At 42.4% G+C, this 72089-nt stretch overlaps 1 protein-coding gene across 2 annotated transcripts; it reads left to right on the top strand.

Moving 5' to 3' along the window:
* Positions 1 to 22010: 22010 nt before the first annotated feature.
* Positions 22011 to 48938, top strand: DYRK2 (dual specificity tyrosine phosphorylation regulated kinase 2). 2 transcript variants are annotated; one of them, XM_061639800.1, is made up of 3 exons: positions 22011 to 22296; positions 23205 to 23350; positions 40941 to 48938. In XM_061639800.1, exons 1-3 carry the CDS (start codon positions 22212 to 22214, stop codon positions 42540 to 42542), a joined length of 1833 nt encoding a protein of 610 aa, XP_061495784.1. In that variant the 5' UTR covers positions 22011 to 22211; the 3' UTR covers positions 42543 to 48938. The 2 variants fall into 2 exon arrangements, with proteins under 2 accessions (XP_061495784.1, XP_061495785.1); XM_061639801.1 differs by lacking the exon at positions 23205 to 23350 and having other exon boundaries at positions 22209 to 22296.
* The last annotated feature ends 23151 nt before the right edge of the window (positions 48939 to 72089 follow it).

The following is a 72089-nucleotide window of genomic DNA, read 5'->3' as shown; positions in this document are numbered from 1 at the left end:
ACAGTGATTGATCCAATGCTTTGCTGTGGCCAGTCCTAAAAGATCTGATATCAGCAGTGGGGGAGATGTGCCCAACTGTGGGCAAATGTGTTTCAAACTGCAGCCATACAAAATTGTCTCACTGCTTTTGAAACAATAAAAAGTGTGCCCACCTGTAAGTTACACTAAGTAAATGGAACCTCTATGTTCAAGAAGTTGGACTGTATCTGGCCCACATAGCCATTTCCCCCCCGGTGTGTGTGTGCATGTGTGTGCGTATGCTCTCTCTCTCTCTCTCTCGTCCCCAAACTCCAGGTTAGGACAGAGTGAAAGAAGATGGAAGGGGTCAAGTTGTGTGAGACTTGGATGCCACCCATGTTTCCCATCAGTGATCTAAAGTATTCATATTTACTGGTGGTTTGGAAGTGGGCAGAGCAATCCTCACCAGGCAGATACGCCAGATGGCAGGTACACTGGTATGTCTACTGTGTAAGATAAATTGAATCCTAACTGCTTCTGGCCAGGAGGTATGTGGCTAGAATTGGGGGTGGTGTCATTTGTGAACCTTCATTTTCCAGCCTTCCATTTACTCCTATGGGGTGAATTTAGTTAACACCTGTATATTGCTGGGGTAAGTTACACCAAGCTCTGTGGGGGGGGGACGACATAAGAGAATGAAGGGACTTAGGATGCAGGGTAAATTTATTTATCCCCCCCACATGCCCATTCACCACCCTTGACATGCCCCCTTTTTGCTCTCTGCACCAGCAGAACTATTAGCCACTTGGTATGTTCTTTAATATGGGAAGTTTTTTTTTCTTGTGTCAAAGACCAGCTTGCAGTTTATGCAATCATAAGATTATTTATTACATTTATACCCCATTTTTCTTTTCATGATTGAAACCCAAGGTGGCTTACATATGGTTCCCAGGTAATCTCCCATCCAGGCCATGACCAGACCTGACCCTGATTAGATTCAGCAGGGTGCTGGCCTCATATGCCTTCAGACTAAGTAACTAACATATTCCTCCCCTTTCATCTGATAGGCTCCTAGGGACATCTGTTGTTGTGGGTGGAGGTATTAACAAGGATCTCATTTTCAGCCCAGCAGCAACAGAAAAAAAAAGTGAGGAGGGGGTGTGGCTCTGAGTATCATGAAGGGACCCTGCACTTCTGCATTTGCCACTACATTACTGGGTATTACTGCATTGAATCAGACATGGCAGAAGCTGGTTATGAACTTAGTCTTCCATCTTAACATAAACATGCTAAAGAAGGAAGAGAATTCTCTAACCTCTCTGGCTGCTAAGTAGATCTGGTCTCCTACCCATGTGGGAGGTAGAGGTGGCAGAGTGGACTGGTTGTATCACTTCAAACAGTTTCCGACTGAAATGCTCCTTGTGACGCCCTTCCCTGGCTCTCCCTGTCAGGTTCCTACCTGCTCGTGGTTACTGCCTGTCACTAGGCACCACCAGGGACTCCACCAGTCCGGACTGTCCTTTTTTATGGTTTCTCTCCCCGCTCTAGCATAGACCTCACCAGATCCCCCTGCTAGGCAACACCACCAGTCACGTCCTATAACCCGTATTCCCAGAGACTCTGCCTGAGTCTCTCTATCAGGTTACCTCTGTGACTGCGTGCTTAAGCTGTCCCAATCCATTTGTATCAATGCAGATAATCCTGGTTTGCTCTGAATACTTGTGGTGTTATTCTTCCCTTCCCCACTGCCACCATTTGTCACTCTTCAGCCTTGGTATTTACCTTACCCTCCCTTCTGGTCTGTGAAACCCCAGCCAAGGATCAGGCCTTTGGTAAACCAAATACAGTATTTATTAAATAACAAAGATAACAAGATTACTTTATAAAGGCACATAAGCATATGGTTTCTTCTATTGCTATGATACTTGTCTTAGTATTAATCCGAACGCCACACTCTCCTCACATCCACCAACTCTCCACACAATCTCCTCTCCAAACCCACCAAAACAACCCTCTCACGTCCACCCAGATTTAACTGTCATTCTTCCATTTATACTCCCAGCCATTCTAAACACTCAGCTAATCATCCAGCATTCTACTGCCCATTCACTCCCCCCTCCTCTTTCATTCCACTTACCATGTATCTCCTATACAAACAGCACTTACCACATATACACTAATACAGGAACATCACACTCCTCCACATTAAAAAAATATTTGCGGATAGAAAACTAGCACTTCTAGATTAGCACTAGTTGTTCTCCAGCACTTCTGGTTCTTTATTTGTTAGAGTGACAAAAAAATCACAAGAATGTGATAATGCACTTTCAGTGTGAAGTGGTAGTGTCCGTTCTACCTCCTCATTCTGCTACATTTGTAGACCATCAGGCCTTACATTCAGCTGCAGGTCCAGCCAGCTATTGGACTGTTGACCATGGAATGGGGAGGAATGCCATCTTGTTCATTGTCTTGGGCCAGCCCTGGACCCACGTCTTCCAATGCAAAATGAGGAAAGACACAAGTAAATGAATGATTCAAGTAAATGCATGATTCCCCAAGGTGAGAAGCTGATCCAGGGCTGTGTGTAGAGAGGGGGGAGAAATCAGATTTGGTCTGCATTTAAAGGCAGGCTTACCTGATTCACCCTTTCTGAAACAATACACAAACAAAAAAAACCAGCCTTTGAAATTCTCACTTCTCTCCATTTAGTAATGCAGTTCACCAGTCAAGTTATGTGAACTAAAATGCATATATTATTGTAAAGTGTGCATAGAAATGCATATATTAGTGAAAATAACATTAGTGAAAATGCATTAGGGGAAATTACTTTGCAAGCGTATGTATATTAGGAGAAATTTGCAATAAAATGGTGATGAATTTTCATGAGGACTTCTTTTTTAAAAAAAAGCTGCAATATGAAAAACTGAATTTAAAGTTGGGAAAATAGAAACTGGAAGAAACCCAAACCAACATATTCACCCATTTCTAGAAAGCCCTGTTCAGAACAACTACACTAACACCAATAATCTCTTGCAGGAGAATAAAAGATTGGCTCTGGCTCTCCATTCACCCAGCCTGCCATCCACCACAACAATCCATGGGCTTTCAGTACACTGTGTGAAGGATTACAGCCCAGATATTTGGGGAAGGGTAAATAGCTAAACAAATTAAGGATGGCCTGAGCCCTTTTAATCCTAGGCTGGTCACTGAGACCATCCGGAGGAGCATTGTTACAGTGACCCAACTGGCCTCAACCAGAAGCTGGGGATTTAGTGTCACTGGTCCATGCTGGGAACACTCTTCCAGCAAAAATCCAGCAGGATTTCCAGCAGAAATTTGGCAGTAATTTGGTCACCTCACTTTTGACTTTCAGGCATCTCTTGAAGACTTTTTTGTGCCAAGAGGCCTATGCAGTGGTCTAACATTTTATTAAGTAGCTAGTTGTTTTAATGACTGTTCTGTATTGCTTGTAAAGTTTTTTTATGTTGTTGATGTTTTGTGAGACAGTGGTATATAAATACTTTTATAAATAAATAAACAATGTAGAGGAACCAGCCTTAAAACAATGTTAGGTGTTTGTGAGGTGGGAGTGGAGGTGTTTGAGTCTAGACACTCAAAGCAAAAGTTGTCTTCCCTGCCCATATGGAAATGGACTTTCAGCAATAATGAGAAAAATGCTTAATGTTTTATTGGCCAGCCATTTTGCGCATTTTACCTTTCACTTAAAGGGCCAGAACTGTTATGAAAAAAATTAGTGGATCAAGTTTGCCTTATGCAAATAGCTGGTCATTGTAAAACAAACGACAGATGATTAGTTTACAAACTATGGGCTGTTCACATTTGCTGAATGAGGAACATGAATAAGTTACATGTGGTTTTATACACTAGTTCCTCAGAGAAAACAGCCTCTACAATGTATTGTTGTGTGTATGGCCAATGTCATCTTCAGAGCAGTAACGAGCTGCAAGCCTCTGGGGCTGAATCTCTGGTGATGCCCTTGGACCATTCCTTTACTCTTCAGCAACTACTGTCACTTCAAGGCCTTCACATCACAGGACATGGGAAAAGACAGGAGATGAAAAGGCTTCCACATGGGAGATTATGCTGCTCAAGGTTAGATTCCTCCCTCTTCTTAAATTAGCATTGGTATTGCTGAAGATTTTCACATGTTGTGAGCTCTTTTTTGTTTCTGTCCTTGACAATGACCATCTTTACTTGCTCTTCTACATTTTAGCCCCCCCCCCCCCATGGAAGGCTACAATATAATAATTAGGGTTTTATTTGAGCTAGGACCTGCTGACCTTGACCTATAATGTAATTTTTAGTGCCACAGCTTAGGCTTTGGGCACGCATATAATATACATATAGCAATATATTAAACTGTTTGCCTTGCTGTACTTTCTACCAGATATGGGCATTTTCCTCCTGCTGGTACCTTTTCAAAGACATTCTTATATCTTACCTAGATTACTCATAAGCGACAAATCAGCTGAAAGAAACATAAAACCACATGAAGGCTCACTTTCTTACCCTCCCTTTGGCTCATGATAGAACAAAGGAAAAACTTACCCCATTTGACTGGTGAAACTAAACATCATTCAAAGTCCAGATATGGACATATTACTGCTCTGATAATCATCCCAATACAAAGATCAACTTGATGTCCTCAGGTTGTTTTAAGGAGAAATGTATCACAAGAAAGTGTTCTTGAACACCATCAAGTGCTCTACATAATCTTTATAGTACTTTCAAATGTTGACAAGCAAGCTTCAAACTGTTGCCTGTGTTGTGGTAACTTCCAGGCTGGATTACTGCAATGTTCTCTATGTGGGGCTGCCTTTGGTGAAAAATGCAGCAGCATGACTGCTCAGTGAGGCAGGATATCGCCAGTATTTTACCCTGTGGCTGAAAGAATTGCACTGGCTGCCAATTCTCTACTGGACTAAGTTCAAGGTGCTTGTTTTGGTGTACAAAGCCCTATACATCCTGGGACCAGGATACCTGAAAGATCATCTCACCCTTTATATACACAGGCAATCATTGTGCTTTGAAAGTGAGCACCTCCTGCAGATACCATATCATCAAAGTGTCCATTCCACATAAGACAGGAATCAGACCATTAGTGTTGTGGCACCTACCCTTTGGAATTCCTTCCCCTTAGATATTAAACAGGCATTGTCTCTGTTGTCTTTTTGGCACCTTTTTAAATAAGCCTTTTAAGTAGAGACTTTTATCCCAGTCTGTATTGGAATTGTTTTTAAGATGTTTTTATTGTTTTATCACTTGCTGTTTGCTGCCCTGGGCTCCTTTTTGGAGGAAGGGCAGGATATTAATTAATTGAATTCAGCTATTGGCTACTATTATCACTGGAACTCTGGAGTGGGAAACCTTTGGCCCTCCAGATGTTGCTGAACTATAATTCCCATCAGCCCTAGCAAGAATGGGCAATGGCTAGGGATCATGGGAGTCATAGTTGAGCAATATCTGGAGGCCAAGGGTTCCCCACAGCTGGCGTAAGTGAATGAATTTGGCATGGGCCCAGCAGATGATTAGTCAGGCATGGATGAGGGCATCTGAACTGAGGTCTCCTTGGTCCTAGTCTGACACTCTAAGCCAGCCTTCCACAACCTGGTGCCTTCCAGGTGCTTTGGATTGCAACTCTCATAATCCCTGACCATTGGACATCCTGGCTGGGCCTGATGGGAGTTGTACTGAAGACATCTGGAATGCATCAGGTTGAGGAAGGCTTGTCTACGCATTATATTGAATAAGATTTTTCTCCTCGCTAGCTGTTACCACTGCCTTTATTTATATACATAGCAAATCTGGACTGAAGTTTATCTGGGGGTGGAGGATGAGGTAAAACAGGAGACACCACATATCTGGTTGCTTAGCATACATTCATGGGTTCCTCTACTACTTCCAAATGGCCCAGGCCCATTCCTCTTCCCCAGTACTGGCTTCATGCTGATCTAAGATTATTACCTTCAGCTTCCTATGAAGATGAAAGGGATGGCCATGGGCGCACCTGTGGAAAATCATGAATAGTTGTCCTCTTGGTCTAAGGAGCTGCCTGGGTTAGGCTGGCTATCTACTGGAATCAGTCTTCATCTTTAAATAATTAGAGGTCACCTGAAACATGTCATAGGTCATGTGTTGGCCATCCCTAGCCACATTAGAGTAGAGCTAATATTTAAACCCTGGAGGCAACAGTGCCTCTCATGAGAACCGGAATGGTCATTTGATATACTTGTCCAAGCTTTATAACCTGCATCATCTATCAGCCTTTTCTATCCAACCAGAAATAAACAGTGATAGTTGAATATAAACTGGAAAGTTCTTCTTGGTGATCACTTGTGACCGAGTAAGATTGTCTTTCAAAATAAAGTCTTTAACAAAGGATCCGTCTGAATCTGTATCCACCACCAATGTACCAGTTCATCGCCATGGGACTTTTGTTATGGAAACGTCTGTGCGTGAATTTGTTTTATGTGGGGAGATCGGCACACCACGATCAACACACAATCTTGACAGAAAAAGGCTTTGATCCAATGGCATGGGTACCATGATGATTGGAAGTCCTTTATCTGCTGCAGCCTTCATGCGCCTTCACAGCCGTTGTAACATACACATTGTTATCCTCCACCTGTTCTGCTGTTGAGGACATTCTTGGATCGTTATTTGTCTAGTTCCTCTCCCTTGACCTTACCGCCATGGGTGACCCTGCTGGGAGTACATGACTCCCGACAGCATCGCTCATAGGGTTCATTGGAACATGCAAGCCCACTCACCACTACAAGGTGTCAATCCAGCAAGGGGACTGGAAAGGTAAATTAGCAGGTAGCTGTACAACTAAAAACAGGGCCAGTCCCAGACAGCAGTGGGCCCTCGAGGACAGCGGCACAGTGGCACTACCACCACCGCCGCCTGGGGCTTAAATAGGCCCAGCCATGTCAGCACGTTAATGCACTGTGCAACATGCCTGTTATCACCCAAGATAGCAAGCATGCATGCAGCAATGTGGGAAGTGGTGGACAGTCTGCGACAGCAATGGGGTGTGTGTGTAGGGTTGCCAGGTCGGAACCATCCAAAAACCTGAGAAAATGGGGGCGGGCCCTAGTGACATCAGGGGGCAGGCCCTAGTGACATCAGGGGGCGGGCCCTAGTGATGTCATTAAACACGATACATTGTATCAACCACAGTTGCTTGGAGCATACCATTCAAAAAAAATTCTCTGGAGATTAAAATAGAAATCTTACCTAAAATAGGGTGTTCCTAGGTACATCTGAAGTGACAAGGTCATTCTTTCTCACAAGCTTAGGGTGATGCAAAATGGAAATGGACTGCCTTCAAGTTGATCCCAGATAGGGTCTTCATGGTAAGCAGTACTCAGACAGAGGTGGTTTACTATTGCCTTCCTCTGAGTCTGAGAGGCAGTGACTGGCCCAAGGTCACCCAGGGAGCTTCATGGCTGTGTGGGGATTCAAACCCTGGTCTGCCAGGTCACAGTTCAACGCCTTTAGGGAACATTTAATCTAGCTTACTTGCTTCTGGGAAGAAGGGTTTACGTGCCCTCAGGCCAGCCCATTATTGGAAGAAAGGAGCTTAGTGTTGCAGAGACGTTAGATGGGAGCACAGATAGATGCCCCTGAAAGCAGCAACTGTAAGCATGCTTATTAAGGAACTAAGCCCCATAGAACTCAATAGGACTTACTTCTGAGTAGATATGGTTGCAGCCATGTTAAGGACAAGGGAGGGCATTCTAGGCAAAACAGACAATAATTGGTTGTCAGAACAAATAAAACCAGAACTATCACTAGAAGCTAAAATGATGAAACTGAGGTTATCATACTTTGGACACATCATGAGAAGACATGATTCACTAGAAAAGACAATAATGCTGCGAAAAACAGAAGGGAATAGAAAAAGAGGAAGGCCAAACAAGAGATGGATTGATTCCATACAGGAAGCCACACACCTGAACTTACAAGATGTGAACAGGGTGGTTCATGACAGATGCTCTTGGAGGTCACTGATTCATAGGGTCGCTATAAGTTATAATCGACTTGAAGGCACATAACAACAACAACAAACCTCCCTGATAGACTGTGGGAATGCTGTGGACACAATATATTTCAACTTTAGCAAAGCTTTTGACAAAATGCCACATGATATTCTGATTAGCAAGCTAGCTGAATGTGGACTGGATGGAACAGCTACTGGGGGGATCCACAGTTGGCTATACAATCATATTCAGAGTGCTAATCAATGGTTTCTTCTCAACCTGGGGGGGGTAACTAGCGGGCTACTATAGGGCTTTGTCTTGGACCCAGTGCTCTTCAACATTTTTATTAATGACTTGGATGAGGAGGGGCAGGGAATGCTTATCAAACTTGTAGATGATGCAAAATTTGGAGGAATACCTAATTCCCTGGAAGACAGAAACAAAATTCAAAGGGATCTTAATAGGCTGGAGCATTGGGCTAAAAACAGCAGAATTAAATTTAACAGGGATAAGTGTAAAGTTCTACACCTAGGAAAAAGAAACCAAATGCAGTTATTAAGATGGGGGATACTTGGCTCAGCAATACTACATGCAAGAAGGATCTTGGGATTGTTGTTGATCACAAACTGAATATGAGCCAACAGTGTGATGTGGCTGCAAAAAAGGCAAATGCTATTTGAAGCTGCATTAACATTTGGAGGCAATATGCCTCTGAAGGCCAGTTGCGCTTATTTATTTTATTTATCTATTAAACTGATATCCCGCCCTTCCTCCCTGAAGGGTCCTGCTTGCAGGCTTCCTATTACGGTTGGGGTGAGGAACTAGATGTTCTTATGTCCTTAAGGGAACCTGAAAACTACTGAAAGGTACCAGGAGAACAGATGGGCCCAACTCCTGCTGTGCAGCTCCCAGCACGGGCAGATGAAGCAGGGTGGCCAAGGCAAACTAAGACTCCGAGCCCTGGCCTGAGGCAGGATTGGACCAGATACGAGGATCCGCTTCATTTACCCAGGAATGTTGGATGCAGACCCATGGGTGCTCTCTAGCCCAGTGTTGTCTGCACTGGCAGCGGCTCTCAGGGCTTCAGGCAGGGGTGTCTCTCAGCCCTACCTGGAGATGCCGCTGAGGACTGAACCTGGGCCCTTCTGCATGTGCAACAGTTTCCCTAAAAATAAAGTAAGATTCTAGTCCTTATGGTTCTGAATGAAGGGTGATTTAAACAGGGAGCTGCTTTATACTGAGTTAGGCCATTGGTCCATCTGGTTCAGCATCAGCACTGTCTACAGCGACTGGCAGCGACTGTCCATGTTCTCTACCACTGAGTTACGGCCATCTTCCCTTGATTTAAAAGGGGGGGGACGGGCTCTGGCCTGCAGGTCCCCCAATATCACCTGCTCCACAGGCTCTTCTCAGGCGGGAGGGTGTTCAGCACTGGGCAGTCTCTGCTTGAGGAGAATTTTGAAAGTGCACATTGGGCAAGCTGGCAGCTGACCCAAGGCATCTCCTCAGGCCACTGACCCACAGACAAAGCCAGCTGGGGCCTCAGGTTGATTTGGCTGCTGGTGGTCAATGGCTCTTGACAGACAAAAAGAGGCTTCCTACTCTGCTGCGGGGGGCTTTGCACGCACACTGAGAGGTTTAACTTCCAGAGTCTTGAGTGGAGGCAACTCAATGCTGAAAAAAGACTAGAAACTTGTTAGCAGAGTTAGGTTTGGGATCAAGAGCAGACCCAGCGCTGATGTGTGTGTGTGTGTGTGTGTGTGAGAGAGAGAGAGTGAGTGAGAGAGAGAGAGAGACTTTCCCTGTAAAGTAGACTTTTACGCTGCAGCAATAACTGAGGATTCAGACTTAGTAAAATAAGGAACAGCTTGCTTCATTGAAGGAAATACACAATAGATAGGAAAGGGATTCTAGTTCTAGTAAACTACCTGCATTGGAGGTTCATGGACCTGACATGGCCTTTGCCCTCATGCTGCAGGTGAGAGAGACAAAGCAAAGACATCTCTTCTCTTCAAGAGACAGCGAAGAAGCAGGAAGGAGAGAGTTGGAAGGTGTGGTCAGCATTCCTAAGAGGTATCAGTTTTCAGGAAGATGAGCATATGACCAAAGGAAAGGCACAGCCTAGCAACCTGGAGGTCTCCTCTCTGTCTCCCTCCAGACATGGAAACACCCAAATCGAGTTGCATTTCCACAATTCCAACACAAGTGATGCTTAAAATGGAAACTGTGATTTATCAGGGACAGGGATTAGGAAACAGACATTGTTCCTGGGGAACCTGGCCTGGTTTTCCCTGCCTTCCATCTGCAAGATTCTTTCTTTATTTTAAGACCCACTCTGCACCCACCTGTTCCCGGGGCTGCCAGCTTTCTTTGGGTGGCAGCCAGAAATTCAAGACGTAGAACTTTCATTGTCACAGAGATGAGGGGACGGGCCTGTTCACCTGCTGAAGTTCCATACACACACAAACCCAGCTGGAAAAATCACATGGCAACCTCATCCTGCTATACATTTTGCTTATTTAAACATTTGGTTTTCAACAATCCAAGGAGCAGTGGCAGACATGGAACCACCAGCTTTCCACAATCAGAAAAGGAAGAGGGGGGGCCCAGGGTGTGAGAGTGCGTGTGTGTGTGTGTGTGTGATGGAATTTCCTCCCCCAAGGTGTGGTGATGGCCAGAGACTGCTGAGCCCCATCTCTCAGGCCTCTCTCTCTCTCTCTCTCTCTCTCTCTCTGGCCTCTCTCTCTCTCTCTCTCTCTCTCTCTCTAGCCCCTCAGGCCTCTCTCTCTCTCTCTCTGGCCTGCCTCTCAGGCCTCTCTCTCTCTCTCTCAGGCCTCTCTTCTCTCAGGCCTCTCTCTCTCTCTCTCTCTCTCTCTAGCCTCTCAGGCCTCTCTCTCTCTCTCTCTGGCCTGCCTCTCAGGCCTCTCTCTCTCTCTCTCAGGCCTCTCTTCTCTCAGGCCTCTCTCTCTCTCAGCCCCCCCTCTCTCTCAGGCCTCTCTCTCTCTCTCTCTCAGGCCTCTCTCTCTCTCTCTCTCAGGCCTCTCTCTCTCTCTCTCTCTCTAGCCTCTCAGGCCTCTCTCTCTCTCTCTCTGGCCTGCCACTCAGGCCTCTCTCTCTCTCTCTCTCTCAGCCCCCCCCTCTCTCTCAGGCCTCTCTCTCTCTCTCTCAGGCCTCTCTCTCTCTCAGGCCTCTCTCTTTCTCTCTCTCAGGCCTCTCTCTCTCTCTCTCTCAGGCCTCTCTCTCTCTCAGGCCTCTCTCTCTCTCTCTCTCTCTCTGCAATCAGCCGCAGTCCAACCTGCTCCAGCTCCTGCCACCCGCAGCCTTCTGCTTCCAAACGAGATTCCAAACTGCTCTAACGCCGCGATGCAAACCGCAGCCAGAAACGCCCATCGCGGCTGCTCCTCCCACCCAGCAGCCATGCGTGTCAATCATGCATGCGTGCCTGAGGGGGACGTCCAAGAGCCGGAGATCAGCCTCTTCACACCAAATATGGCTGGAGGCCGGAGACGGCCCACTTTTGCTGGAGACTCCGGCAGAAAACCGGAGACCTGGCAACCCTATGTGTGTGTTACCTGGGAGGATGGCTCTGCTATCCACACCAGCATTGCATTGTGGGATGCATGCTCCATGACCCGGTGCTAGTGCTGGTCACAGAGCAGCAGCTGCACCCACCTAGCCCCAGCAGTAGGAGCCCCTCTCAGCCACAGAGGCCCTTGGCCAGTGCCCAACCTGGCTGCCTGCTGGTGCCAGGCCCGACTAAAAACAAGGCTAAGGAACTCACAGTGCAATCCTTTACATACTTACATAGGAGTATACCCCAAGGAACTCAGTGGGACTTACTTCTGAGTAGACATGTATAGATTTGTACTGTAAGACTGCATTCCTATGTGTATTTACCTGGCAGTATGTTACAGTGAACACAGTTAAGCTTATTGCAGAGTATATATGCATCAGACTGTGCTGCAAATGTGAAACAGGAATCATTCTGTTATAGCACAGATACAATATTCTCTTTAAAGTTATGTTACCTGATATTTTCAATTAGACAGAGATGTTCCCTCTGAAAGATACTGGATTTCTTTTCCATCGTTGTGATGAGTGATGAGGTTTCAGGCCCATATATCATGGCAATTAAAACAAAAATGTTTCAAAGGCCTGCTAATTATTAAAGAAGTTTTATAGAACCTTCCTAAGATATCCAGAATTGTGTTTGCAAGCTAAACATGGACTTTGACAGCATGCCAGCTTAGTGTTACAACAGGACTTGGTCAAGACAAATAAACCAAAAATTGAATTTGTGTTTATTTATTGATGTGCCAGTGAGTCAATGGTCATGTTTGCATGGAACAATAAGCCAGGCTTTTGGTTTATCATGATTTATTGTGAATGTGCAGCTCTACTTCTCTGTGGCCAAGGAGGATAAACACACCAGAAATCCTTGTCTTTCCATCAGGTGCAAACTAGGGATTGTGGTTGGTCACTTCTTAACAAGCCACAATCAGCAAGCCTACAAGAAACCATGGCTTATGGTTAGTTAGTCATTGTGGCTTGTCAGGCAGTAACAAACCTCCATCCCTGGTAAGGACACAATGGGAAGCCAAGATTTAGGTGCATAGGAAGCTGCCTTATCTGAGTCAGATCATTTGTCCATTTAGCTCAGTATTGTCTACATTGATTGGCACCAGCTGTCTATAGTTTCAGCCAGGGAGCATTCCCAGTGCTACCTGCAGATGTCAGGGACTGAAACCAGGACCTTCTGCATGAAAAGCAGGTACTCTGTCACTGATCTGCAGCCCTTTGCCTGACAGCTCTACCTTCTATGGACCATTTTGACAAGTGGGTGAAGCCTCTACAGTAGCCTCACACTGGCAAGTGATTGATGTCATACGACATCAGATGTGGTGCTGGGGAAGACCAGATTCATGGGCCAAATTAGAACCCTGGTAACCCTAGGTCCCCATCCCTGCCTATGGTTTTCTGGTTTATCTACCCTGATCACACTGGGGAAGGAGCAATCATTTGAGGAGTGTGCAATAGCATGCTGATCATTCACAAAACCACAATAAACTATGGATCATGCTTATTGTTATGCGTGAATGTAGCCGCTGTGTGCTCTGACCCTAAGTGCAGAAAAAGGGAGAGGAGAGATTGTGGGCATGGATGGTCTAATATATGAATGGAATGAGTTCTAGACAAAGGGCAAACTGAAGTATAGGCCTAATTGAGGTTGCCAGAGGATATTCTCCAATTAGACATAGATGCTACAGCCTGGAAGAACTGTCTAAACTTCTGATCATATTATTGTAATCACTGTAAAGAAACTTTCTAGCATCTGCTCATGAACTCAGATAGTTCCATCAAATATAGTAGCGCTCTTTAAGTGTTAAATTATTGTAACTGGTCTAATGTTGCTGAATCATGGAGGAGGATAGAATAATAACATGTATTTTGTTAATCCCACACACTGATATTTGAGCACTGAAAAGAAACAAATGACTTGTAAGAAAAGAAAGGGGAAAAATAGGTGCAGCGTGAAAGGAAGGCAGGTTTACATAAGCCAAGATATATATATATATTATTAGCAGCTATTAAAAGAGCAAAATAAGCAATGTTTAAAAGAAAAAAAGACTTGAAAGTGAAAGATGATTGCCTGTTTGTTTATCAGCATTGACTTTCCCCTCTCGGTCCTGGTTGACCTTGGTAAACATTTTCACTGCCTACTGTGTCTGCTTTTCCTATGCTTTATCTACAAAGAAGAATATTATCACTATGAGTTTATGCACATTCTTCCTTTAGGGTTAATAGTTTACTAGTAAAAGCAGACATCCCCGTTCCCCATCCCATAGGCACAGATATACCCAGCTGTGCTTTGCAGGTGCAAGTAATGAAGACTGCCCACCTCCCTCTCCCCATTTCAATGTCACTAAGCAGAGGAAGGTAAAAATTAGACCAGCATGTCAGGATGATTCATTGCCCTAACATAACTTATGGAATACACATGAATGTAAAAAGTATTTTTCGGCATGCAGCCTGAAATTCGTTTTTAAACAAGACAGTTCACAGATTAATTCATGTGTATAAATACTAGGTGAAATGTGTTGCTGTCAATGATCAGCTCTGGATCCATACAACTGTTGTTTTTTATTTGCAGTGAAGTACCTTTCAGCACAGAGGTCCACATATTCAAATCACAAGCAATTCTGTAGTTAAAAAGAGCTCTTGTGTCCTTTTCTCCTTTCTCCAGGGTAAAGTACTTCCTTCTTAGGTACAGGGTGAGAGTAATAAAGATTACAGAAGTTTCTATTGCAGGGAATACCAGACATGTATAAACAGCTGGTTTTGAAACACCCCTATAAATACAAAGACACTTACACTTCTGTGGTAGAAAAGGTTACACAGTACAGAAAAATGCTTTTTAACAAACAATATACAATTCATATTATTACAGCCTGCTCCAACAAATTTAGTTAGGAGAAACCATTGACAATTACTAATGGCTGGCAACATGGCAAGAGCTGTGAAATGTAATGATTCATTTGTGATGAAGAGAGCAAGTCTACTGGTTCATCGCAAGCAAGCATGTTGACTGCCTGACCATCTCAGCTTCAGGCCTATAATAATAAGTTGCAGCTGTATTTTCCCCGATGTCTCCCTTCAAACTTTCTGTGTATTCTTCAAAAGAAAGGTCATAACAGGGGCTGGTACAGTCCAGTGCTATCCATTCAGTCAGGTTAGCTCTTAGAGTACTTTGCAATAACACCAGCCTGGGAATAGCTGGCAAACTTTTATTGCATTATATGAATGTTTTCTGAGAGAGGAGTCAAACTTTCCGACCACCAGTTCTTTAAGTCTTGAATGAATACCACAACAATGCTATTTTAAAATAAAACACACATTTATTATATATCACATATGTGTTATGTTAGTACATATGCCATATTTATATATTATATATAACAGTAGAGGCTGATGTGAGATGTAAACATTTCCTCCTTCAGCTTTACTTTGGCACAACACCATATAAAGATGACCACAGGCACCTTAAAAATGGGTATCAGTCTTAGTCTTACAAGACTCTGGGTCCAAAAACTTGTCATATACAGAATACTAAATGTTAAAAGGATTTATGATGGATGGGAAAGCATTTTAAATCAGGAAACTTGAACTAATCTTAAAATGTGAATATATTGAAGGAACTCACAAAAATGCTTTCGTGAGAAGGACTGTCTCCAGGAAGTGGGATATTTTTGCAAGTGTCTCAGAATGCTGGACACCAATAAGCCAGATTTCAACTCTGCTGAGCACTGCTAGCACAAATATGGGATAGCAACTGCCCTGAAAAAACAGTGATAGTAACACGAAAGGGGTATCCCTTTTATGAAGTCCCATTTCACTTTCAGCTTAGCACTACCCTGGAAGTTGCCTGGAAGAACCCACAGACACATTTTTGATGAAATCCCTCTTAAAGGAATACTCGTGGACATCTAAAACATCTATTATTGTTTCTTAATGTACTATAAAAGTAGCAACTTTGTTAGATGTGCAAGACAGACAGAACCTTGGAATGAGTGTGGAATGTGAGAAAATGCATCATCTCTAAAGCTTTATATCACTGAAACAGCAAAGGAAAGCATGCAGCTCCTTGTACTTCTCTTCCACTCAGTGCATTCATCCCACCAGAATAACTCATGTTTTCAGAGTATGGGACCAATGATCTAGGGCCTAGCACAATAAATAAAGATAGGTAATTGTCACACCACCAGCAATAGCAAGACCATGTCAGATTCATTTTGGTGGGTTTGGGATGGGTGAGGAAGGAACAATAAATTTAAGAGCCAAAAATATCAATCACCATTTGGTGTTGATCGTTGATACCACCTCACATGGGTTTCAATAGCACCAGGAATGATCTCCCAGGCAATATAAGCACCTAGAGTTGAATTTCAACCCTCAATGTCTGTCTATATTCCAATTCTCACAGAATATTGAAACATGGAGGAGGGGAGGGGGAAGAACAGCTTATTCTTCAGCAAGAATTAGAATATATTTTTCATAATGTGAATGGTGGAGAGCAAAGCAAGATATATATCCAGGGACAGCTATCTTTCCCCAGAATCATCAAAACTGCATGCAGGCACATATGGTGGCCTACTCCGTATGTGATCAGGTCACCAATGATGTTTTAAACTGTTTTCAATATTGCCGTTTTAAATTGATGTGACCTGGCCTTCACCTTATGGTGAAGGGCAGGTAAATCAAAATGGTGATTATGATGAACTGCCTGTGCCTATACGATCCCTGTATATCTAAGTCTGCATCTGAGGTCCTGCTGGTATGCCCATCGTTGAAATAGGTTAGATTAGTCATCATACAAGATGGGCATTCTCAGTGGTGGCTCTGCAGCTGTGGAACCCTCTTTCAGTTAGCATTCACTTTATCTTTTCATTTCAGACATTTAAGAAAGTCTTAGAAGTGTTCTCTTTTTACTACTGCCTTTAAGTGGGTTTAGGTGATGTAATTCAGTTTCATTTGTGCATCTTTTTTTTCTGTATCCATTAAATACTTTCTATTCTGCCTGATATTCTGTTGTTGTTATTTCTCTCTACCTAGGGCAGTGGTGGGCTCTCCCACACTAGAGGCATTCAAGACAGCCATCTGTCAGGTATGCTTTAACCTGGATTTCTGCACTGAGCCCCTTCCAAGTCTACGATTCTATGATTGCTTTGTGAGGGCTTGGCCCTGAAACACAACTCATAATAAATGAATTCTTCCTTATTTTGATGAACTGAATGGAATAATTGAGGTGGACCTTATGATTTAGTAAGACTGATACCTATCAGATGTGAAAATGATCTTAGGCCATATCTGCATTATAGGTGAAGCCTCAACTGGAATTTTCAAATTATTACTTTTAGAGCTGCTGTTATTCAGATCTTGTAAGGAATATAAATGCCCTTATCAAAGTAGTGTGGTTACTTGGTTGTTGTGCAAGACACAGATGTGCCTTTTTTCAAGGCAGCACTGATTGCCAAGAAGTAGCCATTTTTCCAGCATTCAGAGCTGTAATACTTTGTTGCTGAGAAAATGTAATCTCTCCTCTCCCCCCCCGCCCCACTTACTCCAAAAGTGCAACTGCAATTGTGAATCCTATGTACTAGATTTTGGTTGCACAATGTCTGGGGCATCTATTGAACAATAAGCATAATGTCACTAGTGATGAATTGAAACAGCTGGCCCTTCCATTCCTGTACCATTTTTATTATAACTTGCAAATATGTTTTAAGTGTATGGCTTGTTAGTTTAATTGGCTGATTTGTATAGTGACATTGCAGTTTGATTCTTTTTATCAACCCACATTATGCTTCAGTTACCACCTGTCATGGTTTGGAAAACATTTATTGACAGATCTGTTGAAGTAAGTTGTTGGGTATTGCCACTCCGTATGTGCCAATCCCCTCTTTCCTCTTCCTCTCTGAAAGCCAGATCAGTATGGATAATTACTGTTAACGGGATTTGCCAACTTTCCCAGAGCTTCTTTCAGTTCAGAGGCACCACCACCATAAGGCACCAAGGACACAGTTAAGAATGATTGTTGTGAAATATTCTCATTTCCAATGTTCCAGATCATATTTCATGCAGTTTGAACAGGACTCCGAATGCACTGAAGTCAGTCAAAGCACCGGAACTTGCAACCACAACAGGGCAGGAGAAGGGAGGCAATAATAGAACACACAAAAGTCCACAATGAAGTTCTTTTCTTTTTAGTCCTTTTCACCTTGCAACCTAACTTTACATTTTAGTGGTGTTTCAGATAGTCAATTATTTGAGCAACAAATTCACAGACTGCTCCATTTTTGTGCAGGATTGAAGTCTTCTGTCAAGGAAGTGGTTCTGCTTCAGGAATGTCACATTTTCTCAGCACTGAAATCACTAGTTGCGCAAGTGTCATGACCACCTACTGCACAGTGTCTGTGACACCACTTGTGAAAAGGAGCATAACTGTCGTCCAGTGATGGAGAAGAAATTCAATTCAGTTCATATTTAAAAGCTAACCTATCTAATTTGCACTTTCTGAAATATATGAACCAATATACAGTAATCTGTCAAAATTCACACTTCTCCAAATTTTGGAGTGCAGTTCTCCAGCCAAGTAATGTGTACAAAAATGCAAATACTAGGGTAAAGAATGCATAAAATGCAAATATTAGTGAAAATAACATACTAACATGTTTTATAGTAGGGAAATTGCTTTGCAAAAATGTGTATATTAGGCAAGATTGCATAACTATGTCCTACTCAGAGTAGACCCATTGAAATTGATGAACCTAAGTTTGTCATGTCTATTAACTTCAACTGGTCTACCCTGAGTAGGATTAGTGTTGAATACCACCCTAAATTGGGATACATTCATACTAAAATGCTAATGAATTTTCATGATGACTTTTTTAAAAAAAAGTCAAATTGATGTGGAAATGTTGATAACTGAACTTGAGCCTGGAAAAATGAGAAACTGAAACCAAAATGGACAGATCTGCCTATCCCTACTCTCCACCATGTTCCTACCATTTTGAGTCCATTAATTTATTTGTCCGTTTATTTATTTGGAGGATGAATGTTCCATTTCTCAATAAGAAAATGAACACTCACATAAATATTTGAAAGTGACAACCACCAGCAAGGAGATTTCTCTGAAGAAATACACCACCATCCTTCCTTCCTTTGCTGCACCTCCTCCTCTCCCAGCTTTGAAGAGCACATCTTCCATGGGTAGTTTAAAGATGCAAACAGGGCTATCACTCTGCAATAAAGCCCCCCCTTTTCCATGCGGATAGGATTCTGCACTGTCCCTTGGGAGAAGGAGACTGCCATGAGTGTTGTGCTAAGGGGAAACTCAGTTGTGTCTTCTTGATAAGCTTTAAGGCCTTTAAAGTGAAGTAAATTTGTTCTTACTTAAGTAATTGTCAAGTGATGGCTGCATTTATCATATGAAAAACCTAATGGGTGAAGTCATCCCAAGGATGTTGATGGAATGATGAGACTGCCATTAATGGGAAGGCTATAGACATCCAAAGCGCTTTAAAAATTCTGGAATATCCAGAGCTTTGGCAACATTCCCTTCCAAATTCTGGCTGGATCATATGCCCTATTGCTAAGGATGGGCAAATCTGACAATTCTGCTTTCTGTGTTTCTCATTTTTCCAGTCTTAAGTTCAGTTCTCCAAATCTGCTTACAATTTTTTCAAAAAAGTATTTATGAAAAGTCATCAGCATTTCCGTGCACATTTCGCCTAATATATACATTTCTGTATGTAATTTTGCCTAATATACACATTTTTGCAAAGCCTATTTTCTGTAATAGAATGCAATTTTGTATGTTACTTTCACCTATTTATTTATTTAACATATATTCCACCCTTCCTCCTAGAAGGAGCCCAGGATGGCAAAAATATATGCATTTTTATGCAGACTTTACCTTAGTGTATGCATCTTTGAACACCTTACTTGGCTGAAGAACTGCACTGCAAAATTGTCAGTTTCAAAGAAAGCCAGTTTTGGTTTGCATATTGTTTGGAAAAGTGCAAATTAGGTAGCTCACTTTTAAGTTCTTCTTCCCAATCCCTACTTACAGCTATGTAAAGCAAAAATCTTTTTTAACAATTTCAATATATATGTAGTTATTTCTCACACCTTTTGACAGAACTCTACCAACAAAGCTTTTGCTATTGAAAGAAAGGTTTCAGTTGGAACTCCTGACAATTACTTCAGTAGTTTCCTATCCCTTATGTTTGTCATCCCCACTTTATAATCTGGACTGAGGCAGCTGCTTTTTTCCCTTCAGTACTTCACCCACACATGCTTATCACCCTTTTTATATACACAATAATCCTGCCCCTCAGTTGACCACTCCCTCCTTACAGCTGCTATCAGTGTTTTCAGTCATGGTTTCTTCCCCTCATCATTTGGAATGTTGCTAGAAGACAGTTCCATTGCTTGCACATTTATTTATTTCCACGCTGGGAAAATAACGTTGAGGAAAGACTCGTTTCATTCTGGAATCAAACCCTGCACATTATCACGTTCTTGTTCTGACACAGGTCATATCCAAATAAAAAGAATAGGAAATTGTGATTTTCCCCAATTTACATTCTTGCACTCTGCACTTTTCCCACCTCTGAGGGAAATTCTCCCAGTGTTTATATTCCCTCTTTGGTTATCTATTTATTTACAAACATATGTGTAGTCAAAAGTCTTTCTATGACCACAGAGAAGGGATGTTCCCTTCGGTTTCTGAGGAAAGAGGAGGAGTTTACTATAACCATAGAGATAGACCCCCGTGGCAGTGGAAGACGGCTCTGTGTCGTTGTCCTATCAGATTTTTCATAAAAGGAAAATGTGGCTAATTGATGACACACCCGAAGAATCACATCTGGGAAAGGAAGTTTCACTTCCAGCACTTGCCAGTGTGGCTAGCACCTTTGAGAGTACGATTCAAAAAACGTGTTTCCTTTACAGTAAAATACATCTCCCACTCTCGCTCTCCCTCCGCCCCCTCAGTGTTCGCACTAACCTCCCCCGCTCGTGCCCCGTTAAAGCAGCTTCTTTCAAGGCTCCGGGGATCTATTGTCCAGTCCAGAGCCTTGGACCGTTTCATTCCGCCTCCCTCCAGCGCAGGCCCCTAACCACCATCAAAGTTCGGGGACAGGCACCAAAAAAGTAGGGGGTAGATTCCCCCCCCTGTATTCAGTGCAATTATTTGTTGTTTTTAAAAAAGTGGCCCAGAAAAAGATTAGGAGGGCGGCCGCCCACGTCTCCTCCCCCACCCTGCTACGGGCCTGCTCCAGGGCTTCACACCTCTTTCCCTTCCAAGTCCGACGTCTCCCCCTCTTCTTTTCTCTTGCTTTCCCAAGCTCCCACCTTCTCTTCCTTCGCACAAAGGGAAATACTCGCCCAGGGGAGGTGTGCTAAAGAAAAAAACCCGCAGGCAGGCGGAGGAATGGCAAAGTCCACGTTTCTTGCTGTGCGCGGGGCAGCAGGTGACAAGGGGGGATACTTGTGCTTGGAAACGTGAGGTGCGAGGGAGGAAAAGAACCTGGGCGTTTACAGTAACGTAGTGGTTAAAGTTGGACTACGACCTTGGAGACCAGAGTTCGAATCCCCACACAGCCATGAAGCTCACTGGGTGGCCTTGGGCCAGTCACTACCTCTCAGCCTCAGAGGGAGGCAGTGGTAAACCCCCTCTGAATACCGATTCCCATGAAAACCCTATTCATAGAGTCGCCATAAGTCGGGATCGACTTGAAGGCAGCCTATTTCCATTTTTTCTAGTCGGGGAAGGGTGGACTGTGTGTGTGTTGTGGCAAGCATGAAAGGGGTGGTAGGAGCTGGCTGCCCTGCTTCCGTCTTTTCTGTGGGGCGGGAAGGAAGAGCAGCTGAGCATTGCCTTTTCAGTGCGCTCTGCCTCTGGCCTCTTCTTAGAGACACACTTGGGAGGGGGAGGAAGGGGACGGCCAGTTCAGCTCACCAGCCAAGCTAGGGACAGCTGCAGCCCGCGGGGGACAAGCGAAGCGAAACAAGGCGAGGCCAGGCGGGCCGGCGGGGGAGGGCGATACCAGGTTGCTGAGCTGCAACCCCAACGGGGTGGAGACTGCTCCTTCTGGGTCACCTTTGCAGAGCTGCCGGCCCAACCATGCACGGCCTGTTGGTTTTTATTTGAAAGTGAAAGTATCGTGGGCGCGCAGAGGCGGCGGGAAAGGCTTGCGCGGTTGCGTTAGAGGGGCGGAGATTGCCCCTCGGCTCAGGGCGGGCTCTGTTTGTTCTTGTCTCTGTAGAGGACAGAGGAGGGGGTTTTTTGGTCCGCCGCCGCCGCCGCTCCCTAAAGCGAAGGAATCGGGGGTCCTGAAAACTGGCGGGGTGATGTGTTTGGGCCGGGGGGCGGCGGCGGCGCTCTTCCTGCTGCCGCCGCCTCTGTTACCGCTGGAGAAGGGAGACGACGGAGAGGAGGAGGAGGAGGAAGAGGGGGCTTGGGCCGGGGGTGGCTGTTGCCCGGCGGGCCGGGCTTTGGGGGACACGGATGCCGCGGAGGAGCGTACGACTGGGTGGTGCAGCTGCTGCCTCTGCCGCTGCTTGCAAGGAGACGGCGGCTGCCGGCGATCGGAGAGGCCGAGGCGGAGAAGCGGAGGAGGCGAAGATCAGGAGGAGCCGCGGCAGCCCTGAAATGTATTCCCCTCTCCCTCCTCTCCAGCGGCCATGTTAACCACCAGGAAACCTTCTGCCAGTGCTGCTGGGGCTGGAGGAGCCGGAGGAGCCGCTGCTGCTGCTTCGTGCCCCGCTGGTAAGGAGGAAAAGGGCTGGCAGCAGAGCCGAAGCCCTTCCACGCCCCGGCCCCTTTACCCCAAGCCCCGCTCCAAGGCCTAGCGGGGGCTATGTCCTCCCTCCTTTCCCTCTTACTGAGCTGCTCCTCCAAAAGTGGCTGTGTAGACCCACGTCTGCGCGTCGTTTTGTTTGTTGTTTGTTTGTTTTAACAATAAAAGGCTTTATATGCTTGTCCTGGAAACCTCTTGGGCGTCTCGAGATTTGGCCAGGTTTTGTTTCTGGAACCGGCAAGTTTGGGTCACTTTGCAAGTGGGAAGGGCATGTTGAATATTATTGTCATGTTTTGATTTATGAGTGAAGGGGCTGGGTTGGAATCTGCGCCGTGGGAGCGGTGAAAAGTTCTTGCGCTCCCTGTTCTGGAGTAATAACCGGGGGACGGGATGGTAGTGGAAGAGGAGGTTTGTTTATTTCCCTAGAGGCAGAGGTGAGATGTTGGAAATCGGATTGGATGAGTGAATTCCGCCCTCCCTTTTACAACCAGACAGTAGAGGGAGAGATGTGCCAAGCAAATCCAGTTTGGTTTCCCGCATACGCTTCTAATGGTTTTGGGTTAATCATGGATGAAAGGTTTAACTGGGTTATCAAGCGGCGGCCACCGCTCTTATTAACCATCTAGAATAGATGCACAGACTTTGCTCTCTGTGTGTGTATGCTTTGGTGCCACGTTTGTAGATTAGCTCCTGATGATCCCTCAGACAATATTGCGATGGCAGACGGAGGAAGAAGAGGGGGGGCGCTGGGGAGGGGGCTACTTTGGCTCCCTTTTCCATTTCCTGAACCACTTTCCTCCGCCTTTGAGCCGCAGCCTGCGTGATCCCGCTCGACTCTCCATCGCTCTCAGCCGTTCTTTTCTCCCTTCCTCCGCAGGCAGCAAGGGAGGAGGCGAAAGTGCTCACCAGTTCCAGTCTTCCCCGGGGATCGGCGCCAGAGGGGCCTCTCAGGCAGGCGCTGGGACCGGCCCCCCAACCCCTATCGCTTTGCCGCCGCTGAAGCCCAGCAGCACGGCCCACACGGTGAGACTGAGACGCGGTGGGGTGGGTGGGTGAATTTGTGATTTGCCATGGGAGGTAGAGCCGGCCAACCCTTCACCCCTCCAGGCCTCCCTCCCTCCACTTTCCTCCATTCTCAAAATACTGTGCCAGCCTCTCATAAGCCTTCCTCCTCCCCCGCTGCCTCATTCAACTTCCCCCTGTTGCTCCTCCTCTATTGGGTATTAATAGCAATAAATGGGCAAGGTACAGTCAGGCTGCCAGCCAGCCTGTCTGAGTGGGATCTGTGAATGAGCTAAGGAAGGACACCGACTGAGTATGGAGGAGCCCTATTAATTGTCCACGGCATGTCTCAACACGTCTTGGTCCTATTACCCGTCTGGTTTCCACAGGTATTCTGCTGAGAGGGGGAGGGGGAAAAGGCAACTTAGGGATTCTCACCCTCCTTGAATCTTCCCTGAGAATCTGAGGACAGTGGTGCAGTTAGATCATGTCAGACTCCATGGTCTTACAGGGCCCTACCCGCCCCTGTCTAGGTGGTAATGTGTATTTCATCATGGGCTTCAAAAGGTATGAAGCCAGCCCTTCCTGCATTTGGGGGCCCTGTTAGTCATTCTGCTAAGTGGAGCCATGGGCTTCTGCCTCCAAAGGCCTGCCTTGATGGCACCACCATGTAATGATGAATGGTTGTGGGTGGAGGCAGGAGAGCAGTGAAGTCAAGTTGCCTGTCCTGTGTGTGATGTAAATGTGTTTTTTAAAAAAAATAAAATCTGCTATGGCCACTTTATCCAGGGCAAGCAATAATTTCTTCAGGGTGGGTAGTTTGCCGAAACTGCCCTTCAAGCTGCCCTATGTCTATGTGAGTGGGTGAGTGACTTTTGACTACTTCTCTGTGAGTCTGTGCTCTATGGATTTCAAACAAAAGGAGAGGAAGAGAAACTACTGTGCAAATCACCACTGCATGGAAGGGTAGGTCCTTGTGGCTTTACTGAGAGAAGCCACTATGGGGTTGGGTGATGCAGGTCTTTTTCGGGCTTTCCTTCTCAAAATAAGGCCCCTTCACACTTCAGCACAGACTAGTGTTCTGTGGTCAGGTGAGTGACTGCTTTGTCATAAAAGAGTGGCCTTATGTCTCGCTGAAAAAATTAAGGTTTCCCTCTTAGTTGTCAGCCTCTCAGATTGATGACCCATTTCCAGTGGAACAACAGGGACAGTCAGTGGGTGGGAGAGTGGCATTGCAATGGTAAAAACAGTTAAACTAGGGAAACAGGTGGAATTATTTACAGGGCTGTGGTGTCTCACATTATCTTCCAGTTGTAGCTAATCTGCTAGGAACTTCCCAAGCATGATGATTATATAGGGTGGAGAAAGATAGACATGCAAGTATGGGCAGAGGTGGGCCAGTATAATGGTTGTGTAGTCAGTCTTTGCATTGAACCTGAAAAAAATATGTGTACTTGTATGAAAGCACTGCTCCTGTATATATATTTTTTGAAATAGCAATCGCTTCTTTGGAGCCCCCCCCCCTTCTCTTTTTAAATTTGTTGAAGGAATGAGTGATGTAATCTCCAAGATGGAAGGTGGTTATGGGTGGAGGTGCTTAATTTATATAAATAAATAAAAAAGATTCTAGGGCCTATATTTGCCAGCAAGTGACAGTTGCTTGACCTAGAAGTCTCTTTTCTTCAAGATATGTGTAGTGGTTGTGGCTATGGGGAGAGGAGAAAAGGAAGACACTCTGCATATGTTCAGAGATACTGTTCTTATAGGCTTACTTGGCTTTAGGGAAATCCTTAGTACTGAAATCAATTTCAGAGTTAAACCTGGTAAAATTAAGACCTGATCTTGATGCAAGGGAGAAATGGTCCACATTTGGACATCAGCATTGCACTGGTTTCCAGTGTTCTAGTGTGTTAAAATGATCAGCCGATAACTTTAATTGCAAGGAGGATGCATACATATAGTGGATGCATACAAGTAGTGTGGAATACATGTAGTGTGCTGGCTACAAATACTGAGGAATGTTGTTCACATGGTAGAAGTATGCAAAAATGCATGCTGTTGGCATTAATGTGGTTATATTCAGATTCAGTGCAAGGCTACATCTTATTTAGAAGTGACTGTAGACCAAAATATTTTAGGACCATATTACCTTTTTGGAAGTAATAAGGGGATAAAATTGCTAGATGCAATGCCAGGGGGGAAAGCATAAGAAAACTTGCATTTTCTCCTCTGGATTTGTAATGACCATGAGTCCCCTCTTTTCAGTGTGTCTGGCTTCCCTCTGGTACAACAATCTGATTTTATTTATTTATTATTTGATTTATATCCCGCCCTTCCTCCCAGCAGGAGCCCAGGGCAGCAAACAGAAATGCTAAAAACACTTTAAAACATCATAAAAACAGACCTTAAAATACATTAAAACAAAACAACGTTAAAAACATTTTTAAAAAGCTTTAAAAACATGTTTTAAAAAAGGGTTAAAAACATATTATTAAAAGAACACACATTAACGAGCAATTCTAACACAGATGCAGACTGATGCCCCCACCATATAATATTTACCCCAGTCATGCAAACTTGGAGGAGTTGATTCCTCAGGAAAAGGTACTGTGAGGTACAAGTTCCCCTTGAATAAAGTTAAAGTGCAATTAACCCCTATGTTGTAGAATTCTCTTTTTAAAAGAAAATGCCATCCTGAACAGAAGATATGCTCTGCTACTTGTGAGTCATTTGTGGTTTGCATTCAAATTTTGTTATAGTTTTGTCCCTTTAACAGAATTGTTCCTAGTTTGATTTTTCTTATAAAATAAAACTGCAAGAGAATTTGAAGGCAGAGAGGGGAGATTTCTCAAATACCTAAGTGATCTCGTATGGGGAGGTGCTGTGTGCCATAAAAGAAACTTCGGCTTGTGCTCTGTATTTATGGCAACCTGTGTTGCTAAGCAGATGGACGGCTGCGTGTTATGAGTGGAGCTTTCTCAGACTATGTGGCTACATTCCATCTTCCACTATTCCCTATTGCACTGAAGCTCAGTTTCTCATCCTGTTTGAGGTGCTGTCACTCCCTTTTCTTTACTTGCTATATTTTTTGCTTTTGTTATCTCTCAGCCCATCTCTTTCTTCCCTAACAACAGTGAGCCAGTGTTCAGAACCCCAAGCTTGGCCTTGGGGGGCTGACATTCAGAACCCTGTTCAGTCATAAAACTCAATAGGTGGTCTTTGGCGAGTCTTTCTTGGCTTCAGCCCCATCTGTAAATTAGAGGTTAATGCCATTGGGATATTGTGAATAAAGCAGCACCACTTATTCTAAAGAAACTTTGTAAGTTTAATAATAATAATAATAATAAGCAGCAGCAGCAGCAGCAGCAGCATCTATTCCCCAATATCCATGTCCTTGCCTTATTGCTAGTTTGTCTTCAGCCTCCATCTGTTTCTGGTATCCATGCAACAGGTTGAAGCAACACTGATTTCTCTTGCTTGTTTTTCAGAACAACATGCCCTTCCAACTCTCATAACATTTTCCTTTCTTGCTACATGTGGGCATTGCCTGTTTTCACTTCACTTACATTCATTGCCTTCAGTGCTGTTTAAAATGTAGTTTATTCCTCTTCAGTGTAAACTCGTCTTTCTCCCAATCCTAAAGAATTGAGCCCCACTTCGTTGTCACCACATCAAGCAATTCTGATCTCTTTCAGACTCCTCAGGCTGATCAGCACATAATGGTCACCATGGAAGTTGTGGTGATTGTGTGGAAAAGCACCTGAGCCACATGGTGAAACGTTCAACGTAGACAACTTACTATAAAATCACCACTATCATCTACAGTTATTTAAACTGACACCCATATGAATGGTCATAACATGTAAAATGTCCCTTTAAAGTGGTGATATCTAAGTGCTGATTATCATCTAGTCAGAAGAGAGGTTGCAGAAGTCCAGACTGGGGTGGGGGCAGACAGCCAAGCTCCCAGAACTTTACCCTGTTATTTCAACAAACACTGGCCAAACCTCACCAACACCTCTGCCACAGATCCATATTTTTAAAAAAGAAAATTGTAAGTGATGGAATGCTTCTCTCCTGAATCTAATGCCCCTCTTTTCCTGTACCCACTTGCAATATGTTTATAATATGAAAGAGCCCATTCTTATTTTTAGGTGCTGCTTTCATTCAAAGTGAATTGATTTAAATCATAATTTAAGACACCAAGAAAAAAATACTGATTATGAAATGCATATGGCTCCTGAACAAGCATGCATGCTAACTTATTGCTGTAACAACTAAAACACATTGGTTGCAATGAAATAGAGCCTTTATACAGCCTAGGGGAATAATCCAAAACTTTGGCCATATAGCCCCACATGCTGTTTGAACTGCAGAATTATGTTGTCTTAAAGACAGGTTTTTATCTGGCTCTGCACACATACAAGGATAGTAAGAAAGATCACTTACTTGAAAGCTAAGGTTCCAGTCCTGTGTAAATTTATTTAGAAGCCTCACTGATCAAAGCAAGTAAGCATTGTGTATATTATTAGGATGTATCAATTGTCCAGAACTTTTAAGAAGCAAGAAGTGTTAATTACTGGGCAAAATAGTGTTTCTCCAGAAAGGTAATATGCCTTTTGTTGATTAGCGGAACTGTGAATATTCATATCTGAGAACTGAAGACACTGCACAATTTAAACAGGTGGAGGGCGTAAGATAGGACTGCGCAATCTTTATATGGGCTTAGAAGATCAGGAGTGGGCAAAAGACAAATCAAGATCTACCTGAGTGATTTGCAATAGATCAGCAAGTGTTTCTGACTTAATTGTTTAAACATAGCAACAACAACACATTTTTATATAAATTAAGAAAGCCAGGGAGAAACCACAAGTAGATTTTTGTGTAAAAGGATACTCCTTCAGCGCATTTCATTATGTTCCCCCCCCCAATCCAGTTTTCTGTTTCCATTTTAGTAAGCATTTGTGGCCACTGGGCGTTGGGCTATTTTGGGGAGTTTCCCTGCTGTTGGTTTTTTTTACCTCTGAAGATTTTTTCCTAAGAAGTCTGCAAACCTTGGGGGTTCTCCAGAGCCTGCTGATATTTCTCTGTTGCTTGTGGATGATGCTGGTTTGGCTATGGAAGGATCCACAGTTAGCTGTGTATTTCAGAAATATGTCATTTATTATGCTTAACCTCAGAAGTCAGGTATTTTTTTCCTACAGCTCTTTTTAAAACATTGATAAGCAGCCCTTAAACCAACTGTTTGTTATGTTAATTGTTTGTTAAATTTATTTGTATTGAGTTATGTTCATTATATTAAATTTAATTGTATTAAATATATTATGCAGTTCTTTAAATTGTGTTAAATTCTTTTTAAACCTGCATTTTTTTAAAAAAAATAAGCTTGCTATTAACAATCCGATTTAAATTTAAGAAATCTGATTATTTTTATGTAATCATCCATTTTATCCACTCCTTGTACATGATGAACCCCTTCCCACACCACTAAATGCTTGCAGTCACCCAAGTGAAAATGAAGCCTATTTGCACACACTCAGGATCACATAATGCCCCTTTAAACAGGATTGTTAATTATTATTATTTGTTGCATGTATAGCTTGCTTTTCCTCCAAGAAGCTCAAGGCAGCATATTTAGTTCCACCCCTGAGAGGTAGTGATAGTCTCACTGTTGTCCTACCCCTTATATATTCAGTTGATCATTGCAGTCTGGGGCCTCCTGCAAATACCACTTCATCAGGTTCGTTCTGTACGATACAGGAATTGTGCCTTCAGTGTGGTGGCATCAACCCTTTGGAACTCTCTCTCTCTCTCTCTCTCTCTCTCTGTGTGTGTGTGTGTGTGTGTTATAATTAAATTTATTATCTGCCCTTCATCAAAAGGTCCCAGGGTGGGTCACAACAATATAAAATACACTATTAAAGACAGTTTAAATTAAACAGGCACTGCCTCCATTGTCTTTTTGGCACATACTGAAGACCTTCCTCTTTCAACTATCTTTTTAAAGTAGGGATCTATATCCCAGGATGCATCTGTATTGGAACTGTTTTCAATGTTTGTATGTTTTTTGTATGTGGAATTGTTTTTAATTGTTTTATATCTGGAACTATTTTAATTCTTTTTACACTTGCCTTGTTTCATGGTTGTAACTGTTTTGTTTTACAATTGTATGTTTTATTGTTGTAGCCCACTCTGTGACTATATAGGGTGGGTAAGAAATTTAAATAAATAAATAGTGATTGCCAGGATCATCCACTGAGCTTCATGGCTGAGTAAAAATTTGAACCCAGGTCTTGGCATCCACAGTTCTAGTCCAACATTACTAATCACCTACCCTTTGGAATTCCCTCCCCTTAAATATTAGACAGATGACATCTTTGTTATCTTTTCAGCGCCTACTGAAGACCTTCCTCTTTCAACAAGCCTTTTAAGTGGAGACCTTATCCCAGTTTGCATCTGTGTTGGAATTGCTTTTTAATAAGTTTTTAAAGCTTTTTTAAAAAAAATAAGTTTTAAAGCTTTTATTTTTTTAAAAAAGATGTTTTTAAAGATGTTCTGTTTTAATATATTTTAAAGTCTGTTTTTATGAAGTTTTAGAGTGTTTTTAGTGTTTTTGTTTGCCACCCTGGGCTCCTGCTGAGAGGAAGGGCAGGATATAAATTTAATAAATAAATAAATCATTCTCTGCAACGTAATCTTACAGGGTTAGTATGTTTACTATTAATGTCCCATGAGACAATTTGAACATCAGAATCAGACAGTGGTGTGCTTCACATCTCTGAAGCCTAGTGGCTTTTCCCTCATATCTTAAGGCCTGTTCGGCAGAAACCAGCAGTATAGTTGGTTGGGTCCAGATTAAGTTAGCTGTGCTCTTTTCTTGCCCATTTCAATGAATGTCCCTTTGAATAGTCCCATTGAGCAGTGTGTATCCAATGCAATATCTTTTTATCTCCAGTGCATTTCAAATACAATTTCTTTTGGAGGCTTTTTATCTGCAGTTCTGAAATTGGCAGAATCAGGATATCACCCCTTCTATCTGTGGAACCTATATTGGAATACAGCTCCCATTATCCTTAACCATTAACCACTCTGGCTGGGGCTGATGGAATCCAACAACATCTGCAAGGCCACAAGTTCCCCATCCCTGATATATATAGTCAGTTTTAATTTCTAGAACAATCAGAAATATATGAATTCTCATATCAAAGTTAGCATATCTGTAGATATCTGCAAAGTAAGTTTTTTTGTGATGCATTAGAAGATTGATATAAATTGCAGCATATTTGTTGTAATGGTATTTGAAAATAAAAATGCACCAAAGAGAAAGCAACAGTCCAGTTCACAGGGCCTTTCCCCTTTTCTCCTTGTCTTTTTATGATAAGGATAAGTAGAAATTTCAGAGCAGTATTTTTTGAGTCTGTAAAGCTCCCTGTAATTCCAGTGACAAAGCAGAGATAATTACAATGTTAAAAACACTGCAATTAATTACAGTACTGCTGTTTGGAAAAAGAAGAACTCATGAAATACGGAATCAGCACTGAATATCCCTATTAAAAAGGTTCACAAAAGCATTAGAGACAGGAAGAGGAAAGGACAGGAAACACAGCAAAGGCCCTTTTACTTAAGAAGCATTTCCATGGAGATTATAGTTTTAAAAAGTTCCATGCATCAAAGTTCCATGCTCTTCTGTTTGTGCCCTAACTAGTTCTACTGCTCACATAGACACAGCTTGCAACTGAAATAAACTGCAATGAAGCATGTTTCACCTGATACCCCATATGCACCGCTATATGATGAGCGGCACAGCTGCAACCAGCTGCCTTGAACAGTCCTAGAGAGGAAAGTATCTCCTAGAACAGCCTTCTAGAATCATGTTTTTGCTTTCCTAGATTATTTTGTCCCGTGGATACTGAGACCCTAGCCCTGTTTTATAACGTAGCCTTGCTCTAACATTTTTTTTTTAAAGCATTGCCATGTAGGATGACTCCAGTGAGTGTATATACAAAAACATAATTTTTTGTTTGTTTTTGTAAAAGAGAGATCATCACTGTACCTTGTTAGTAGATAGCTCCCATAAGGAACTATCCAGGTATTCTGCACAATCTATCAATGAGAAAGTTGCAATGATGTCCTACTGGAATGAAACCTTTCTCACATCCATGCATTCATGGAGATCATATGAGACACATCTCCTCATTGATGCACGATATTATGTTGGAATTTGTTAAGGCATGTTAGGAGATCTGATGACATCATGGGATGATGTTTTGGGAAATTGCTGTGGAGCTAATAACTATAGCATATCTATCTACCATGGAAGACTTAATTGTGATAGGACATAGCACCCAGGGTTGACTAAAAACAGCCAGTCCTCTGTTATAATTTTCTGGGCACTTAATTTTCTTGAAGAAATTAATACTATAAAAGAAAACATTAAAATACAACAGGATGCTGTGGATTATTTCATATCTTGATAGTACAATTCTAGAGAAATTTGTTTTCTTTACAGGCAAATTGGACAGCTAATCAGTACTATTTATATTTTGGTCTTCAAAAAACAGCTTTGAGTATTAATAAGTTCAGGTACCTTTGGTCCCCATTAGAAGCAATATTCTTCTATTTTCCTTTTCTACACACTTCCAAAATTCTGAAATCTTTTTGTGCTATTTGAAATTTCCCACAATGGCTGTGTGGTTGAAAGCCAGGTGAGATGAACTTTTTACTGGGATTATTGGGAATTATTATTAGTTATAATAACACAAACATTAAAAAAGAATAAAAACAACCTACAACGCTCACTGATAATATGTATATAACAAAGATCCAACTCAACACAACTTTCCTTTACAGGGAAAGTTTTATGCGTCACATTGAACACTTAGCTCACAGTTTCTTTGCTGCTCAGATCCACTGAATGCGGTGCAAGAAAATTAAATTTCACAAGTCAAATCTCTCGATACTGTAAACCTTCATATATATTTTTAAAAAATCAGCTAGCTTATCTCCATTATACTGTTGGCTTGGATGCAATACCCACTTCCTGTGCATGAGCCAAAAGCACTTCTGTATGTAAGCATGTGTGCATGAGAGAGTGTGAAGAAAAGCCTTGCTTTTAAAATATAAGAATAATTTAGTTTGATAACCGGTTTAGGTTTATCAGCTGGCCTTATTTTAAAGTGTCCAGTTGATGCTAGGAGAGGCTCGTCTGCCTGTCACTCAGTGGTTATTGCCTGACTCCCTAGGAGCCCTAGCCATGAGAACTATCATGTCTAGCATGGACAAATGGTGTTTCTTCCAGATATACAGGAAAGCTTCACAGCCACTCTTTCCTCCTAATCCTTTTGATTCGTTAACTACTTATGTTTAGCATTGGTTAAAAGTAAGGTCATAGCTACATGCTCCAGAACTGAACGTTTTCCCAATTTATACAGGGACTATTACATCACAATGGGAAATTGTCTCCCATTGGATCCCTCTAATCATGTCTGCACTTCCCAGGAACTAATTGGCCCTCCTCAGGTCTTCCCTTCCCCCCCCCCCAAAGTATGCAAGATTACAAACCCAACTGCGTTGCTCTTGGAGTATGCTTTGGAACACCAAAGCCACTACCCTTGTATGTGGCCAGTGAGTTAAATTTAGAATATGCACCTAGATTATCGATAGGTAGAAGGAAAAAACACTGTTGATGTATTTATAAAAGTATATATATTTATATACTGCCATTTCATAAAATATCAGGGTCCTGCACAACAATATACAATAAAATATAAAACACCATTAAAATAGTACAAATAGTACAAAGTAATCATTAAAATTACTGGCTAATTAAGAAAGTCTTAAACAACTGCATGGGCTTGTCAGCATAAAAAGGCTTCCTTTTCTGTCTACTTTTAGCCTTTCCTCCCTTTGCTCTGTAGTGTTTCCTAAATCATAACTTAATTTGGAACTCTGGGCTGACTGATGAATGGGCAACCCAGAAACTTCTCCCAAGCCTGGCAATTTGCTCATGGTACAAATTGGCCCGGGAGAGTGGTGACTGGGAAAGTATATCATCTCACTCACAGATTTCTTCTCCCCTGTTTTGCTTTCCTCCCTGATTGGTACCCTCTGCCTGAGGTCAGAAAATAATTAGGTGGTGGTGGTGGTAATGTGAGCCCAGAAAAAGGGTGAAGGAGGATTGAGATGAGAGCCTGGGTCAAGAGGGAGGGGAGTTTGCTGACTTTTCCACTGGTCTAGACCCTCTCTCATGCCCCCAACCCCTCAAGTGAGGCCCCTCCAACCTACAAGGGGGTGTTGAAGTTACTGCTAGAAAGGGTAGAAGAAAAAGGCGTAGCCAGGCAAGAGAAATCTCGTGACCTTCTGGATCCAAGCCAGTGTCTACAGCAGTGGCTTTTAAATCTGTATTGAGTCCTCAGAAGCTTGTCATGGATTCTGCAGCAGGAACCATGCATGGCAGACAAGCTTTCCAGAAAGGTAGCAAATCTTCCAATCTGCAGCCACACAGAAGTGGTGGGGGCATTCTAGGGCACACTCTCTGGTCACTCAGGGGGTTGGTAGGGCCCAAAAGGCTTGATCAGTGATCCCCATGATCTGTATGACCCAGAATATGCTGTAGCACATGGAGATTCCATGGGAGAAATTCATGGGTTCCTCAGTAGAAAAATCATTATGGAAAGTTTGGACATGCATTTATTCAGAGGCTTCACCATCCATGTTGGAGGTAAAACTCATTTGTAAGAATTCATCCTTCTTCCTAGAAAATACTGATTCTGCTGAAAAAATATGTCTGGAACATGCATTCAGACAGGAAATATCATTGTGCAAATCACCATTTGTTGTGCTAATTTGTAAACTATTTGTAAACTGGACACCTCAAAGGATTTTTTTGCTGGTGTTTTGATTCTTGTTTGTTTCAGCTGCTAGTGAAGAAGTGAAACTTTCTTAACCCTCTGGGTGGGTTCACTTTTGGCAGCTGGTCATCCACCTTCTGTGACTGGCTAGGGGCTGTTCATTCAGCATGTGGTTATTGAGTATATGATTAACTTCCCCTTTCTCATTCATGTTTCTAAAAGTAGGAGAGGCTGTCTTTTCCAACATGTGCTCAGAACATCTTGGTATGGGAAGGAGATCGGTTCTGAGCTCCTGTTAGTCATATGAATTGTTTCAGTGATTTCCTCTCCTCATACATTTCCATGCAGCCCCAGTGGAATGGAACGCCACAGGGATAGGGACAGGCTGGATCCTGAGCTCCTCCACTCACCTGATGTGATATCAAGTGGCTCATTTTTCCTTTGTAGTGTAGCTTGAGTTCAAGCCATGCTGCAAAAGAAAAACCCAGCCAGTCCAAGTGGGACTTGAACTCATAGCTGATCAGCTGATCATTGGTGACTTACAAAAGCCAGGGCAGGTGGACATGGCTTGGGGAAAACAGCCTTGTGGGCCAAATTAGGATCCCCTGCTGGGCCTAATTAGGCCCATGGGCCAGAGGTTCCTCACTGCTAAAATAGGCAGTTCAGCTGCTCTTCAGGATTTTTAAAAAAGCTTTGTAACAGTGCTTCTTTTTGTTAGCAAAAATGCTATGGGTAGCAAGAGAATACCAGGAGCTAATGTGATATTTTCTATTTCTGTTAATTACTCTTTATTATGAGTGTACATACAGAGGTATGATCTGATTGATTTAATATCACAGGAGAATCTAGTTTCATTTCTAAATGTATGGTTAATAGGAAATTCAACACATAACAGCAAATCCAATACACACACACACACACACACACACACACACACAGAGGGAGAGGGAGAGGGAGAGGGAGAGGGAGGAATGGAGTCTACTCCATTTCAACACCTTGTGTTGGAAAAATTGTGACGCTCCCCAGGCTGCCTTGTGCAAGTGGTGGGGATGGCAGTTTTGTCTCCAGTCCTTAGAAGGATTATAGAGGTATCGAGGTACAGTGAGGTGGATACTGACTTGCAGTCATTTGGGGAGAGCTTGATAATCCCAACCAACTGGAGAGATGCACAGCTGTGGTGATTTTAAGGGGGCTGCTCTTTCCCCAAGACAAGCTTACAGATGAAAGGGTAACCTGCTATCAGTTACATAGTAACAACCTAACTTTCAACAGTGCAAAATTAGCTGGTGGAAGACAGGTGTTAGTATCTGGAAGGTGTGTCTGTTTTGTTTGTTTCCTAAACTAACAGAGAGAGAAATGCTTCTTCAGCTACGCTGCTCTGTCAATTAATTCTATTTGGTTTTACTTAATGCTATAAATAGGTCACAACTATAGTAGGACAGGTTCAGTGTGGTCTGGAAGGAAAGAAAAGACAGAGAAAACAATGATAAACATCCAGAAGTGTTAGAATGGCAAAAGGGGACTTGCTCAAAGGGATCCAAAGCTGTCAATCACCCCTGGGATCTTGACAACCTCATTGATCCCACTGCTTAAAGGGACCCTTTGGTGCACAATTAAAATGTTTGAACTGTGATGAACAAAGACCAGATGTGTTACTGAACCTATGTCCTCTTCTCCCAGGCATTTTAGACTGTGTTTTTAAATTTGTATATTTGTTTTTAATGTTTTTAATTGTTGTAAACAGCCCAGAGAGCTTCAACTATGGGGCGATATACAAATGCAATAAAAAACAATAATAACAATAACAACAACAATAATAAAAGTGTGGGGCCAAAGTGTGCTCTTCTGTTAATAGTAAGGTCAAGGAAAGCTTTCACCTTGGTAGCAAGCATGTCTGCACTGATGCATTATTGTTGGTTAGTTTAACTGGTTTAATTGCAGATTGGATAGTTATTTAAATGAAGTAGTGGCCAAAGGGTTAGCCTATCTACTATGCCCTGTAGTCTGTGAATTCTTAAGCTTTTTCTGCACACTTGAGTTCTTTGTTTTTTAAAAGTGTTCCTGATCACATCTACAGCACCTGTGTATGCACATCAGCTTTTTTCAGACCTCTGCATCAATGCATAGAGTCATGGATGGGATGAGCAGAGGATGGTCTCTCTATATCTTTAATATTCAGACATCTGAATGACTGAACAGGGTTAGGCCTCTGTAAACAGGTATTATATTATTTGTTATATTTTGTTTGTCACCTGACGTCCCAGGTTCTCTGGGTTGTGTACAGTTAAGCAATTTAAAACAAATCAAATCAGTGTAATACAAGAAAAACACATGCTAAAATACAATAAAATACAACCCAAAATACAGCCCCGCACAATGACAAATTTAACTTTACAGACAAGCTGAGTTTAAAAATTATTTACTCTTTTCAACTAAAGTTAAGGGGGAATAACACAGAGCAGATACTTTTAAAGAGTACTGGCTGCAGTTGCACTAATATTTGCCAATCCTGTGGTATAATGTCAGCTAGAGTGGTGATGGGCTAGTTAAATTTCTTTCACTTATGTCTAAGACTGAGCACAACAGAATTACAAGAGAATGCTACTTAGGGCACATTTTCATGACCAACATGAACATGGGTGCTGCTGCTCATACTGATGTCCAGCCACTGGTGCCACATGTGGAAGTGTTATGTGCAGATGACAAGGTGCACCTGTGTGCATTGATTCTAACACACCTTTTGAGAGCCTTGGTAAGCACCATTCAGAGCAGTCTGCAAAAGTCCTGCATGTCATGGCCATCTGTCATTGAGTTGGTTTGCATGTAACACTAAACCAAACCATGGCTTAGTGTGAACATGCAAGTGTGTGGGTTCCCAGAGAGGAGATTGTGCAGCCTTTGCACTCCTTTTCCCGGTCTTCCTCCAGCACTAAGTCATGGTTTGGTTTAGTGTGTCATCTGAACCTGGGCTCATGGTTTGTCTCCTCCAGCTTGCAGTTCCTCTAGAGCAGCCTTTCCCAACCAGTGTGCCTCCAGATGTTGTTGGACCACAACTCCCATCTTCCTGACCATTGGCAATGCTGGCTGAGGCTGATGGGAGTTGTGGTCCAACAACATCTGGAGGCACACTGGTTGGGAAAGGCTGCTCTAGAGTGAGACAAATCACAACACATTAAGCCAAACCATGGTTTAGCTCACAGCAGGTCCAGAGGAGGAGCAAAGAGGCCTCGTTTTCTTCTTGGGAACCTTCATATATTTGCACTATTCTGTTGGCTTACCATTATGTGTAGACCAGCCAAATGACTGCTGCTATGCGTGTACTGATGAGTAGAAGTGCATATAGAGTTCTGTGTATGACTCTGACACACACACACACACGGTTTCATTGGCTAGCAAGCAGTGCTTCTGTGCTGAAGTGGTTATGACACCTGAAACGTAAGTGGTGTCCCTTGGATGTACTTTTTTGTTGAGACTGGAAAAAATATTGCAGTGTGCCCATGGGTAGCATTCAGTGTGCCAAGAGAGTTTGGGATAATCTTGCCCATGCTTGGTATAAAGAAGGATCTGGTTTTAAAAATACGATCCTCTATGCTGAGGGTGCTAACCTTCAGACCTCACCATTTCTGTGTGGTTCCCCACAACTTAGCTTGGCCCACATTAATTGAGCCCCATCATGGTTTTCATGATTGCCACAAACCACATCTCTGCTAGATATGCCACTCTGCAAGAACTTTTTTAAAAGGTATTAAAGTAGGATCTGAGTCAAGAATGCTTCTTAGAAGGGTGATAGTAAAAGGAGAATGGAAAGGATATTCCCTTCCTAGCAAGAACTTCCTTTATGGAATAACCTTGTAATTAGTTTGATGACAAAGATGGGCCACTTGTGTGAGAGAAAAGGAGTGGCTGGTGAGTCTCTGTGTGTGAGCATGCATGATTACTGTGTGAGAGAGGCAAAAGGCATTGGTGGTTTTGGGTGACACTCTCAGCCACACTAATCAAAGACTAATCAGATATTACTAGTATTTTTTCTTGTCTGCAGTGAAAAGCTGCTATTTGTGAGATATCATAATTTGAATTATATGTTTGTGGTTACAACTGAATTTTTCTTTCTGCATATTTTGCACAGAAACAGTTGAAAATGAGTATTTTTGTCTGCATATTACTATTGTGACATTAATCTCAAATGGTGGGATACTATTTTGCAACAAACCAGTCAGGGAATGCATAATGTCAATTTCAATGTTTCTTTCCAGAGACACAAAAAGCAGGAACCTAAATAGATCTGATCAACTGCTGTTGGTTCAATAGAAGGCATCTCATTATTGATTCTGACTCATTCTCAGTGACCAACACAATAATAATATTATAGCCAAATAAGTTTCCAGGAAATTGATGTAAAGCAAATAAAAGGCCACTCCTCTTTCGTATATATCTCTTTCTCCACCCCAACAAACCATTGCAGAGGTAACTGTTGCCAAAGATTTGAACAAATAGCTTTTAGAATTTTTCCAGATCTGGGTTTCTAACATTACTCTGCTTGACACCTTTTTTTAAATTATGGGGTAGTTTTGTGGCTGTGTGCTTGTATTAACTGAACTTGTTGAATGTGTGTCAGTGGAGACAAACCTTTCCCCCCCCTTTGAATCCCCTCTCTCACACACACATATAGAGCATGAACACTACCAGATGGGTGATCTTTGGATATGAGTGAGAATGGTGTCAGCCAAGCCATATTTCCTTGTTCTCACATGTACTGTGCTCCTGTTTGAGATAGATCCTCTAATCACAGTAACAGGTGAAGCGCATGTAGAAGTTCTACAAGCATAAATGGGATAAATGTCTGTGCTTTGTGTGGCACTCTGAACATATTGGGAAATATAAGTACCTTCACAATTTTCAAGCATATTGGAATAAATCACAAGGCAACCTCATGAAGTGCTGGCAAAATAATGGTGCCTTCTGATTTCAGAGGCCTTCAGATATTTTGCTGCTTCTGAAGACACCCACTGAGAGGAAACAGGGAATAATCTAGAAACCTAATAGTATCCTGTGACATAACCCTGTGGGATTCCCTTAGTTCTCCACATCTTCTCTTTATGCTTCTCCTCTGCTTGATGGGTTGATGCGTCCTCCAAATGTGGTGGGTACATGGAGAATCCTACCTTGGGGCAGGGATTTGGCTAATTAAAGTTTGGGTCTTTTTCTGTATTGCCCTATGATTCAAAAGCACATATTACTGCAATTCATAAGCTTGTTCTCTTGCATCAACAGAGGATGTTCAACAGAAGCTGCTTTTTATGTTTTTGAAAGACAGTTTTTTTAAAAAGTAATTTTGGTATTGTGGGAAGCAGTACAGACTACTTTTATAGATTAGTAATCTCCAGATTACAAGGTATGTTGAGTTGCCAAAAATGTGTGAGGCTGTGAAACAGTGAGCATTGAAGCTAGATTTATATTTTTGTATTTGGAACCACTCTGGAAACTTCATGTTGGAGAATTAGGGTTAGAGGTATCAGATGTTATATAAACCAATAACAATACAACATTAGGGGGTCAACTAAGAAGAAGCATGCACAGTTTCTGGATAGAAGACCAGGCCAGTGAGCATTTGGAGAGCCCAATGGGTTGGATCCAGACCTTTTTCCTTTCACAGAAGGGATTGATCCAGTGGGGGAAGGCAATTTTTGCTGATTTTCCTTCCTGCACCATGACACACATTGTTCTAGATGGTCCACTGACCCCTTGGAGAAGATTTTCAGGGGGTTGCAGCAGGGCTGTGGAGTCGTGGAGTCGGAGTCTGATTCGGAATCAAGTTTGGGTGGAGTCAGAGTCGGTAGAAATGTACCGACTCCGGCTTCAAAATAAATTTTGATTGACAATTTTTTTAAAATACAAATTCAGAATGTCAAAGAAGCTTCCCATGAAGTCAGCTGTAGTTGAGCATTTCACTATAACTCAAGATGGAAAACATTTTGTGTGTCAGTGTATGACACAGGACCCAGATGAAGACAAATGCTGTGATGCCAAGATCAGCGTATATTCAGGCAGCGATAAAAATGTCCACTCGGGTCCTGCTTGCGGGCTTCCCCCAGGCACCTGGTTGGCCACTGTGAGAACAGGATGCTGGACTAGATGGGCCACTGGCCTGATCCAGCAGGCTCTTCTTATGTTCTTATGTTCCTATGAGAGCTTCCAATTTAAAAAGACATTTACAGCCCTTTCCAGGGCTGTGGAGTTGGAAGCAATTTTGGGTGGAGTCGGAGTCGGACAGTAGAAAAATAGAGGAGTCTGAGTCGAAGGTTTGGCGTACCGACTCCACAGCCCTGGGTTCCAGGTGTAGTGGTTAAGGTGTTGGACTATGACCTAGGAGACCAGGGTTCGAATCCCCACATAGCCATGAAGCTCACTGGGTAACCTTGGGTGAATCACTCCCTCTCAGCTTCATGTAAACCGTGTTCATAGGGTTGCCATAAGTAGGAATCGACTTGAAGGCAGTACATTTACAGGTGGAAAAGTTGATAAATGGAAATTGGGGGGAAAAACATTTCCTTCAATGGGAAAGAACCTTGGATGGTAACCTAGATCCCATTGGTTAGCCTAGATCCAATCTAGTGATTTAAATGTGGTTTAAAGCCCTGCACTCATTGAGTGGGCAGGGATAGAAAAGTGGGTCTCAAATTTTTAAAAAATCCTATTCCATCTCTCATATTTATATTCCAGCCTGCATTTTTTTAACTGGAAAAATATGCTTTATATTTTAGGTTGGTGGAAATAAGCATACAATGAATGAGCATCTACATGTTGCCAGCCATGGGCAGATCCAGGTTCAGCAGCTGTTTGAAGACAATAGCAACAAAAGAACAGTTCTGACAACACAACCAAATGGGCTTACAACAGTAGCAAAATCAGGATTGCCAGCAGTGCAAGACAGACAGCTGGATGGTGCTCATAGGCGGCAGGGGAGCTCCAGCTCTTTAAAGTCTACAGAAGGGCCAGGGAAGGTGAAAGCCTCCCCTATGGCGCCAGAACAAGCAATGAAGCAATACATGCAAAAACTAACAGCGTTCGAGCATCATGAAATCTTCAGTTACCCTGAAATATATTTTTTGGGTCCAAATGCAAAAAAGAGGCAAGGTGTAGTTGGTGGTCCAAACAATGGGGGATATGACGATGTCCAGGGGTCATATGTGCAAGTACTGCATGACCATGTATTATACAGATACGAGGTCCTGAAGGTTATAGGGAAAGGAAGTTTTGGGCAAGTGGTGAAGGCCTATGATCACAAGATGCATCAGCATGTGGCCCTGAAGATGGTGAGAAATGAGAAGCGTTTTCACCGCCAAGCTGCAGAAGAAATTAGAATTCTGGAACACCTTAAAAAACAGGATAAGGATAACAACATGAATGTTATACACATGCTGGAAAACTTCACATTCCGCAACCATATCTGTATGACATTTGAGTTGCTGAGTATGAACCTTTATGAACTCATAAAGAAAAACAAATTTCAGGGCTTTAGCCTGCCATTGGTTCGCAAGTTTGCCCACTCAATTTTGCAGTGCTTGGATGCTTTGCACAAAAACAGAATAATTCACTGTGACCTTAAACCAGAGAACATTCTGTTGAAACAACAGGGTAGGAGTGGTATTAAAGTTATTGATTTTGGCTCTAGCTGTTATGAGCACCAGCGTGTCTACACTTACATTCAATCACGTTTTTACCGGGCTCCAGAGGTCATCCTTGGTGCTCGGTATGGGATGCCCATAGACATGTGGAGCCTGGGCTGCATTCTAGCTGAGCTCCTAACAGGTTATCCTCTCTTACCAGGAGAAGACGAAGCAGATCAGCTGTCTTGTATGATAGAACTACTGGGCATGCCTTCCCAGAAATTACTGGATTCATCCAAACGAGCAAAAAATTTCGTGAGTTCTAAGGGTTATCCCCGATACTGTACCATTACTACCTTGTCAGATGGTTCTGTAGTGCTCAATGGTGGCCGTTCCCGGCGGGGCAAATTGCGTGGCCCTCCAGAGAGCAGAGAATGGGGGACTGCATTAAAGGGATGCGATGATCCCCTTTTCCTTGACTTCTTAAAACAGTGTTTAGAGTGGGATCCTACTTTGCGCATGACACCTAGTCAGGCTTTGCGGCATCCCTGGCTAAGGAGACGTTTGCCAAAACCTCCAACTGGGGAGAAGACATCAGCAAAAAGAATAACAGAAAGCACTGGTGCTATCACGTCAATTTCAAAGTTACCTCCTACTTCAAACTCAGCATCAAAACTGAGAACTAATCTGGCACAGATGACAGATGCCAATGGGAATATTCAGCAAAGGACAGTGTTGCCAAAACTTGTGAGCTGAGTTTGAATAACTGATGCTGATAAAAACAAAACAAAAACTTTATGTCACTGAGCCTTATTCATATGAAAAAGTAGCTCAGATTTCTATTTTTATTTGCTTGGTAACTTCAAACATTTGTATTTTTTCAGCACTCACTTGAAATGTGTAAACAAATTTGGTTTTCATTTTATAAAAAAATAACATGGGGACAATGCTTTAAGTTTTTATACTTTTTTTAAAAGAAGTGTTTTTCTTCTAACAACAGTTAGCCTTACTATGGAAAATTAGTGTGGCACAATAATAAGTGTCAGTGGCAGGCCACTGGTTATCGACCTAACCGTCATCCATTATAGTTTGATGGAGAGCAGAGTCTATGTCCCTCTCCCACCCCATAGATGTTACTGGCATTTCTTGGAGTGAATTTTTAATACTTTCTTATTCCTGGTTTTTGTTATAGCAGTAGATTCCAGTCCTGCAAACATTTACCTGTATTTTTGTTTTGGTGATATAGAAAACATTCAGAGGTACAAATCAGACTCTGTATGACTCTTTTTCGAATGTGCATCCATAGTATGGATAATTAACAGATTTATACATAATATAAATATTTATTATATATCAATGAAAAAGTTGCATCCACAGAGGGCTTCCATCAGGCACACACACACCATCCCCTTTGCTTATCCCAGATTCCAAGTGGCTCTCTCCTGTCAGGTGTCCATGGGCTGCTCTGAAAACTATGGATTCAAGAGTAAGCCTGTATTGCCCTCCCAGCTTTCTATATACCTTGGGAACAGACAGGGTGTTAACAGTTTCAGTAGCTGGCTCCAGCATTAGCCTGTACAACCTCTGTATAACCCAGCTACCTAGTCAGTTTGGTACCTCGGGTAGCCTTACCTGCTGTACTTTCTGTCTCCTAATTCCCAGCTATTAGGTCCACTGATGCAGGCAGCCAAGATACTCTGATAGAAACCTCCCTCTCCTTTCCACCAGGTTCTGTACTGTGCAAATCCTAAGGCTGTTTCTGGCTTGGTAAACAGAATTCAGTTTTACAAGTACTACCCTTTTAATAGGCTGTGACTAACTACTGCAGGGATGGCCAATATGGTGCCCCCCATATATTGTTAAACTACAACTCACATCTGTTAAACTACAAACTATTGTTAAACTATGACTGGCACACGCCTGGAGCTGATGGGAGCTGTCACCCAACATACTGGAGAGCACTATATTGGCTCCCCCTAAACTACTGGGTTGCATCAAATTAGGCTCGAGTGTAGTTTAGTGTTAGGATTTATAATCTTATGCTGATAAACTCCTATGTTTAATTCAGATCTATCCATTAATTTTTAATAGTGACTTGTGAAAAGGGGTGGACATAATGTGTTGTATGTGAAAAGGGGTGGACATGCTGTGTTGGTTAAGGTCCAGAAACAATACCTACAGGATTATTTCCCTTGCTAAAAATGGATTAAGGCCCAATTTATTGGTTTGGCATGATTATCAGTGCACAGCAAAAATCCAAACGTTGGGTTTAAGACTTGTGTAGTCCAATCTTGTGGGGGGGCAAATAATGTGTGCAGAGTGGACAATTCCCAGAGTCCAGTAAGCCTCCTCCGCCACCTGTAGTTCTCCATCAGCAGAAGTGACCTCTAGTATCTATTTTCTTTTTTAAAAATTCTTAAAAAGTCTTTAGCATCCCTAAACATGATTAAAATGTTCTTAAAAAATGAACTAGCATCTATACTAGAATGTTAGATCATACATATAAAAAAGAAGATAAATGAAGGCAGAAAGAAGCCTGTTACTCTAAAATCAGTGTGATTTCTCAAGGCAAAATCATGCAAAGCAAAATATTTTATGCTGAGTTTAAGCATTCAAAGCCCAACATGCATGTTTGTATTCCTTTTTTCCTCTTTTGCCTTTCCCTCTTTTGTCTGGAAGTACTTAGTGATCTTTGCATTGTGTATTCAGAATAATAGTCTGGGTATTTTCCAGACATTTGTACAAATTTAATCCCCCCCCTCGACTGTCATAAGTCTGGTTTGCATGACACATGAAGCCAAACTTTGGTTTAGCAGTTTAGCATGAGTATGCAGTTTGCTTCTCCCAAGCCAAGCTGTGGCTCATGGTTAAGCCAAACCAAGTGTTGGACGGGGCCAAGAAAGTCATCTAATCCAACCCTCTGCCAATGCAGGAAACCTGCTGCTGCAGCATCCCTAACAGGTGGCCATCCAGCCTATGCTTATGAACCTCCAATCAGTTTTCAAGCACAATCCCAGGAAATTCTGCCGGGTATAAACTGTGGAAGAGCATTTCAGTGGGGCTTGCACAAGAGAATTTCCTGGTAGATTGTGCCTTTTGCCTGTCCGATGGATTATGACCTCACTGATCATCTTACCTTCAGAGCAAAACAGCTTTCTGAGGCTAACATTATTTAGCTTTTTATATAAACTGTATTCAGATTTTCTAAATGTAACTCTAAAAAGCAATATATGGTCTAACAACTAGGGTGCTATATTTTGCAATTGTTGCCAGATACATCTTTACATACCTGTGTACACACATCTGGGAATGCTAGGCTAATCAGGTTTCTCAGATGTGTGTACTGGACTGTTTAAACGTGTGCACGCAGGCATATTTTTCTTCTGCATTGTATGCGTTTGTTGCTGAAAACACCTATGTAGCACCAGTTTCCTGAAACAGTTGTATAGCACTGCTATTAGCATCTGGAGACATTACTTGAATATTTAAGGGGATGTCTGTGAGACATTGGTATACAGTAGGGCCCCACTCATATGGCAGGTTACATTCTGGACCCCCGCCAAAAAGCGGAACTCATTGAATAGAATGGCACATGATGCCTGAAAACCACCGTAAAAGCGAAACAAGCGCCGTATGAGTGTGGCTTTAGCCTAATTGTGTCTAACTGAGACCACTGCATTAGCGAAGCGCCGTAAAGCAAAGCGCTGTAAAACGGGGCCCTACTGTACTCCAAACACTTGTATGAAGAGAAAAATCAAAAGACAATTACAGTTTAATGTTACACCGTGAGAGTTCAAGAAAACATTGAAGGAAAGAGTATGCATTTATGTAGATTTGTCTATGTTGATTGTTTGCATTCTTACCGCAGTGATAAGTTAACACAGACATTTTCAGAAATGGACACCTTGAACCTGTTTACTTATTTTGTCTGTCACAGAAAGACATGCATTTTTGATCAGATGGTCAGGTAGATGCCAAGTTCAAATAAATGTTGTACAGCTAATGTCATTCATTGCTTTTTCCTCATGGGGAGGAGAGACAAGACTTAGGTACCAGGTTGAGATTTCTCCTAGGCAAGTAGCAAGTGAACAGAATACAAGCGAACAAATGTTGCTAAAATCAATGTTGTTTCACATATGCATTGACAATGATATTTGAAGAGTCTCAAGCTTAAATTAAAAGGATTGTAGAAGTTAGAATAATAAGAGATTTGGGTTGGTTGCAGAAAGCTTAATAATAATAATGTTGTTTATATGCACAAATCTAATTATAATACCTGAAAAAATGTCTTTAAAATAACTACTTAAAGCATAGTCCCCAGAGAGGCCAAGAAAGTTTCCGGTCAATTTACTTTTTTAATTCAAATTTTTCATTTTGAAAATGAAAGCAACAGGGGCTTTTTCCACTTTAAGTTTGGTAAATGGGCATAAATAAGTAATGATGACTTCTCAGGAAACATAATAATAAAAAAAGAACTCTGAAGAGACTTCTCCCCCCTCACAGGTAACTTGTGACTAAAAGAGGATGTTTATTAATGTTTAACAACTTTAGTTATTGGCTAATATTTAACCTCCCTTTTTTCTTTTTGCAAATGTAACTCCTTGTCCCCAAATGACACTAAATTATTTATAGTATTAAATGTACACGTTTCTATATTGTATGACTATGCATTCTGTGTGTGTATCAGCAAAGGTGGCTTTGGGGTCTGAGTGTCCATAGCTCCTCATGATAATTAGTTTGTTCACTTTATTTCATTGGGCCAGATGTTGCTCCCATGCAATTCCTCTAGGTGCAGTCTTCCCCTTTCACTTTAATGGCAAGGCAGTCCAAAACACCAAGGTTCTATATGGAGAACTGCATCCTGCATTGAAGCAAATGAGGAAGCCCTGGCATTCATGGGAGTTTGACATGCACCATAGTGCATCTGTATGTATAAGAAGCTCTGCATGGAGCTGTGGTTTCTCTCCCCACCCTGACCCCATTGCCAAAAAAGCCCATTATATTAAATAAATTTATGCATCCATTATATTTTGAACACAACTTGGAAGATGTTGACATAAAGCTAAATGGAAAAGATAATATACATGGGTCATTCATGAACTAAACCAACTAATTTTATATTTTTCAAATAACCAAATTTTAAATGCCAATGGTGCATTTGTGGTTGATTATATTCATAGATGCTACCGGAAACTTTTAGGCCAAAATACAATGTGCAGAGCTATTTTTTTAATTATAATGTGATGAAACCTCCTATATACTTACAAAAAAAAAAAAGAGGCAGCCATCTTGCAGTTTTCAGTTGCTTGGCTGATTTTTACTATAGCTTATTTATGATTGGAACGGGGTGGAGGGGGAGGAGGAAAGAAAAAGCTATTTTAAAGGATGTTGCTTTGACATGATTTTGTTTCTAAGGGCTCTAATTAGTTGGGCTGATAGTTGTTGGCTTGGAAACCTTGCTTAGCCTCACATGTTACCATTGTCTGGGGACATCTGAGCTTCTCTGCAGAAGTAGAAATAGCACAGTGTTGTCTTGCCTTTGGTTGCAGTCTCATTGCACCCAGTCCTTGCACCACTGGAGTGCCAGATAATCCTCTTCTTCAGTTGTGTTTGCTGATACAACAGGGCGACAACGAAGTGCAAGATGTGCAAAGAAATCATGGACAATTAAAATTGTGCCCTTGATGTTAACAATGTGCCTTTTGTTATAAACAATGCCATGTGGAGCATGCAACATTGTCTCTTTAACCCTTTGAATGCTGTACTATGTAGTAATGCTGAAATCTATTTTTAAAAAATACTATACTTGTCTTAAATATGTTTCCACAAGCATAATCTGCTAGGAGCCTCTCCCATGCATACACCCTAGTGAAATAAATGATAGTCCTACAAGAGTAATTTAGTGTACTCTTGGGTGGCTCTCAGTTACATCAATTGGCCATAAGCAAGGTAGGTTTCTGGTTAATTTTGCTCTGTGTTTTCAAGGCCTTAATATAGACCATAAGGCAATGATACAACTTAACGGGATTGAATACTCTGTTGTAGGAATCTGCATGCCCCTTCAAGGGTTAAAGATGGCACTTCATAGTAGTTAGCTGTAACCTTAACATCAGACTGATTTTTTAAAGAACTATTTTTTTCTTACGACAGTGCTAGACAGAATCAGCTGTATTTGTAAAAAGGAAAAAAATTACCTCAAACTGTTTAATTTTATAGTGAGAATGAATCCCAGGGCATTTGGTATGAACCAAAGTGCATTCCTTTTCTATGTGCCTGGCTCCAATAACTGTGGCCAGGGATTTTTACAATTTGGGTGCAAGGCATTTTAATGCCACTTTCAGCTTGGTGAGTGGTTTGGGGGTCATGAAGGACTCCTGAAGAATGTTTTTCTTTTTTAAAAGGCATTTCATGGCTACCGTCTAGCAGCCTCCATTGATTAGAATGGGGCTTGCATGAAACCATGTGCAGATGCCATTGAAATTAATGGAGCCTGGACAGCAACAGTCCTTGGGGATTGTGCTTATTAAACTAGCAATGGGCTATATTAGAATCTTTAGGCATGTGTCGGAGTTCTTTGATTCTGTCTATTTTTCATAAGAATTTTTTTTCATTCAGAGATCGCTGGTAAATTCATTTTAAGATTTTTATGTCAGTGAGGATTTTAGCATTGCCCACTTGAAATGCAATTGAAATAAAGAAAGCATTTGTGAATTACATTGTTTCTAGGGGGCTTGTACATCTGTGCTACAAAACACATAGTAATATGAGGAAGTCATTGTATTTACTCAGCTAAACTGCTACAATTATGTCTAAGGTGTACATTGGATTTGTTTTTTCTTTTTTCCTTTTTTTAAATGAGCAACAACTTAGACACGTGACTGTAATATGCTGCAACTGTGTGTACTGAAAACATGTGAAAAAATGACTGAATGTGGATTGTGTATATATGTATGTAAATTTTTATGTGAGATGCTGCTGCTGTCACAGCCACTTCACATTAAATATGTTATAGTGGGTTTTAATCCTAGTGGCCAGTTTTATGATACATATGTATTGTATAGCTGATGACAGGAGTTAAGACTGTTTTAGTGAATATTTGTTACATTTATTGTTGTGGCCAGAGATCATTTCAGAATAAAATTTTATGTCCTACACAGCCATCTTTCTTTTTGGGTTTTAGCATGATGAAAAGTAGTTTTTCGAACCCTAAGATTTTTTATTTATTTCACATATGCTTGTGGAACTAGAAAAATAACATAACTGATATTTTTAGTTTTGTCTTAATCATTCCAAGAGCTGTGTGTGCACAATATTGACGGTATGTCATGTTAAGGATAAGGGCTAACATCCAAAGCTCCAATAGATGCAAGACAGAATGTGACTTCCTAACAGTGCAGTCCTATACTTGCCTGCTGAAAGGTACATCCCATTTGAGTTCAGTGAGACATACAGTAGGGTCCCACTCATATGGTGGGTTACATTCCAGACCCCCGCCTAAAAGCGAAACCCGCCTAAAAGTGGAACTCATTCAATTGAATGGTGCCCAGTGCCCGAAAAATGCCGTAAAAGCAGAACAAGTGTGGTATGAGTGGGGCCTTAATCTAATTGAAAGCCGCCGTATTAGCGGAATGCCAAAAAGCAGGCCGCTGAAAAGCGGGGCCCTACTATACTTGTGTACGTATTTATAGGATTGCAGCCTAAGTGTATAAAGAATTGTCTTGTTCTCATCATTTTGGAGAAGTATTTGAAACTTTTTGGCTACTTGTTTGCTTGTAGATTCTGAAAGCAAAGGGTTCAAGCAAGTGATTTGGTGGTAAGAAGATGGAGGGTTCTGTGCCTTACAAGGATACCTTCCATAACATCTAATATCTCTGCTCCTGTAATCATCAATCCCATCCCCACTAATACTTCTTTTCCACTCCTTAGCAGGTTTGTGTTGCGTTGTGAGCTGATCTTTGGAATGAGCAAGAATTCCCTGCGAGTCTGAAATACTCCCACATATGAACCAAGTCTATGCACAGTGGTTTTGATGCAGATAAGCATAGCAATTCAAACTACAGGAAGCCAGTGTAATTTATGCCATGGTAAATTATGCCAGTGTAATGTAACCCCTGTTCCAAACTCTGTTCAGGAGCAGGGCTACACCTGGCTGAGTCAGCCTGAGTCTGACAGAGGGAAAGCAACCCTTTAAAATAGAGTTTGACATACACCAGCCTTTTTGCCATTGTGACTTCTGATGGGTTGCTAGGTCATGTGACTGAGTTGAACTGAGTTTGAAATAGGGGTAAGTCACCTGCTGCCCCATCCTACCCCCTCACACTCCAGAATGTCCCCTTACTTTGCCGAGTCCTGACTGAACTGGGATGGAGGACTTTAGCCACCATATCTGGCCTTTTCAGTGTTGAAGGGGCCTTTTCAGTGGTGCCCCCTACTTCTGGAAAGCACACTTGATGCCATCTTTATGTATTTTTAGATGTCAGGCAAAGATTTTCCTCTTTATCCAGGCTTCTGGCTCTTAATTTGAAGATTTACAGGTATTTGTGGCTTCTTTTAGTAGGGTGGGATCTGTAAGACCTGCCTTTTTGTGTTTTTATACTTTGATTGGTTGTGTTTGTTTTATTTTGTTAAATAATTTTGCTTTGAGTCACTTTTGTGAAGAAAGTGACTAACTGATGATGATGTACCATAATAATATCTCTGGCTGAACTGGGATAAAAGACTTAAGCCAGTTCAGTCAGAGATCCACATCCTCCAAACTCCTCTCATCCCAGAGGATCTTGGGATTTGGATTGCTCCCTTATAGTGCAATCCTATTTATGTTTATTCAGAAGTGATACTGAATTTAACAGAACTTACTCCCAGGTAAGTGTATATAGGATTGCAGCCTACGTTGGTTGAACTGTCTCACTGAAATCAATGGGACAAGTTAGCCATGACTTTTCCATGGTTTCAGTGGGAGCCAAGTGAAACTATTTTAGTCTCAGGCTAAGCAACCCTTATTATTATTATTATTATTATTATTATTATTATTATTATTATTATTATTATTATTATTATTATTATTATTATCTTTATTTATACCCCGCCCTTTTTCCAAACTGGAACTCAAGGCGGCTTCCAGATAAAAACAAGTACACATCATTAAGAACCTATAAAAATATAAAACATATAAACATGTAAAATCAGCATTAAAACAGGATTAAACTATTAAGATGTTAAAACCAATTACTCTTAAAATACTGCAACCCAGTTTAGGAGCATACAGGCAAAACAATAACATACAGCATCCTCTTCAGTCACTACCCATAAAACCTTCAGTTCCAAAGGCCTGCCGGAAGAAAAATGTCTTTAGCTGTCGGCGGAAAGACTGCACAGAGGAGGCCATTCTTGCCTCCCTAGGGAGGGAGTTCCAGAGCCTAGGGGCAGCCACCGAAAAGGCCCTATCTCGTGTCCCCACCAATTGCACTTGTGAAGGTGTTGGGATCGTGAGAAGGGTCTCTCCTGAAGATCTCAGGGCCCGGGCAGGTTCATATAGGGAGATATGGTCTGACAGATAGCCTGGACCTAAGCCGTATAGGGCTTTATAGGTCATAACCAGCACTTGTGTCCGGAAACAGACTGGCAGCCAGTGGAGCTGTTGCAGCAGGGGAGTTGTATGGTCCCTGTAACCAGCCCCAATTAACATTCTGGCTGCAGCTCATTGCACCAGCTGAAGTTTCCAAACAGTCTTCAAAGGCAGCCCCACGTAGAGCGCGTTACAGTAGTCTAAGCGGGATGTAACTAAGGCATGTGTCACCATAGCCAGATCAGACGACTCCAGGAACGGGCGCAGTTGGTGCACTAATCTTAACTGTGCAAAAGCATTCCTGGCCACCACAGAAACCTGGGCCTCCAGGTTTAAGGCTGAGTCCAGGAGCACACCCAAACTGTGAACCTGCATCTTCAGGGAGAGTGTAACCCCATCCAGCATAGGCTGAACCTCTATTCCCTGATCCGCCTTTTGACTGACTAGGAGCACCTCTATCTTGTCTGGATTAAGCTTCAGCTTGTTCACCCTCATCCAGTCCACCACTGCTGTCAGACACTGGTTTAGAACCGAGACAGTTTCCTTGGAATTAGGTGGAAAGGAGAAGTAGAGTTGGGTGTCATCTGCATACTGGTGGCACCAAACCCCAAATCTCCGAACAACCTCTCCCAGAGGTTTCATGTAGATATTAAATAGCATGGGGGACAGAACTGAACCCTGAGGGACTCCACAGGCCAACGGCCAAGGAGTCGAACAGGAATCCCCCAGCACCACCTTCTGGGTTCGACCCTCCAGAAAGGAACAGAGCCATTGTAAAACGGTGCCCCCAAGTCCCATCCCGGTAAGGCGACCCAGAAGGATACCATGGTTGATGGTATCGAAAGCCGCTGAGAGGTCCAACAGAACCAACAGGTACACACTCCCCCTGTCCAGTTCTCTGCATAGGTCATCTACCAAGGCGACCAAAGCCGTCTCCATCCCATAACCAGGTCTGAAACCAGACTGAAATGGATCTAGATAATCCGTTTCATCCAGGAATCCCTGTAGTTGGGAGGCCACAACATGCTCTATTACCTTGCCCAGGAATGGGATATTAGACACTGGTCGATAATTATCCAGAATAGAGGGGTCCAGGGAGGGCTTTTTCAACAAAGGCCTTACAACTGCCTCCTTTAGGCACATTGGAATTCTGCCTTGTTGTAGGGAGGCACTGGCCACTTCCTTCACCCACTCGGCTAGGCCCCCTCTGGCACTTTTAGTAAGCCAGGAAGGGCAAGGGTCTAACAGACATGTGGTGGGCCTCACCTCTCCAAGGATCGTGTCCACATCCTCGGGTTGTACAAGCTGAAAAGAATCCATTATTATTGGACAAGCAGGAGCCAAAGTTACATCCACTGAGCCTGTATCAACTATAGCATCCAAGTTGGAACGAATCTGAACGATTTTGTCTGCGAAGTGCCGTGCAAATTCTTGACAGCGGGCTGATGAGTGGTCTATATTACCCTCTTGGGGGCCAGAATGTAGGAGACCCCTGACCACTCGAAACAGCTCTGCTGGTCGGCTCCCCACAGACACAATGGTGGCTGAAAAGAATAATTTCTTTGCTGCCCACACTGCCATGGAGTAGGCCTTCAGATAGGCTCTAGCCCGTGTTCGGTCAGACTCGCTCCGAGTCTTCCGCCAACATCGCTCTAGTCTCCGTCTCATTTGTTTCATCACCATCAGCTCCCTGCTAAACCAGGGAGCTGGTTTGGCTCCATTCCGTGAGAGCTCAGGAGCGATCATGTCCACCGCCCTGGCCATTTCCCCATTCCAGAGGTCAGCCAGAGCTTCAACAGAATTGCCTGCCGAGGTGACAGGAAAAACCCCAAGAGCTCTCAGGAAACCATCTGGATCCATCAGCCTCCTGGGGCGGACCATCCTAATTGGTCCCCCACCCCTGCAGAGGTTTTGAGTCCCAGTAAGTCTAAACCCAACCAGGTAGTGATCTGTCCATGACAACGGAACTACAGAGAGTTCCTCCACACCAAGATCACCATGGGGTGAAACTGCCCCTAAAGGACCAAGTCCGCAGCCTAGGGGTTGTCCTTGATTCCAAGCTGTCCATGGAGGCTCAGATCTCGGCAGTGAGCTGGGCAGCTTGGTATCAATTACACCTCATACGTAGACTGCAACCCTACCTCCCTGTTCATCAGCTCCCATTGGTGGTACATGCCCTGGTCACCTCTAGTTTGGACTACTGTAATGCGCTCTACGTGGGGCTACCCTTGAAAACGGTCCGGAAACTACAACTTATACAAAATGCGGCGGCTCGACTACTTACAAACTGTCGTTGCCGGGAGCACATCACCCCAGTGCTGTTCAATCTGCACTGGCTCCCAGTTTTTTCCGGGCCCAATTCAAGGTGTTGGTATTAACCTTTAAAGCCCTACACGGTCTCGGCCCAGTTTATCTGATGGAGCGCCTCCAACGCCACCAATTATGCCGCCCGACAAGATCAGCCACACAGGGCCTTCTCTCAGTCCCACCAACTAAAACATCTAGGCTGGTGGGGACTAGAGAGAGGGCCTTCTCAGTGGCGGCCCCCACTCTCTGGAACTCCCTCCCATATGATCTTCGGCATGCCCCTTCCCTGAATGTATTCCGCCAGGCCTTGAAGACCTGGCTTTTCAGACAGGCCTTCGGGACTTCCGGGGAGGGTTAATCTTTTTGACTAATTGCCTGCTACTCTGAACTGTCACTGTTTTACTGTTTTATTGTTGTACTGTATTTATTATGATGTATTTTAATTGAGTTGTACGTCGCCTAGAGTGGCCATCGGCCAGATAGGCGACATAAATTAAAATTATTATTATTATATTATTATTATTATCATCCCATCCAGCACAGAACACAAGGTCCAGAGTGTGGCCAGCAGCATGAGTGGAACCAGATATTACTTGGGACAGACCCATGGTTGTCATGGAGGCCATGAAATCCTGAGCCACTCCTGCCAGAGCGGTCTCGGCATGGATGTTGAAGTCCCCCAGTACAACGAACCTAGGTGATTCCAACACCAACCCTGAGACCACCCCGGCTAGCTCAGGAAGGGAGACTGTTGAGCAGCGGGGTGGGCGGTACACCAACATAATCCCTATTCTGTCCCGGCCGCCCAACTTCAGATACACACACTTGAACCCTGAAGACTGTGGGATAGGGCACCTGGTCAGGGGAATGGTATTACGATAGACCACTGCAACTCCACCTCCCCGCCCCCCAGGTCTTGCCTGTTGCTGTACAGAGAAACCTGGTGGGCAAAGCTGAGAGAGATTAACCCCCCCCATCTTCATCCATACATATATGCTTCATCAAACATATATGCTTATGTTTTGGTGGGTATTTGTTACCCACGCATATCCATTTGAAGAGAACAGATTGAAAAGTTTGAATTAACATTTTTAAATGAATAAGGGGCTTTGTGTGTGCATGTGGAGGGTTTTTTAAGTATCATAGGCTCTTTATTGACAACAAACCCATTCAAATCTTCCAGTCTCAGACAAGTATAAAACTCTCCTGGTATCTGTATGTATATCTGCTTGTCAATTATGTGATGCTGCCATAGGGATGGGGAAGAAATTTAGGCCAGTGTGGTGTAGTGGTTAAGGTGTTGGATTACGACCTGGGACACCAGGGTTCAAATCCCCACATAGCCATGAAGCTCACTGGGTGACCTTGGGCCAGTCACTGCCTCATGAAAACCCTATTCATAGGGTCGCCATAAGTCGGAATCGACTTGAAGGCAGTACATACATATATTGTATTTAAAGGCAATTCACCTTAATGTGTACAAAAATGGGTATATTTTTGGTAAAGTGTACATAAAAATGTGTTAGTTAAAATAGCATACATACATAAAATAGCTTTGCAAAAATGTGTATGTTAGGAAACATTGCATATAAATGTGTATTGTGGGGAAAATTCACACTAAACTGATGAATTGTCATGATTTTTTTAAATTGCAAGCTTACGTGGAAATGCGGAGAACTGAGCTTAAGGTTGGAAAAAGGGGAAACCACAATGGACAGATTACTCCATCCCTAGATGTGGCTGAAGCAAACAAGCAAGATGTGTGTTCTTGTAAATAAGAGAACTCTGCAAAAGGGACCAAAACTGGTGCTACTTTCAAACTATCAAACTATCTCGATTCAATTAATGTAGCTTAATTCAGGTCAACTTTAATTACTTGTGGTGAAAGGCCACTGCAAAAATTCAAATAGACTCAAAGGTATATAACAAATCATACTGGCAAATACCAGTACTGCAAATACTACGTACAGAAAACACAGTAAATAAAAATCAAACAATCATTAAAAAAGCAATAAAACAAAGGATAAAATAGCAATAAAATGAATAATAAAACTATCAAACCAGGACATCATCATGACAATTTATAGCGATCTCTGGAAGCGCTTTTGCATGGATCCTGGCAGTGAAAAAAGAGACACTCGAAAAAGTACTTGACAATCATATGTATTTGCAAAAAGTACAGATACACCTGCATCTGCCCGTCTAAACTTAAGCACCGTGAAGTCCCATTACTTTTAATAGGAGACATAAGCATCTATATAATTCTGCCTCCCATGAAAGTGAGTGGGCATTATGGGTACCTCTTAACTTTGGATGTGTTGTGCCATAAGTAAATTTGCAGGTTAAAAGAAAGACGTTGCTTTCCCTGATACTTCAAATTAATTGACATTGGGTGCCTATTTGGCACAGGATATTTTGCAGTGGATCTGCAGTAGCCATCTTAATGTGGCTTATTCTCTAGTAAGTGTGAATGTGATTAGAGCCTAGGATACATTTGGGTTTTTTTTAAGAGACAAAAGATTTGCCATTTTCTCTTTTAGCAGCTCATGTTCTTTGATGCCAGATCCAATACTGCTGTGTTGTTCTGTTTGTTTTTGAGGGTTCCCCTTCTCATCTCCCAATATCCCTTTTGTTCATTTCTCTATGTCTCAGCTCAGCCTTCCTTTTTGCAAACACCTTACCTGCCTCCTTCTCCTGCTCCTTCATTAGCACATATCAGAAAGTGTTAAGTAGCATTTGCAATACAAACCAAAAAAATGGCAGGAAGAGGCAGGGGAAGGACAATTAAGTGTCATTTGTGCTGTTATTTTTGTCATAAGCAGAGATCTTGCTCAGATTTTTTAAAAAAATATTTCCCACATTTTGTTTTCATCTTTGTGGTGACTGGCAGAGGAGCAACAAATGCTGATTGTAATTCTTCAGTTATTTTCTTACACTGTTTTTAAGAGGGACCACTTAAAAAAAAATTGAAAAAGCCCGAATGTTCAGGAATACAAAGAAAACAATCACTTAGGCTGCAATCCAATACATACTTACGAGTATGTCCCACTGAGCCCAATGGAGCTTATTTCTGAGTAGACATGTATTGGAGTGCACAGTTGATTCCAGGGAACCAGGACTTGTACCTCTCGCCTTAGAGCCTTGGTTGACCTGGAGGGAGGGATTTGTGTGTTTTTTTAAATTATATCCTACCCTTCTTCCTGAAGGAGCTCAGGGTAGCAGACACATAATTGATAAAACATTTTTAAAAACATTCTAAAAACAGTTAACAATTTCTGAAAACACTTAAAAACATCTCTACCAGTGATCCCAGGCTTGCCAGGAACAGTGTCTTTCAGCCATGAAAAATGCCTGAGTAAACAGGATTTTAAAAAAATTTCTCCTGAAAGTCAATAATGAGGGAGACAGCTATACCTTACCAGGGAGGGCATTCCAGAAATACAGAACCACCACTTAAAAGGCCCTGTCATAGGTCAATGCCAACCAGACAGCCCTGGGTGGCAGCACCATCATCAAGGCCTCATGTACTGATCATAGCATCTGAGATAGTTGTTGTTAGAGAAGGCACTCTTTTAGGTACTTGGGTCCTAAGGCATTTAGGGGTTTATATGCTAAACCTTGACTTGGGCCTGGTAGCTCACTACCAGCCAGTGCAGCAGTTTCAGGGCCAGTAACACATGGTCCCATTGGGCTGCTCCTCTTACCAGCCTAGCAGCTTCATTCTGTGCAGCTGCAGCTTCCAGACTGTATTTTAGGGCAACCCCACATACAGCCCATTACAGTAGTCCAGATGGACAACAGAGGCCAGGCTATCCTGATCTAGGAATGGCTGTAGCTGGCAAATCATCCTAAAATGGGCATAAACACTCCTAGCTACAGTAGCCACTTGAGTCTCTAGTGACAAGTTGAAATCCAGGAGTACTCCCAGCCTATGAACCTGTTTCTTGTGGAGGAATCCATCCCAGAGAAGGTCATACACCTGATTCCCAGACATGGAAACCACCCACCCACAGCACTTCTGTCTTATCAGGATTCAACCCCAGTTCATTGGTCCTCATCCAGTCCATCACTGCCTCCGGACACAAGTCCAACACCGTCACAGCCTCTCCTGGTTTCAATGGATTAGAGAGACAGAGCAGCGTTTCATCAGCATACTGATGATAACATGCACCAATGCCCAGATGACAGCTCCCAATGTTTTCTTATAGATGTTAAATAACATAGGAGACAGAATGGACCCTTTTGAGACCACACAGCCCCAAAGCCATGCAGCTGAGCAACAATCTCCTCCTCCTCTTCCTATTTTCTGGTAGCAGCTCTGCAGGTAGGAGCAGAACCGCTGTAAATATAGTACCTCCAATTCCCACCTCCTTCAGTCACTTCAGAAGAACACTGTGGTCAATGGTGTCAAAAGTTGCTGAGATGTCAAGGAGAACCACCAGGGCCACACTTCCTCTGTGTCTCTCTCTCCTGACAGAGGTCATTAATTAGACAACCAAGGTTGTTCTGGTGCCAAAACGTGGCCTGAAGCCAGACTGAAATGGATCTAGACAATGTGCTTCCTCCAGGCGTACCTGCAGCTAGTTGGCCACCACCCTCTCAATCACCTTGCCCAGGATGGGCAGGGCCAGATGGGTAGGAGTCATTTTTGTTATATAGCGTTGGTCATCTTTCAGTGATGTAAACCTTTTCCATTACGAAGTGGAGCCAACCAGACATTGTTTGTACATTGTGTGTAATGTCTTGATATTAGCTTTCTAAAACCTCTGGATCCAAGGAGAACCTCTTCAAGATGGCCCGCACCACTGCATCTTTCAAAGTGGTGGGCATAATTCTCTCCCATAGTGAAGCACTGACCACTTCCTGAATGCATGCAGTCAATCCTACTAGATTTTACCAGCCATGATGGGCAGTGATTGAGAGGGTACATAATTGGCCACACCAGTGCAAGTGTCCTGTCTGTATCCTCAGACCGCAGCAACTGAAACCGATCCCACAAGCTGTAATCCAGTGGTGCTCCAGGGCCCTCCAACTTGCCTGAACTAATTGTGGCATCAAGTTCAGAATAGATCCAAGTAATTTTCCCCTCAAAGTGATTTGCAACAGCAGGCTTTTGAGTGGTGTGTTTTTAATGATACCACACTGGTCTGGACTAACCTGTTTAGCACTCTAAACAGCTGTGTTTGGCAATTCACTGAGGATTCAATCAAGAATGCAGTAGAAGGGATGGATTCCCCATTTCTTCTAACAAGGAACGATTGGGACCTTTTAAAAAACAGTGTTCTGAATCTCACAGTGTGTATGGGAGGGTGTTGGCTGAAGTCATTTGGATGCTTTCCAGCTTGTGCTTTTCTATTGGTATTCACCCTGAACCCTTGGAAGAGAATAGAATTTTTTTAACCAATTAGTGTTGTCAGGTCAGAAGCATCCCAAACCCTGAGATTTCAGGGGTGGGCCTTAGTGATGTCATGGAGGAGTGCCCTAGTGATGTCATAGGAGTGGGCTCTAGCAATGTCATAGGGGGTGGGTCTTACTGATGTCATAGGGGACAGGCCCCAGTGATGCCATTAAGCATGATACATTAAGCATCAACCACAGTTGCTTGGAGCATACCACTCAAACAAAAAAAGTTCTCTGATTAGAAATTAAGATAGAAATCTTAGCTAAATGAGGGTGTTTCCAGATCCAGCTAAAGTGACGGGATCATTCCTTCTCACCTGCTTAGCCTGGGTAAGAAACATTTAATCTAGTCTACTTGCTTCTGGCAAGAAGGATTTGTGCCCTCAAGCCAGGCCAGTCACAAGAAGATGCCAGCATGGTTAACGAGCAAAGTCAAGGAAGCTCTTAGAGGCAAAAAGTCTTCCTTCAGAAAATGGAAGTCTTGTCCGAATGAAGAAAATAAAAAAGAACACAAACTCTGGCAAAAGAAATGCAAGAAGACAATAAGGGATGCTAAAAAAGAATTTGAGGAGCACATTGCTAAGAACATAAAAACCAACAACAAAAAATTCTATAAATACATTCAAAGCAGGGGACCATCTAGGGAGGCGATTGGACCCTTGGATGATAAGGGAGTCAAAGGTGTACTAAAGAACGATAAGGAGATTGCAGAGAAGCTAAATGAATTCTTTGCATCTGTCTTCACAGTGGAAGATATAGGGCAGATCCCTGAACCTGAACTAACATTTGCAGGAAGGGATTCTGAGGAACTGAGACAAATAGTGGTAACGAGAGAGGAAGTTCTAAGCTTAATGGACAATATAAAAACTGACAAGTCACCGGGCCCGGATGGCATCCACCCGAGAGTTCTCAAAGAACTCAAATGTGAAATTGCTGATCTGCTAACTAAAATATGTAACTTGTCCCTTGGGTCCTCCTCCGTGCCTGAGGACTGGAAAGTGGCAAATGTAACGCCAATCTTCAAAAAGGGATCCAGAGGGGATCCTGGAAATTACAGGCCAGTTAGCTTAACTTCTGTCCCTGGAAAACTGGTAGAAAGTATAATTAAAGCTAGATTAACTAAGCACATAGAAGAACAAGCCTTGCTGAAGCAGAGCCAGCATGGCTTCTGCAAGGGAAAGTCCTGTCTCAGTAACCTATTAGAATTCTTTGAGAGTGTCAACAAGCATATAGATAGAGGTGATCCAGTGGACATAGTGTACTTAGACTTTCAAAAAGCGTTTGACAAGGTACCTCACCAAAGGCTTCTGAGGAAGCTTAGCAGTCATGGAATAAGAGGAGAGGTCCTCTTGTGGATAAGGAATTGGTTAAGAAGCAGAAAGCAGAGAGTAGGAATAAATGGACAGTTCTCCCAATGGAGGGCTGTAGAAAGTGGAGTCCCTCAAGGATCGGTATTGGGACCTGTACTTTTCAACTTGTTCATTAATGACCTAGAATTAGGAGTGAGCAGTGAAGTGGCCAAGTTTGCTGACGACACTAAATTGTTCAGGGTTGTTAAAACAAAAAGGGATTGCGAAGAGCTCCAAAAAGACCTCTCCAAACTGAGTGAATGGGCGGAAAAATGGCAAATGCAATTCAATATAAACAAGTGTAAAATTATGCATATTGGAGCAAAAAATCTGAATTTCACATATACGCTCATGGGGTCTGAACTGGCGGTGACCGACCAGGAGAGAGACCTCGGGGTTGTAGTGGACAGCATGATGAAAATGTCGACCCAGTGTGCGGCAGCTGTGAAAAAGGCAAATTCCATGCTAGCAATAATTAGGAAAGGTATTGAAAATAAAACAGCCGATATCATAATGCCGTTGTATAAATCTATGCTGCGGCCGCATTTGGAATACTGTGTACAGTTCTGGTCGCCTCATCTCAAAAAGGATATTCTAGAGTTGGAAAAGGTTCAGAAGAGGGCAACCAGAATGATCAAGGGGATGGAGCGACTCCCTTACGAGGAAAGGTTGCAGCATTTGGGGCTTTTTAGTTTAGAGAAAAGGCGGGTCAGAGGAGACATGATAGAAGTGTATAAAATTATGCATGGCATTGAGAAAGTGGATAGAGAAAAGTTCTTCTCCCTCTCTCATAATACTAGAACTCGTGGACATTCAAAGAAGCTGAATGTTGGAAGATTCAGGACAGACAAAAGGAAGTACTTCTTTACTCAGCGCATAGTTAAACTATGGAATTTGCTCCCACAAGATGCAGTAATGGCCACCAGCTTGGATGGCTTTAAAAGAAGATTAGACAAATTCATGGAGGACAGGGCTATCAATGGCTACTAGCCGTGATGGCTGTGCTCTGCCACCCTAGTCAGAGGCAGCATGCTTCTGAAAACCAGTTGCCGGAAGCCTCAGGAGGGGAGAGTGTTCTTGCACTCGGGTCCTGCTTGTGGGCTTCCCCCAGGCACCTGGTTGGCCACTGTGAGAACAGGATGCTGGACTAGATGGGCCACTGGCCTGATCCAGCAGGCTCTTCTTATGTTCTTATGTTCTTATGATTGTAGGAAGAAAGCCTAGTGTTAGGAGATGTTATATGGAACCACTCAGGAATAAAGATGGCTTCCCCTGTAGGCTACAATTCTAAACACATTTACTAAGGGACTAAGCCCCATAGAACTCAACAGGACTTATTTTGAGTAGATATTGTTAGGATTGTGCTGTTGGTAAGACTTGACTAGGGATCCTCTGCAACAATATCCATATCAAAACAGGGTAGGCAACCCCCTGCCTGGTATGCCCTGCCTGCCTTTTAATGTAGCGGCTCCAAATGTCTTTACAGACTTGACCCTTCACTGCAGAGAGAGGTTTCAGAAATGGGTAAGAGTTAAGAAGATACTCTACTCTTTCCTGTCTAATCTGTGGGCTGCTATAAATTCACTTTGACAGCCAACCCAATTCCAGTGAGTAATAATTGACAGAGAGAAAACACACATGGTTTGGTCTACCCTCACAGGCAGAAGATTGGGAACAACAGCAATTGAAGTCACACTTCTCATTATCTGAATTCTCTTTTACCACTATTGGGCAAGAAACAAACCATCATGCCAATAACAAGGTGGATCATAAGTGTGTTTAATGGGGTTGAACTGACCACATGGAACAACTGTTGTTGCTTCTATGGATGTAAGGGAGTAAGGTCAGAGGTAAATGAAATGCAAATAGAAAAAGATAAACAAAAGATAGTGATGATTTCCTAAATGCAATACCATACCAACCACAACAAGATTCCTATGAGTAAGACAGAAAATTCAACATCCTACAACCAGTCAGGGTTCCTAACCAAAACTAAAAATATCCTGGCAGCCACTCAGCCAACGTCACAGAAATGTCCATGCAGCACAACCTGACTTGGGGGCTGCAGTTAGTGCAGAATGCTACAGCATGATTGCTGACATGATAGAGACCTATCAGCACATAATACCTCTGCTCTGAAATCTGCATTGGTTACTGATTTGCTACCAGGCCATGTTCAAGGCGTGCTTTTCATGTTACAGGTTCTACATAGTATTTGTTCTGCTCTTGTAAGAAAATGATCCTTTATTGTTTATTTATTTAAAATATTTCTATCCCACCCTTCTACCCTGTAAATGAAGAAATTTTTATATAAGCATGCTATCAAATATATTTATTATTTACACAAACTGTAAAGATATTTATAGTGCAATCCTAGGTTTATTTATTCAGAAGCAAGTCCCAGTGTATTCAGTTGAACTTACTCAAACAGGGACAGAACTGCAACCTCAAGTGATAAGCAACTTCATTCACACAACCCAAAATTCTGAATCATGCCACTTTATGCTGTTTTGCAACTGTTTATACTTGTTTTTATGGTTATTGGATTTTAAATGGCTTTATTTCTAGTTGTGAGCTGCCTTGGTTTCCAACCCTACCTCACAGGGGTGTTGGAAAGACTACACACACACACACACACACACACACACACACTGCAGATGTATAAATACATACAGCCCATATAATCGTTTATTGTCAAACCAGTTGGTCATTGCAGAAAAATCAGTATTAGTTTTAAAAAAATCAGTATTAGTTTCCTACAGAATAAAAACTGTAATACCTAAGTAAGCTCTGCCTGCTTACTTTAAAATAGGACTGGAGGGGGAACAGAAAGAGAACACAAACACAATTCTTTTTTACATTCACTCCAAAGTCCCACTGATTTTCAGCACATCCATAACCATGTCTACTCAAAAGTAAATCCTATTGAATTCAATGGGATTTACTCTGAACATATGGGATTAGCAATGCTTTTACCCCCACAAAAGCAAGTATTGGGAAGGTTTTCAAAACACTGCCCAGGATCTGACTCCTACACACAAGAGGGGGAAAAACTGAAATGTATATACTTACCCAAGTTATGAGATTTTCAGATAAACAGTGGGGGAAACCACCATTTTCTGGCCTTGCAATGAGGTTTACTAGACACTGCCTCAGGTCAACCAAACACTTCACTGATTGGCTGCAATCCTGAACGAGCGGGGTTAAAGCTATGAAGTGCTATACAGTAGTTTAAAAAAAGATTTAACGGGGGGGCTGACGTTTTTATGTATATCTCGAGAACCGGACCACCTAGAAACTTAAATTTTAAAAAAAATTAAAGCTGAGAATCCGGGCCAGCTAAGGGGCTAAACAGGCACCGGGTGGCATGCAAAGAATCCAGGTAAAACTTGGCTAACCGGGCAATATGGCAACCCTACTCTGGGTGACACCCCCTCTCATGGTGTCACCCTGGTGTGGTCCGCACTCCTCGCACCCGGCTAGTGACGCCGCTGCATCTAGCTCAGTAGTGATGATATGGACTAGCATTGGCTGTCCAGGATTCCAGGCAACAGTCTCTTCCAGAGATTGAATTTTGAATCTTTGCATGCAAAGCATGTGCCCTACCACTGAACTACAACCCTGTTTAAAAAAGTGTCCTTTAAAATTATTCTTTTCAATTCACTAATGAATGCACAGCATACTAGGGCAGATCCACACCATGCATTTAAAGCACATTCAACATACATTTGAAGCACATGAATCCCACCACAGAATCCTGGGAACTGCAGTTTGTTAAGGGTGGTGGGAACTAAAACTGTGAGGGGGAAGCTACACTTCCCAGAATTCTTTGGGGGAAGTCAAGTGCTTTAAATGCGAGTTGGATGTGCTTTAAATGTATTGTGTGGTTTTGCATTACTTCATAAATTTTGTCTGCATATAAATCATTTTCATTAAATTTTAAAATGGAAATAAGCTACAAAGTTTACTGGGTGACCATGGGCTATGCACCATCTCTCAGTCTAATCTGCCCCTCAGGGTGAAAACAACAGAGGGCAACCATGACCACCCCAAGGAAGAAGGGCACACTTAAAATGTAGAAGGAATAATAATTTATAAATAATAATTTACAACTACAGTGTGAAATCAGATACATATCAATTCATAGTATGACAAAATATTTATAAAAGCATGAATGTCAAAGATGTTTATTATTTACACAACCCGTAAAGATATTTACAGTGCAATCCTATGCATGTTTGCAATGTATTTGATGGGGCTTACTCAGATAGGGAAGCATGCACAGAACTGCAATTCAATGATAAGGAACTTCACTCACCCAATCCAAAATTCAGAATCATGCCACTTTAAGCTGTTTTGCAACTGTTTTATACTTATTTTATGGTTGTTGGATTTTAAATGGCTTTATTTCTTGTGAGCTGACTTGGTTTCCAACCCTACCTCACAAGGTTGTTGGAAATATTCCATATACACACACCCTGGAGATAGGGTTGCCAGGTTCCTGGCCTGAGACTGATCCTGTACCTTTAGGAGAAGAGAAAGTCATCCAAGTGCAGGTGTTCTTGCAACCCTGTAATGAGAAAAACCACAAGGTGGAATTCTTCCTTCCCCCTGCACAACTTTTAAAGATACAGAAAACTTCTTGGCTGCCAGGCCCGGCCTCCAAGAGGTCTTCTGTATCTTTAAAAGTTGTGGAGGGGGGAGGGAGAATTCCACCTTGTGGTTTTTCCCATTACAGGGTTGCAAGAACACCTGCACTTGGCTGACTTTCTCTTCTCCTAAAGATACAGGATCAGTCTCAGGCAACCCTAAGCCTGGAGATGTAAAAATATATACACCCCATGTAATAGTTAGTTGTCAAAACCAGTTGGCCATTGCAGAACCTTTTTTTAAGTATAAGTTTCCTGCCAAATAAATGCAACGACACCTAAGTAAGCCCTTCCTAACTGCTTTTAAAAAAGAAAAAGATCGGAGAGGGAGAGCAAGATTTACAACACAACCCTTTTCTATCTTCACTCAAAAGTACCACTGATTTTCAGCACAATCCTAACCATGTCTACTCAAAAGTAAGTCCTACTGAATTCAATGGGGTTACCTCCAAGGTATGTGGAATTAGCATTGCAGCTTTACTTCCAGAAAAGCTTCATATTGGGAAGGTTTTCGAAACTGGTTATGAACAAGACAAATAAACTGCCCTCTTCAACAGTCCAGTCAAATTTAAACTTGTGTGACTCCTTATGTATGTATGTATGTATGTATGCATGTATGTATGTATGTATGTATGTATGTATGTATTTATATCCCGCCTCCCAGCAGGAGCTCAGGGCGGCAAACAGAAACGCTAAAAACACTTTAAAACATCATAAAAACAGACCTTAAAATACATTAAAACAAAACAACATTAAAACATTTTTAAAACAGCTTTAAAAACATCTTTAAAAAAGGGTTAAAACATATTATTAAAAAAAAACACATATTAACAAGCAATTCTAACACAGAGGCAGACTGGGACAGGTCTCAACTTAAAAGGCTTGTTGAAAGAGGAAAGTCTTCAAAAGGCTCTGAAAAGAAAAGACTCCTTAATTAGAAAAGTATAACACTGCAGCATGTACACTTTCAAACTGTCCAAAAATTATTTGAAAGATAAAATGTACAATATGCCATTTTTGCAAGTAATTTTAAAAAAACCTGCATGTACAGTTTTATTATAACTAAAATTGTTTACTGTGTATGCCAGCCAAGATCCTGCTGTGATCTTCTGTTGTAGTGCAATCCTATGCATGTTTATTCAGAAGCAAGTCCTAATCCTGTACAGAGGAAGTACTCTTTATGCTGCTGAAAGCTATATATTTAATGAATTCTTGATGTGAGACAAGCAGGAAAAGGAAACTGTTATCAGAACTTGAAATGGGCTTTAGACAATAGCCTGGGGGTCCACAAATCTTGTCAATCACAACCTTGACTTCACTTATTGCCTAAAAAACTGAAAGGGCAGGGGTTAGAGCAGCTGGTACTAACAGAAGTTGGGTGTGTGTGACATTTTGGTTATATCTTTGAACCAGACCACCTAGAAACTTAATTTTTTTAAAAAATGAAAGCTAAGCATCTAGAGATCAAGGTGACTCACCCAGAGACCCTGGGACAGAGGACTGTGACATCCTTCCCTGGTTCTCCCTGTCAGGTTCCCACCTGCTTGTGGCTACTGCCTTTCACTAGGCACCACCAGGGATACCACCAGTCTGGACCGTCCTTTATATGGTTTCTCACTCCGCTCTAGCACAGATCTCACTAGATCCTCCTGCTAGGGAGCACCACCAGTCACGTCCTATAACCAATACTCCCAGAGACTTTGCCTGAGTCTCTCTCTAGCTGGTTACTTTTGTGACTGCATGCTTATGCTATTCCCAACCCCCTTGTATCTTTATAGATAACGCATACAACTCTGGGTTGCTCTGGATACTTGAATTGTTATTATTCCTCCACTGCTGCCACCATTAAATACTGTTTCTGTTCAGCCTTGGTAATTACCTTGCCCTCCCTTCTGGTATGTATATCCCCCAGCCAAGGATCAGGCCTTTGGTAAACCAAATAAGTATTTATTAAATATCAGAAATAACAAGATTAGTTTTAGAATGTTTCACAAGCGTATGGTTTCATCTATTCCTGTTTTGTACTTGACTTATTATTAATCAGAACTCCAACTCCCTCTTTCTCCACACTCCTGACCTCCACCCTCAAACACCTCTTTCTCCACACTCCCAACATCCACCCCGATTCAACTGTCATTCTTCCATTTATACTACCAGCCATTCAAACGCTCAGCCAATCATCCAGCATTCTACTGCTCATGTACTCCCCCCTCTTCTTTCACTCCACTTACCATATGTCTTCTATATAAACAGCACTTACCATATTTACACTATAAGCAGGAACATCACAAGGACCCCCAAAAATTGGAGTCTCTGGGTGAACATCGGAGAGCTGGCAACCCTATTACTTATTCATACAGCACTTTTCATATTCAGAGGATATTACAGTTAGAAGTTTACAGTCATATGCATGGGGCTTATTCCCAAATGTGCATGGGGGAAGGGAGAAGAAGAAGAAATTATTCCCATTTTAAAATATACATGGGGGGGAGTTGGAAGGCCACCCAACAATGCTTGATTATAGGGATCCACTGTTCAGTTTACTCTGAGGTAATTGGGAGGCTACTTATCACCAATGGGTAGAAGTGAGGTTTATTTCTAAACACCAGTGGGGTTTACTTTTGAGTAGACATGCATAGGATTGCACTCTCTGTAAGAAAAATAACAAATATTCTGGGGTAACTACAGCCTACTTTTGGTGCAATACATGTGAATTATGAAGAAAAGGCACATAATTAAAAACCAAGTGATGATATAAGATTAAATGTTGCAATGTTAAAATGTTTCAAGTAGAGAAATATTGTCAGTATTGCTAAGCTGCCATTTCACAACCTACGCTAATAATTAATGGGTAGTTTTTTAATCTGTCTATGTGTTGGGTAGAATTATCATAGCAGATTTCTCATTTTCCTGCTAAAGTATAAATTGTCTCTCAGATAATTATATTGTTAGCATATTGTGTGCAATACTGTATAGTAGACTGCTGGATGAATATGGGACTCTTGTGTTAGTTTCAGTGACACTGTGTGATGGGAACATGATTTCATTTTTTAGATTTAGATTTCAGTTCTTATACTGCTTTCCTACTGAGAAAGGTGCTTTAAAAAGTCTCATAACACAGATACAACAATTCAACAAAAATCAGAATAAAGGCATTATCAGTAAACATTTAAGTTATAAAATATTTCCGTTCTAAGCAAAATCAATGTGACAGCCTTTTCAAACTATAGAAAGTAATGGGGTTTGTTTTATCAAGTGCAAGAGCTGATATTATAACATTTTTGGTTCAACACTGCAGAATTAGTCAAGGCAATCCAAATATCATTTTGAGTGTGCTTATCTGGTTGTGATTGTTACATATACCACAAATGACAAGCTTGGAAGAAGCTATTATGGACCTTATCCTGAAAATACTTTTGCATTTTTAAAAATACCTGGGAACAATTTGAACTCAGATCCAGTTTTTAAGTCCAATGTCTAGCACCGTTAATAATCTGATTTCTTCTGTGAAGATTCTCATCAGTGTGCCTGGAAGATTCAAAGAACAATACAGCTATATTTACACTGCAGACTTAAACATTAGTTGGTGATTATTCTGAATGTCTTGCATCTCTCAGAAGTCTGTCAAACCTCTATTAGAAGGCCAAGGATGAATGGAGTACTCCTGAGCAGTCTTTTGTGTGGTGTGGGGGGATGTTACTTGGGGGCTGATGGTGATGTCACCATCCCCCTTCTGAGGGCTATCAAGACTGATGACCTGATGTGCTCATTCCAGGCAGGGCCACCTTCCTCACATCTATGTTATAGAACCTGCAGCATGAGTCCTGCAACGCAAACATACACAACTCTGCTACCGTCATACTACTAGAAGCTGTACATTCAGTGTTACGGGCTCAAGCTTGTGGAACTCCCTCCCAACTAGGGTTGCCAGGTTCAAGGCCTGAGACTGATCCTCTACCTTTAGGAGAAAAGAAGGTCAGCCAAGTGCAGGTGTTCTTGCAAGACTGTAATGGGAAAAACCACAAGGTGGAATTCTCCCTTCCCCCTGCACAACTTTTAAAGATCCAGAAGACCTCTTGGTTGCCAGGCCCAGCCTCCAAGAGGCCCTGAACCTGGCAACCCTACTCCCAACTGAGATCAGATCGGCACACTCCTTACTGAACTTCAGACACATGACTAAGACTTTCTTGTTCCAGCAGGCATGTTAAGTAAGTGTTCACTTTTATGATAATTTTTATTGTTTTATTTTCTGTATGGTTTATTTTTATGTATACCATTTAGAAATGCTAATAAACTGAGTCTGAATCCTAGCAAGACGGAGGCATGTGGGTTGGTGGTTCCCGAGTTCAGATGATTGATCGGTTGCCTGCTTTGGATGGGGTCGTACTCCCTCTGAAAGAGCAGGTTCGTAGTCTGGGGGTGCTCCTGGATCCATCTTTGTCGCTAGAGGCCCAGGTGACCTCTGTGGCTAGGAGTGCCTTTTACCAGCTTCGGCTGATAAGACAGCTGTGACCATTTCTGGACTGGGATAGCCTGACCACTGTTGTTCACGCACTGGTAACCTCCAGGCTGGATTACTGTAATGTGCTCTATGTGGGGCTGCCCTTGAGGTTGTCTGGAAGCTGCAGCTGGTGCAAAATGCAGCAGCAAGACTGCTCACTGGGGCAGGGTATCGCCAATATGTCACCCCGCTGCTGAAAGAATTGCACTGGCTGCCCATTTGCTACCGGGCCAAGTTCAAGGTTGTAGTTCTGGTGTACAAAGCCCTATACAGCTTGGGACCAGGATACCTGAAAGACTGTCTTACCCCTTATATACCCAGTCAATCACTGCACCCTGCAGGTGAGGGCCTCCTGCAGATACCATCTTATCAGGAGGTCCGTTCTGCACAACATAGGAAATAGACCTTTAGTGTGGTGGCACCTACCCTGTGGAATTCCCTCCCCTTAAATATTAGGCAAGCGCCATCTCTGTTATCTTTTTGGTGCCTATTGAAGACTTTCCTCCAGTGGTGGGCCCCTTGGCAAGACTGTTCACCTTGATAAATCTCACGGGGAAGCTCCCTACCACTTGGCCTGAAGCGGTGGTCATCCCAATATATAAGAAAGGAGATTGGGATGATCCCTCAAATTACAGGCCAATCAGTCTTCTTTCAGTGGTAGGTAAGTTATATGCTGGTCTTTTAAATGTGAGACTACAGACTTGGATTGAGGAGGAGAGCATTTTAGGGAGGGAACAGACAGGTTTTTGCAGGAGCAGATCAACTATTGACCATTGCTTAGTACTACGACACCTAGCAGAAAAATATATGAACCTCTCAAGGAGGGGGCTTTATGCGGCTTTCATAGATCTCAAGACAGCTTTTGATTCAGTCCCAAGAGAATTACTATGGGCTAAGCTATCACAAACATCGATAGATAAACATCTTCTTTATCTTATTAGCCGGCTTTACCAGAGTACCATGATTCGGATTAAATGTGGGCCAAACAGTAATCTTACCAACACTATCCCTGCAAATGTTGGGGTTTGTCAGGGCTGTGTTTTAGCCCCTACTCTCTTCAATCTTTATATCAATGATTTGAATAGCTGCTGTTCTGCGGATAAATTCCACCCCCCTAAATTAGCTAATGTGAAATGCCCCCTATTACTCTATGCAGACGATGCTGTATTATTGTCCTACTCGAAGTTTGGTCTTAAACGCCTCCTTCGCGCATTTATGACTTTCTGTGATAAAAATTTCCTTGTCATCAATTATACCAAGTCAAAAATAATGGTTTTTTCACGCAGTTCAAGGAAACACCATTGGACTATAAATGGACAAAGATTTGAGCAGGTTAAGAAGTTTAGGTATCTGGGAATACTCTTTTGCTCTTCACTTTCATGGGCTGCTCATAGTCGGGCTGCAGTTTTATCTGCCTATAACACTTCTAAAGCAATTATTCATTTTTTTTATTCTAGGGGTGGTCAGTATATCCCAGCGGTTCTCCAGGTCTTTAAGTTCAAAATTCTCCCCCAACTTTTATATGGGATACGCATTTGGGTTACGAGTTTTACCCCCAAGGTTGAGGCAGTGGCATCATATTTTTTACGCTCTTTATTTGGTCTGCCTCGCTCTGCATCCTCAGCTGGGCTCCGACTTGAGGTGGGTTTTGCATCATTGGAATGTACAGCTTGGCTCTGGGCTTTTAATTATTGGGTCAAAGTGGCTTATGCTGGACCTTCCCTAGGCTTTCCAAATTTATTATGGAAGGATTCTTTTGTAAGTTCCTGGTCTAGTATTTACCATGAAAGGATAAATCGTATGGGTTTTTCACTGGAAACATTGTCTACTTGGGATCTAGAAGTAGCAAAGTGGAATATATCACAGCGCCTTAAGGATATTGACTCCCAGTACCTAAGAGCTAGTGCATGTACTTCCTGTTCGCCTCTTTTTTTTTATTTGACCCTCTCGTTTTTAAAACCTGCAGGTTTCCCCATTACCGTTTTCTATTTTCTAGAGCCAGATTCAACTGTCTCCCCTCTGCGATGACAGAGGGCCGCTTTTGAGGAATTCCTCCAGAGCTGCGGCTGTGTCCCTGCTCCCAGGGAGAGGCTGAAACAATTGCACACATATTGTTTGTATGCACTTATTATTTGGATTTACGTTCCAGGCTTATATCTCCAATTCTTAAGGCCTTCCCTGGCTGCTCACATAAGAAGCTCCTCCAATTACTAATGTCTGATAATGATAAGATTATAACTAAAACAGTGGCCAAGTTTCTTTTTATAGCTCAGATTATACGGAAAATGCAGCTTTTATTATCTCGGACTGTAAATTAGGAATCTTCTATTTTAAAAGTTTTAAATCTGTTTGTACTGTTGATGTCTATTTGTACTTCGGGTCTATGACCGCAAATGTTTTTTTTTTAAAAAAGACTTTCCTCTTTCAACAAGCCTTTTAAGTTAAGACCTATCCCAGTCTGCATCTGTGTTGGAATTACTTTTAATATTTTTTTAATTAAAAAAACCACATTTTTTCCCTAAACAATATGTT

The sequence above is a fragment of the Rhineura floridana genome, chromosome 8 (assembly GCF_030035675.1).
Source record: "Rhineura floridana isolate rRhiFlo1 chromosome 8, rRhiFlo1.hap2, whole genome shotgun sequence".
Taxonomy (NCBI): Eukaryota; Metazoa; Chordata; class Lepidosauria; order Squamata; family Rhineuridae; genus Rhineura; species Rhineura floridana.
The sequence above is the reverse complement of the archived record's forward strand: the minus strand, read 5'-3'. Positions and strand labels throughout refer to the sequence as shown.

What these genes read in the sequence shown, in the direction of transcription:
- DYRK2 (XM_061639800.1), top strand. Translation starts at nt 22,212, where the DNA reads ATGTTAACCACCAGGAAACCTTCTGCCAGTGCTGCTGGGGCTGGAGGA. An exon ending in TGCTGCTTCGTGCCCCGCTG is followed by an intron (nt 22,297 to 23,204) that starts GTAAGGAGGAAA and finishes CTTCCTCCGCAG; the next exon opens with GCAGCAAGGGAGGAGGCGAA. An exon ending in CCAGCAGCACGGCCCACACG is followed by an intron (nt 23,351 to 40,940) that starts GTGAGACTGAGA and finishes TTTATATTTTAG; the next exon opens with GTTGGTGGAAATAAGCATAC.